At 35.9% G+C, this 72,089-nt stretch overlaps 2 long non-coding RNA genes across 2 annotated transcripts in view; one reads left to right on the plus strand and one right to left on the minus strand.

Annotated features, from left to right (window-relative positions):
• Nucleotides 1–24,707: 24,707 nt before the first annotated feature.
• On the minus strand, nucleotides 24,708–33,952 carry LOC135417635 (uncharacterized). Its single transcript, XR_010432164.1, has 4 exons — nucleotides 32,743–33,952; nucleotides 27,139–27,269; nucleotides 26,412–26,531; nucleotides 24,708–25,441 (listed from the first exon to the last, which is right to left on the minus strand). It is a non-coding gene; the product is annotated as an uncharacterized LOC135417635 (long non-coding RNA).
• Nucleotides 33,953–64,234: 30,282 nt separating this feature from the next.
• Nucleotides 64,235–72,089, plus strand: part of LOC135418504 (uncharacterized) — a 14,493-nt gene continuing 6,638 nt past the window's right edge. Inside the window, exon 1 of the long non-coding RNA XR_010432496.1 lies at nucleotides 64,235–64,332. This is a non-coding gene — a long non-coding RNA (uncharacterized LOC135418504). The remainder of the gene's footprint in view (nucleotides 64,333–72,089) is intronic.

The raw sequence follows: 72,089 nt of genomic DNA on the forward strand, positions 1-72,089 counted from the left end.
GCCTTCCCCTCATCCACCAGGCGGGTCACCTGATCATAAAAGGAGATCAGGTTGGTCAAACAGGACCTGCCCCTCCTAAACCTGTGCTGGCTGGGTCTGAGCCCTTGTCCATCCTGTAGGTGTTGTGTGATTGCACTTAGGATGATCTGCTCCATAACCTTGCCAGGCACTGAGGTCAGGTTGACAGGTCTGTAGTTTCCCAGGTCCTCCTTGCAGACCTTTTTGTAAATCGGTGTGACATTCGCCAACTTCCAATCATCTGGGAGCTCCCCAGTGAGCCAAGACTGTTGGTAAATGATGGAGAGAGGCTTGGTGAGCTCTTCCACCAGCTCCCTCATCACCCTAGGATGGATCCCATCTGGTCCTATAGACTTGTGAGTATCCAAGTGGCTCAGCAGGTCGCTAACTGTTCCCTCCTGGATTACAGGGGGGCTATTTGGCTTCTGTCTCTGTCTACCAGTTCCAGAAGGCAACTGTCCTCAGGACAACCTGTCTAACTGTTGAAAACTGAGGAAAAGAAAGTGTTAAGTACCTCAACCTTTTCCTCATCTTTGGTGACTATGTTCCCCTCCCATGTCCAACAAAAAATGGAGGTTTTCCTTGTCCCTCCTTTTCTATTGATGTATTTGTAGAAGCACTTTTTGTTATCCTTCACAGAAGTGGCAAGATTGAGTTAAAATTCTGCCTTTGTTGCTCTAATTTTCTTTCTACATTGGCAACCTTGTGTTCCAAAATTTCTCTAGTAAAGAAAGTTTCTACTAAAAGAACAAATGGTCAGACAGAAAACCTTCATGATAGTATGTTAAGTAAATTTGAATTAATGGATTTTTAAAAGACTGTGGATCAAATCTTCATCCAGAAGTGAAATGTGGTGCCTGATAGGGAAAAGCAATAAGCAGGATCAGTGCTTTGATTTGTCAAGGTATTTCCAACAGCAATCAAACTCAGTTATTCTAACAATCCTGTTTCAGTGGTACCCAGGCACTGAATGAAAATTGCATATAATTTCCTTGGGATATTCACAGGGTTAGTATGGAGCAGGGATAATTAACTCAATTTGTCAGATGCACTTTCATTAGTCAGACAGAAGAGGAATGAAACTGAACAATGGAGTCTGAAGAATGTTATATTTATTCAGGTTACAAATATACGCAAGTAATGAGCACACTACATAGAGAGATTCTTCTGAAGCATCCTTTAGTCTACCTCTGTTCACCTGCAAAGACTTTTTAATTAGTTTGTAGATTTAGCTTCCTTTTGATGTGTTTATTACCAGTCTGTGTATCCTCTCCCTTTTTTGAGATCAGTAGGTTATTGCTTCTCACTTAACAACCAACCTTTTGTGAATCCTAATGAAAATCTGAAGGATCATCCTATAGAATGAATAAATAATAAATAATAAACTATAAAGCTGTGCTTTAAATATGCTGTGTATTAAGAAAACCTTACCAGTTCTCAGTAAGAGCTCACAACTAAAGTAATTAGGCAGTTTTTTAATGACTTTCCTCCAGCTTTAGTATGCTTTTATACACTCAACTTAAGTTTTTTTCCTAGAATAACTTGCAAAGACATCATGTGTTGTACCACGATTCCCTCTTTTACTACTTATTGATAATTTCTGTAAGACACACAGGCATCTTTAGATTTGGCCAGTCATGCTCCCTGCATTCCTTCTAGGTAACACACAATCGTAATTTTACTGTTCTAAAGGTGACTACCACTTCCTACTAAATCAATTGTCCTTGCAATACTAAAAGCAGTGTCTTTTAGTCTGTCAGAAAGAATCAGTAAACATGGAAGAATAATACCTATTTAGTTGTTGAAGAACAAAGCATAGAGTAGGCATGAGCAAAGGGTGGAGGCCAGAGATCAGTATACGCCCATATGCAGAGCAAGTTCATCTTCATCATCTGCTTTCCCAGTCCACAGATAGTAAAATAAGATGCATGGAAGAAAGAGACATATGACAAGGTCCTGTTCCATGTTGTCACTGAGAAATAACAGATGCATGAAATTTGGCACATTCCCTTACAGAGCAAGCTATAATTATTTTGTTGGTTCTCAGGCTACCTTATATTTTAGCAAACTGATCTAGTTATATGCATCTTGGTTAATACTGCGGCTTCTAACACTAATACCTGTGGCTGGAGCAGAGAGTTTTTTCTGAGCAATTTCTTCTGTATTTTGTAGGCCTTGCTTGACATGACTTGAGAAGCTGCAAGCTGTGTGAAACTATGCAATGTTTATACTCCTTAGCTGTGTGTTTATAGTTATAAGGTATGAGCAAATAGTATGTTTATAGTAGAAAGCCTTAAGAAACTGGAGATAATGAGATACCTGCAGAATCTGTGAAAACCCCTAAAGGTGGATCAATAGAAGGGACTTTGTATGTCAAAAATTATCTCAGGTCGCATGGACAGAGCACCAAATCCAATGAACTGAAGGCATGAGATGCGTGCACAGACTGAGCTATCCAATCACCTTGTTGTAAGCACGTACCCGGAACAAACTAAACTGTATAAAAGTTAACTCATTTAAATAATAAATTGGACATCGCTTTGGTCACATTGATCGACCACGCATTGTTCCTGAACTCCTGCCGTCCACAAATACTAAACCTCAGAAGGACTTTAAAGTTAGGCTGCTGGCAATAATTGCCTGCTGAGGCCACAAGAGGTGTTTTTGTCAGAGCTGCTATCCATGACAACCATAATTTAGAATTTAAGGGTTGTATTAAAAATGTTCATATTCATGTAAAAGATTCCATTAGGGCAACCTAGACCATTTCCATGAAATAGACTGGTCTTTGGGAATGACAGAGAATTTTATCAATATTACTAGCTTGACATTGGATCAAATACAGGCATACAAAAATGGTAAATTACATTCCATGGATCATTTTGCTATATGAGAAGAATTGGTACCTTTCAGTTAAGAATCTTTGAGAGAAGCTATATAGTATGGGCTTTTATTACCAGGTGATATTAGATCTAGAAGTAGAAATACATTCTGTGATCTGCACCTCTGCACTGAAATTACCTTCTGGCTAGTGTGAAACCCAAGAGTATCAGAATTTGAAGGAAACTTCACAGTAATACAACATTTAGATAACAGTATATTCCTCAGTAGCTGTAGGCATTTTAGAGTGAATTGTAGTTACAATAGAGGCAGTAGTTGTTTAAAGCAAAAGTCTAGAATTTTTTTTAGTAACAGAATGTCTTGCTTTCATTGAAGCTGGTAATACATTTGAAGACTGTCTGTGCCCATATCTAAAACCTTTGTATTTTTTTATATACCTATTTGCATATATGCATCATTCACTACAGCAGAATCTATATATCACTCAGAGGAAAAACAAAAAAACCCAAACCACCAAAACCAAGATTTCTTTTACCAATGGGTAGTACATTTGGAAAATAAGTTTTTCCTTGTTTGCTTGTTTAATCTGTGATTGTCCATTTTCATAGGTCTTTCTGAGGTATGTAATTTTGATTTTCATATAGTTTCGTGAAGAATGTAAATACTTGATAAGATTATTCAAGTCTTGGGAGGTGAACTGTGCATACGTAACAGATGTAAACTTTTTTGTGGAATTTTTTTACTAGTTTTGCTTTGTGTCTCGGTTTTGTGTTTTCTGACTTTTTTTTCTTTAGTGTATTTTTTGTTTGTTTGTTTGTTTTTAATAGATGATGGGGTCAAAAGGAATAAAGAAATACAGGTTGGGAAGGCACTTAAATACTATGGCAAAAACTGGGGAAAAGGAAATACTATTTATCTTCCTCTTTTCTTGGTTGTGCTCAATCTTTGTTTGCATTTATTTCATTTGTCTGAAACACTGAAGGAAAGGAAGTAAATTCTCCTAAAAGGTGTGTCAGACAAGGTCAAAACACAGATGTATTTCAAGATGTTGTATGCTGGTTTTGGCTGGGATAGAGTTCATTTTCTTCACAGTGGCTAGTATGGGGCTATATTTTGGGTTTGTGCTGAAAACTGTGTTGATAATACAGGGATGTTTTAGATACTGCTGAGTAGTACTTGCACAACATCAAGTCCTTTTTCCTTTCTCGTACTGCCACACTGGTGAGGAGGTTGGGTGTGCATGGGAACTTGGGATGAGACATCTATAGTGCTGTATTTAGTTCTGGGCTCCAACATTTCAGATGGATGTGAAGATCTTCAAATGTGTCCAGAGGAGGGTGACAAAGGTGGTGAAAGGCCTGGGAGGAATGTCCTGTGAGGAGCAGCTGAGGACTTTGGGCTTGCCTAATTTTGAGCAAAGGAGGCTGAGGGGTGACCTCATTGTTCTCTACATCTTGCTGAGGAGAGGACGTGGAGATGGAGAAGCTGAATTCTTCTCCTTTATATCCAGTGACAGGATGTGTGGAAATGGTTCAAAGCTGTATCAGGCAAGGTTTTGACTGGATTTTGGATAGCTTTTTTGTACTGAGGGAGTGGTTAGACATTGGAACAGGCTTCTAGAGAGGTGGTCAATGCCCCAAACCTCAGGCAATGTTGAAGTGGCATTTGGACAATGACCTTAATAACATTTTTTAGCTTTTCATCAGCCCTAGAATGACCAGGCAATTGGACTAAATGATCAATTTAGGACACTTCCAACTTAAACATTCTATTCTATTCTATTCTATTTGTTCTATTACATTTCATTCCGTTCTCTTCTGCAGAACTGGAAACAAGATATTGCTTCTGTCTTCTATGTACTTTTCTCTAAATTTTAAGGGAGAAAAAAATATAGAATTTGAGCCATAAATATCACCTTAATAAAGTTTTCTGCATTAATGTGATTTGTTAAAAAAGTGTGAACGCAAAGCAGGTCCCAGGAGACAACATTAAAATCTTTCTTGAATTGGAACTGGTGGGAGCTTGTACTAGATGGTATCAAGGGTAAAATCCAGTATAGCTAGGAATGAAAACAGTTTGACCTCAAAAACAAATGGAAAAGAGAATGGTCAGCTCTCAGAATAAAATCCTTTCAAAGAAATATATAGCAGTTGAAATAAAAATGATTCTGCAAAGCAATATACCAGCTGTGAAAATACAAATATAATTTTTTCTTTCTTCATAGAAGATAAAAAATAATGATGCAAGCTTCACAAAATAGCAAAAGAATCCATTTTACTGGTCATTGAAACCATTTACAGCTAAACCCCTTCTTCATTTTCCAGGGGTATGAACCAAAAATTAAACAGTAGATAAAACTTATCTCTATCCAAGATAGCTCCTGTGAAGCCAAAGTAGCTCCTTTGATTTCTCAAACAAGATAGGAGCATATATTTTCCATTCTTACTTTGTTCCAGACATGTTCTGATCACATTTCCATTGTTATAACCTGAGTGGTTTTAGTCAGTGCATTAAGTGGTAAGACTAAAGATTTCCCATATATGATTTGATCTTTCTTTATTTTACTACATGTGTTTGTTTCATATGCTCCATTGATATCAAGCGATGAGATCCTTATCAATTTTTTCAATATTCTATTTCCCAAGACTACACACAAATAAAACAGTTTTTAAGTTAATTTCTTAACAGTATTTTGGATGAGAATCTGATTTCCTTTCTATCTCTCTAAAAAATAATTTTAAAAAAATGCCTCTATTTCAATACTATTGTGTAAAATGTTTCAGAATCTGGCCACTAAAAGAATGTTGGAGTGTTGTGGCTTTGATTTTATTTTGGGTTTTTTTTTCTTTTTTTTGACGATATGTTACAGTCAAAAAGTCACAAAGTATCCTGATATTTCTTTTTTCTTACAGAAACATATAGGTTTTGAGCACTGAAGAGTAATGATAAATTATCATTAGAATGAGAAAAAATAGCTTTCTAAAGCTATTGTTGAAAAGAAATATTAAAACAAACTTCATGGAATTAGATATATCTGAGAAATCTGCATTCTCTCAAGCCCATTAACCTTTTCCGAATGCGTCACCCCAGGTCCATATGAATTCACCACCTTTATCTTGCATGCATAGTACACCATCATCTCTCCAAACCAACTTGCTAAATCATCCTTCCCCTTCACTGCCAATGTTTGTCTCTATGTGAGTGCTCGTGAATGTTTGAGGCATTTTTTTTAATCTTCCTTTCTAATCATCCCTTTGTTCCACAGTACACTAACGACGATGAGAATCAAACCGGATGGTCTAGGGTGCTCTTTATGCTACACTGAGTTATTGTCTGAGGAAATAGATTTTAAAGCTGAGAGAAATCATTAGATCATTAACCTGTTTTCACAGTATATCACAACCATTATATTTCACCCAGCTATCGCTCTAATAGATTTCTGAGATTAAACATTGATAAAAGACAATGAAGCCCCACTGTTCCAATTGTAAAGATCTTTTTAATACAGATAGCCTCTGCATGGTCCTATTCAGCTTTTCGGTTAGGAGAACTGGTTTTGACACCATGGATCAAAGTTCTAGTTCACGCAGAGCATGCACCCATAGATGCTAATTAAAACTTAAAAGGACATTACTAGGTTGACATATTCTTTAAACTGTCACTGGTTTTCTTATAAACAACATATTCTAACTCAAGCGGAAGTGGCAAAAAGTATTACTAGTTGAATATTTTTTCTGTTATGTGGAATATCCTTTTAAATTATCATAATAGTTTCTTTGGCTGTCAAAGTACAAGCAGCTGGAACTTTTGTTATTGTTACTAAGAGAAATGAAGATGTAGCTTCTGGGGTGTTTTTGGTGTAACAATTTAAATATAGGCTAAATAAGCTGTAATCATTTTTATCTCCAGCCACTTTGATAGCAAGCAAGTAATATTAAACCATATGTTCATAGTTAGAATGTTCAGGAAGGGAGCTGCTTCTGTCAGCAGTTTGTATATCAGCTGCACTTCTGCCATATTTTGCCACCTTGCTGGATGAAAATGAATGCAAAGAAGAGTCACCTGAAGAAAGTGAACAGCTGACTAAGCATTAAATTTAATGAGAGCATAGAGATCTATGAGGAGCAGTTGGAAGGGGGAAATGGCACAGGTGAACTCATCCACTTACTTCCAAAATAACTGTGACATTAATCAGAAAGAAAGTTGGGAAATGGATAGACTATATACTTTGAAACAGATGCAAAATAGGAAAAGACTGAATGCTTTCATCTAAGGACCTGACAGCCAAGGTGAATGGCTTTTCTTTCTGGTATGTCTTTCATAGAGAAGAAAATCAAGACATGACATGCTGGTTTTGGGGTAGAGTTAATTTTCTTCACAGAAAATTAACTAGGCTATGTTTTGGATTTGTGCTGGAAACAGTATTGATAATATAATGATGCTTTTGTTACTGCTGATTGAGCAGTCCTCATACAAAACCCTTTCCACTTCTTGTATACTCTGCCAGTCTGAAGACTGGGGGTGCACAAGAAGATGGGAGGGGAGAGAGTTAGGACAGCTGACCCAAACTGACCAAAGGGTTATTCCATACCATGTGGTATCATATTTAGCATATACAACTGAGAGAAGAAAGAGGAATGGGGGAACATTTGGAGTGATGGCATTTATCTTCTTGAGTAACCGATACATGTGATGGAGCACTGTTTTTGGGAAATGGCTGAACACTTGCTTGCCCATGGAAAGTAGTTTATTAATTTCTTGTTTTGCTTTACTTGTGTATGTGGCTTTTTTTTTCTGTATTAAACTATCTTTATCTCAATTCACGTGTTTCTTCACTTTTACTCTTCCAATTATCTCCCTCCTAGAACCGGAGAGGAAGGGAGTGAAAGACTGCATGGTGCTTGATTGCTGGCTGGGGTTAAACCATGACACACGAGTCTGTACTTGTATTTATAAATATAGCTTACATTTTAAAAGTAAAGAACTAAGGCTAGAATCTTACTTTTTTCACTTTTAATGCAGTCTTTAAAAAGCATATAGTTTCCAGTTTGCTTTTTCACCCAATGTCCTTACCTCTGTCTTATCTGAAAACTCCATCACACGGAAACCTACTGCGGAGACAGGTGAGTAACTGTGCAAACTGCTGCCATTTGAGTTAATGAAGTTACAGAGGGTTTTGAGGGAATTAATTTGTTAGTGATTTTTTGGATTTTTTTTTCACTTTAAGTATGAGAAGAAAAAGGTGTGCTGATGAAGGTAAACTTCCACCTATGTAACCTCGATGTGCTCTTTTTCCAAATGGTTTCCATACAGCCTCTTTTCATTTTCATCTGTAGTTCTTACCCCAGGCTCATTCTCCTTGTCAGACACTAGCTTACAATGGGGTAGTGGGGAAGAAATGTTACATTCTTGTCTGAATCAAAATGAGGCAGAATACAGTATTGCAGTTTCTGTATAGAACATTTCATTTCAGTCATACTATGTGGAAGTGAAAATTTAAGTTCTGTTTCAAACGTATTTTAATAATGAAATAATAGCATGTTAAAAAAGTTTATTGTGATAATGTTCAATAGCATTTCCTTGAGGTTTGCTTTTTCCTGTGTTCCCTGTTAACCTTAGTATTGTATCTATACTTTTATACTACCATGAATATGTTTTGTGTGTGTGTGTGTGTGTGTGTGTGTGTGTGTAGTATCATGTATTGGTGCCAGCTTGTAAGATATAAGACAAATTCTCACTAAACTTTTCAGCTAAGCTTATAGTATATATTATAACTTAATACTTTCTTATATGTTCTTTATTACGTTTTAGTTTGTGAAAGAAATTGAATGATCCTTCTTAGGGATTAAGAATGAAGAACAATATAAATGATTACCAAGACTTTCTGCTGTAGAAATAGCTAGTGGAAATCAGAGGGCAAAGTAGCAAAAGGCAGAAATAATCCTTTAGAGTGAACTCTGCAAGGAAAGTCAGAGGAATCCCACTCAACTTGGGCACTGTATAAAAGAGAGAGTTGAAACTCGTTGTAATACAAGAGTGTCCGAGAAGATATGAAGTTTTTCCTCTTTTCCTTGGTTCATCTTTCTTCATATCACAAATCCTCTTCAAATTTTCTCTTCTACTAAATTAGTTTTGAGAGCATGACCCAGACATGGGGAAAAAGCAGGTGGGTTTTTTTGGAGGGGGAATACCATTATGAGTAATAGTTTATATTTCTTTCATAGAAAGAGGACCTCTGAGACAGAAGGGAACAACACTTTATATAAAACAAATCATTCTATTAATGTCTAATGAAACAGCTTTGCAAGATAATTTTTTGATAAACTGCATCTATTGTGCCTTAATACTGCTCCTTAAAGTTTAACTACTCTTTGTTTTGCTAATTTCAGTTGTCACAAAGTCAAATCTAAGTAATTTAATATCAGAATGTGCTAAGGAGCTTACTTTTAATGGAAAAAAATAAAAATGTTTTTCTTTTTGCAGCCACTGATTCTGGAAGCTCAATTCAACCATTCTAATGCCAAGATAAGGCTTTCTATAATCTGCAAGGGTTGTTTTTCGTTGGATAATCTTTTGCAGGTCTCTTTAATGACTTGCACCTGCTCTAATGTAGAAAGACATCCTTGAATTTGAAGGTAAATAGTTAAGGCAGTTTTAAGCTACCTTTTGTATTTTCCAATCCATATCTACTCTGGTGCCTGTGAAAAGTAGCAGAAAATCCTGGGAACTCATTCTATAATGCATGTCTTATATACCAATATGCTGTGCTAGAGCACTGGTGTCCTGCAGTACCTTTTTCACCCCCAACTATATTAGAGGTTCAGCAGCTCTACCTGTAGCCAGATTTGCATATGCTCATTACTGCATTACCTTGTGGCTGTTTTCCTCAGTGCCTGAACCAAGGGAATCCTCCTACAACTAGAAATAAGACTTTATAGCTACTCTGCCTCATGGGCCTTAGATACAATGCTTAGAATAAGTTCAGCTCCTGAAATAGAATTCAATAAATCCAGCTATTTTTCAAAAATGTCATGTTTGGTCTGAGGTTATGAAGAGCTTGTAGTTGAATTAGTATTCTGCTGTCACAAATGTAAGTCAATACCAAATAATCAAGTGGATATAGCCTCCAAAGTAGGAATTACTGTTGATTAAGAGCTGTGTAGAAGTCATGATAAGGGCACGGTCTCAGTTTCAAATTACTTCAATCTTTTTGTGCAATACATCTTGATGCAGCAAAACCTTCTTAAATAGTAAAGCTGAAAAATGAGTTTGAGGTTGATGTGGGTAAACATCACAACTCAAACAGGACACTGAGAGATATAAAAATATGCAAAATTTCCTGATGTGAACCTGTATTTGTAATGGCTATTATATACATCAAGGAGACAGTAGCTGCTTACGGACCATATTTTTTGTATGTAATTCACTCATTGTTTAGTGATGGCTGACAATCAGTCCTACATGTTGATTGCTACTGTTAATGCACAATTATTGTAACTACAAAATCTAGTTAAAAAAATCTTCGCTATTATATATGGGCTGCGAAATTAATCCTTTAGATAGAGCAAGTTCTACTTTAGTAGAAGTGACTTTCGCTAGTGAAAAACAAGCTTATTCAGTTTCAATACAACATGTCTTAGAAGAATGAACATGCCTGCTTAGACTGCCTAATGCTTAGAGATACTATTGCTCCATGTATTCTTTAGAGTGAATTCTGAATAATATAAATCAATATTAAAAATTACTTATTTGAGGGGAAAACTGCAAAGACAGTTTTATTAGCTGTAGACTTACTCTGTTTTTTGTATTATAAGTAACTTCAAACGATGACATTATTTTTAGCTCAAAAAAGCACAACCCAAATGTTTCTTTCAATCTGTTGCTTAGAGAACAGAGCAGAAACAATATGCCTTATAGCTTACAATACTAGTCTACTGAAAGTCCATGGCTGAGATTTTTCCCTGTTTTCCTTTTCCATAATGTTATACTCCACTAAGTATGGCCTAGTATTTAAGTTTTGCTTTCAGGTGTGAAAAAAGAACTCTCTAATGTTGGGGAAGTTGATGAGGACAGACTGCTTTAACTATGCATATGCTACATCAGAGCTGGTTGGAAGGTCTGATCAATAGCCCACAACATAACTATTTGCAGGGAAGAGATTGCTTTAAAGAGTAGGGTCTTTCCATAGTCAGGCTATGGAAAGAAAGGAGAATATTCTGGAAATCCAGCAGTCGGTGAGGATAAAAGACAGGATGTAGCATATAAGGTCACAGCAGGGTGATTTTCAATTTATTTTTTCTGTCTGATAGACTGGAGAAGTACATTTTTGAAAGGTTGTTTCTCCAATTGTAAGAGGTGAGCCTGGTTCCACAAGCTCTCTCATGATTTTGTAGCGTGTTGGTTCAACTACAAAGCTCTACCTTGCTGTTCTAAGTTCATTACTAAACTGTAATGTTTGTAGGTGCTTTGTGTTTTACTTTAATCTTTTGTCTTGTATTGCTTGATCCCTAATATGACAATGTATTGTGTGTTGTTATTCCTCTCTGTGAGCTGAAAATTTATTCTCTTTAGTGAAGCAGCAGGTATGGTTTTTCAAGCTCAGTTTGACTTGTGGCTGCTAACAGAGGAACATTTCCCCCTTCATCCACCTCCCTTTAATAACAAACAAACAAACAAAAAGAGGTTTGGTTAAAAAGAGCTGTGAAAATGAAAGGTTCACCATCTAAAAATAAAAAGGAACTGATGACACCTTTTGTATTTACTAACACTAGCAGTGCAATTTGTTCCCTATGCCAACAGAAGATTTGAACTCCGCGTGGATTGCAGGGCTGAGCCTTATCTATTTTAGTGGGACTTTGTGCAATATTAAGGAACTGTCTTCATAAAAATGTGTTATAGAACTGAAATCTCAAGTCAAGGAGAGGCTCCAACACCCATTGCAGAGATGCTCTTACTGCTATTAGCTGATTTCCAGCCCTCTAATATACAAATTCCATATTCTGTCACTAATTATATCTAAAATCTGTGTGTTGCAGTTTAATTTTTGGTGGACTCAGATTGTGAGAAATGCCAAGGATAATAAGACCAGATATAATGTGCCTTACTGTGCCAAGAAATGTCCTGTTCAGAAGATGGACAGCTTTATGTTGATCAAAGTTTAGCTGTCTCTGTCTTCTGTGGTGGATTTAGCTTGTGCCATATATAGAGTTATAGAACGCATTAATAAACATCCACAAGTCTGTTAAAAGAGGAAGAATGAAAACAAAAACAATGTGAACAATTTATTACCAGAATGTATCAATACAAATGCAGATGTTCTTATCAATGTTCATACCACAAAACCAATCTCTCCATCCATTTGATTTCTGCTCATGGATGGATTACCTGTCTCTTTTTTTAAAAAACGTAATCAATTAAAAGGTTCCATCTCAGTTTAGGTCAGGGTGATTTGGCATTGCTCGAGTTATGCTATTGTTGTGCCAGGGTCTGGTTCTGTCTCAAGCTCTCCCTGAACAGGCATTGACCTTTCATTGATTAAGACCAGTCCTGACTTGTTAACCTTGCCTTTGGTTGAAGATCACAGGACTGTCATTGGAACCTCCTCAGGTGCTGCAAGGTGACGCCCTGGCAGTGAAGGTACTGCCTGTACTCTCAGAGTTGGTTCCTGCTTCATCCTTCCTTGAAGTGCAACCCTACTCTTGCTGCTCTCTAATAGAAGATTTCAAAAGCAGGTCACAAGAGCCACCTCTACAATGAAATCGTTAGCTAAAGGTCATGCAAATCGATAGCAGAAGCAGGAAAAGGCATGGGCAACCAGTCTGTGACCTACCCAAGCTTCATGATTTACACACTGCTCCTCCTGTGAATCACTTGTCATTAGAGTGGTACAGCATTGTACTCACAAGTTCAAGTGAAAGGCGTTGTTAAATATTCTCTGATCAGGTCCTTTTAGATACTCCATGCATAGAAGATGTAATGTTTAATGTTCAATTTTTTCAAAGTCAATGCTACACAGGATTTCTGATTTAGCACAGTGGTACAAAATATAATGAAAGCACAATAAAAATGTAAGGTGCATTTAGGAAAATAGAGCAATTACAATACAAAGTTCAGTGCCAATACCAATGTGATTCCCCTTGCCAGTCTCTACAATATGTTCTCTGTCATGACACTGGGCATCTTCAGTTGCAAGAAAGAAATACATGGGTGAAGCCTACTCAAGCCTGTTGCTGTATTCAGAATTCTTTTACTACTTGTCCAGTTTTTATAATCTATGCTGGCCTGGGTCACACATTCATTCCTCCCATATTGGTCTGGCTAACTCTGGAAGGCATTCATAGTCTTTTTGTGAACTCAAGGAGAAACATTTACACCACCCCTTGATCCACTCAACTGTTAATAACTGTTTATCTGAAACAAAAGCCACCTTCCCATCTCCTTTATGTTGCAATACAGTCAGCTCCTTTGCAACAGATGACATGTTACAACCTGCATTACTCCCTGAGGAATTTTTTTTAAGCCTTATGCTTCAAGAATTATGATGAAAGTAAAGAATTTAGCAGCAGCTACGTGGATAGTGAGAAACAGTCACTAACAGTGTCTCATAAAAAGTAATTAATTTAATGCAAAATAAATATTCTTTTGATCATGTACTTCTGATTATTTACTCAATTTCTGGTTTGTATTATATCAAACACAGCTTTCAGGAAATAATTTGTTTTGCTATTGCAAACATTTATGTATGCTATAGTAAAAAAGAAAGAAAGACTACATTTCAGTGAAGAAACTTAAATATGAGATCTTAAAAATTTTGTCTCGAGATGCTTTACAATATTCTTGTGACAATACGAAAAAATAAACTAACAGTCACTTTTTTGGGTGGGAGAGTGTAGACTAGATAAAACATTAAAAAAAAGAAAGCTTTTGCACAATTATTTCTGCTGCAATGTCTTGAATGTCTCATTATGTCAAGTGATTTACTGAACAAATATTTACACTTTTTCTATCTCTTTGCTAATGACAACATATTAAGTTCTGATTAACTATTCTTTACTGCGACAGCTGAGAGATGTTCTACTTGCACTATTTTCATATTTCAATGAAAAAGAATTGGTTAGACTCTGTAAGTTTAAAAAGAAAGGAGGAATGATTAAATTATGAATCTTTGCATATTTTCCTGAAGGAAGATTTCAGGCACCTTATGCGGAGCTTTTATAATTTAAGTTTGAAAGCAACATAAGAACAAACTGTTCAGGTAGGTGTTCAAAGCAAAGTTATCAATACAATTGATACTTGTACAGTTGCATTTCATATGGAATCATGACTTAAAGCTTCCAGTGCTTTACCTAAGTACCTCACGTAGCAAAACTATGAGGCACAACAGAGTTGTGAAATGTTGATACTTCTCAGTTACTGAACGCCATCATAGGCAGGAAGAGACTTAAAATACCTCATATCAGCATTTAGTCTAATTCTGAATCTCCTGTCTCCAAATTTTTTGAAGAATAGATGTGGTCAATTATTGTTATGTTTTAATCCAGGTATTTAACAACTTCTTTCTGGTATTTTCTCTCAGAAGCAGCTATTGTAGGTACCAAAGAAGGAAAATGACTCATGGAGTAAAATGCGACTTAAATGGGAACGATATTCAATGGAAATTAGAATAGCAAGCTACTAGTAGATTTCTACTCTGCCACAAGCAATATAGCTACATGTTGTACAGTTTAGGATTCTATATATTTCTCAGAAAAAAACCTGTATATAGTTATATTAACCTTGTGCCATACATTAGCATACTTCTCTTTTTCCATTCTGTGTAAAGATGAACATGCAAGCATATGCTGAATGCTCTACAACAATATGTAGTAGTAGAACAGTACCTCAATGTGTATGAAAGTAAACCAAATATTTTAAATTGAAAGTTATTTTGTTGTAACTGTTGTTGAAAATACTCACTTAAAAAAAAAAGAGGCATTAGCACCGCTCTGGAAAACCGTGAGTTATTTATTTACGAGTCAGTTGGCAGCTATCATAAATTTTCTGTAGCCACAAGTGTAGCTAGAAAATATGTTCATTCGAGGACTACTGAGTTATGGTCCTTACGAGATTCTTCCAAACGAACCAAAAGGTGAGACAGTAATTATCTCACCATTAAGCTAGTTGATACAAAGTGGGAGATGGAGAGCAACATGTTGAAAACTTGATGTTTAGATAATGAAGAAACAAAAAAAAATATAAATCCCACTTACCAATTGATAATAATATCTTTAAGAAATAGTGTCAGCAAAAAATGAATACTCCTGTTACAACTCTAGTATCCAATTTAAAGACTAGGTTGCTTGAACACTCATTCAGTTTATTGCACTAGAGTTTGTGCATTCTGTGTACCAAAGGAACATGTCTAACATTCAAGTCAAGAATTTAGTCTAAACCTAACATTTTAAAGGTTTAATCAAAGAATTACTATTAGTCTAGTTGCAAGTATGCTAACACTTAGCTTTCAAATTGTATGCCATTAAAATTATATAAACAAAATTTCTGGTATTTACCCCTCTCTGTGATGTTCTACTCCCACTTCCACTGCTCCTGGGGATATTAGGGTCAGTGGCGGCACTGTGGTTTTGGTGTTAGAGGGAGCCATCAGCATCCAGAGTCCTTCACCAGAAGCAAAGTGAGGTTGATGATTTCTTCCTCCTCATTCCTTTGTCTACTTTTGGTAATTTGTATCAATTTGCTAACACATATCTCTCTTTTATTTTGTTTACAATTCCCCTTTGGATCCCAGTTTGTTATATAGAGTGTCTTACATGGATAGTGGATACTTTTCGGGGTTTTGTTACCCTTAAAACTGTTTTTGCCAGCTCCTATGACTATGTCCCTTTAATGAACAGTGAAGGACCATTGATGACTTCTTCATAGCCTTCGAGCCTCCTCTGTTTATCTATCTTGCATTTGATTTTAGGGTCACAGATGGATATTTCATTCTACACAGATTAAGTAAGCTATTGTCATGCCCTGAGCATGACCTCTTCTCTCCTCCTTCCATGGCTTTTGCAGTCTGGGCCCAGGTTTTGGCGCAATTGTGCAGTTTTGAATCTGGCTGCTAGTGAAAGGTTTAATTGTACAAACATGCTGTGAGACGTGTGTGCTGGGGAGCCATGCTGGAGCTGCCCCAACAGTTGTTACTATAGTTGTATGTACAACAATAGCCACACAATAACTGATAAAGCTAAACAAAAGGTAGAAATATGGAAGGGTAATCTAATCAAGTGGTAGTTAGATATATTGCTGTTACAGCTGGAAAAGCAAAGATGTGGCTCTGGACAGGCAAGATGAGTCCAAGTAAGGCCTGAGACCATCTGAGGGCCATGAGCCTGACAAAACGCTTGTGGTCTGTTACTGGCAGTGGCAATGCCATCCCTTGTGGGCTACGGGGCTATACTACACCTCTCATTTTTCAACACCCTCACATTTATTCATCTTCACTATAGTCTATGTGTCTTCCGTTAACCAGATAAAACACACAGTAAACTGTTGGGAAAAAAGCTGTATTTGGGGACTGAAAAAAGAGTGGTTATCTTTCCTTTCTGCATGAAGATTAGAGTTACATTCTGACCTTTAGAAATATTATTCCCCTATTAGAAAAAGAAAAAGGAATGGGCTACACTTAGTCTATCCTTAAATGACTAGACAGACTTTCTATTTAGATTGGCCTTATATTCTTGGATTTTAAACCCTGTAGGGCTCATTTAATATACTTCATGTATTTTTCAATGTTCTGAGATACTTTTGTTATTTTTCCCTGAAGTTAATATAATTCTTTTACTGTTTTTCACAATATCAATATTGTCGATGAGAGATCTTTTCTCTACAGCTTCTGCTGCATTCTGTCACGTCCTTTCCTTTTTTTTCGGATTAATTCTAAAAGACAGAAATCTAGGGAAATACATGTTTTGACTTCAGGAGGATGATTCTCTTAATTCTGGTATGCAATGTATCATTTTTCTGAGGAGGACTATCAAAATAACAAGAATAGGAAAGAAACTCTTTAAATTTGGCATGCTAATTCTGTTGTTTCTTACAAGTGTTTTAAAACCTTTCAGAAGGTGAACTAATGCCCTGACCTACTGAAATTTTAGGTACGTGATTAAGCATCCTAGCTGGTGTACAGATAGAATTAATTTTGGAATACTAGATATTATGGGTAGAATTTTTGAAACATGATTATTGATACATGATTCAGGTGGACTATGCCATTCGGTCATCATTTTTTAAGACTATTCAGCACAGTTCTATAGTTACCGGTTGTAAAATCAGTTTAAACAATGGTTTGTCAATTTCTATAAGTACTTTGATAAAAAGTTTTTGGGTACCAGTACATGCAGGTCTGTAGGACCTGCCATAATATATTCTGTATCTGTTTTCTCCCTTTCCTTTCTTCAGCAGACTTTCACATATTTGAGTACTATCATCACGTTATCTGTTGCATGTCCAGGACAGTTTTCACTGCTAAAGGCTACTTCATTCAGTCTTTTTTTCAGCGGGAGTTCTGGGAAATATGATTCTATTGATACTTTTCAAATAGGTTTATCTTACTCCAAGTTTAGGGTTCAGAACTATTCACGGTATTATACCTTTGGATTTAATGAGATATGGTACTATTTATTTTCCCAGTGCAGCATCTGTCTTGGTTAGAACACTACAGCAATGCTGATTCGATTGATCTTATGTCTCACTGTCATTCATGGCTTCTCTTTCCTGAACAGCTGCATCTCAGGATATTGTTCCTTATCCTATAATTATGCAGCTGATGGTTTCTGCTTGAATATAGTATTTTGCAGTTGGTCCTGATGAATTTTATAAGATTTCTTTTTCTCTTCAGAAATCTGAAAAAATACTTCCATAATCACTTTTGTATTCATATATGGGGAACTAGACCTAGTTTTTTTTGTATTGCACTGTGTGCCCAGTTTGACATGCTTTATTTTTCAAGACTACTGTGTATATTGTAACAAGTTATGTTCTCTTGGCGATGCCTATTCCTGTCACAATTTGATGAGTTTCCTATGAGGTTATCTGCTTTACATTTCTAAAGAATATATGCATCTGATATTGTAGTGGTACCTTAAATCCCCTTTTTCCTTGGCTGCAAAATCTATGGGATTCTAGGTTTTACACATGTTCATCTTGCATGTAGGCAAAAAACAGGACAAACTTGCAATCAATTCAAAGGATCTGCTCATTTACCTTGTTTCCAGTTTGAAACGAGGAGGGACGAGTGTTACATACAAGTAATTTTTTGCGTCTTTTCTCTAAAGACAACTTCTCAGTCTTGTTGAGGTCCTGTTGTTTTTGTTATTCTAGGCTTTTAGGTAGATATGAGGAAAACCCTTTCAGTTTATGAATAGTACCAATTTCCAAAGGTTTAATGTGTTACTTTTCTTATCTTGTCCTAGATAACTGTAAAAAGTTCCCACACAAATTAGTAAGATGTTTTCTGGCCATACACCTGCTAAATTGCACTTACCAATCAAGTCTCTGGGAGTATATGTAAGATGATGAAAAGTAGCTAAATAAAGCGTGCATCTGAAGATTCAGTTAATCAGATAGAAAATTTTGGAGTTTACAGAAGAAAATACACAATGTTTTATTTGAAACCCAGGATCTGATAAAAGCTGAAAAATAGATTTATACATGAACCAAAATATGAATTAAAGCTATTCTGTATCTTTATATGTGCAAATAATAATCACATTCTATATTGTGAAAAGTTTTAGGCTCACTCCATTCAGTTGCTCTTTCAACACTAATTTTGGTATTTGCCTTCCCTAAAGAACTGAGGTCAGCAAAACTGTAACAGTATTCTTAGATACCCTTGTTTCCCCTTTGGGAACTTCAGAATCTACAATTTTGCTAATGGTAAATACATAGCATGTACTATCCTTGTGTGTATTCCTCTGGGGTTTTCTGAGAGGGAAGATGTGCTCACTGAACTTTATGGTATTTCTTATTTGCTATTAAAGTAATTTAGTAGAGATAACACTATCCTGGTTTCATTAAGCATACAAATACACATATCCATGTTTTTTACCTGCAAAAGCAATTCATCCAAGTCAGGGAAGTTTAGAAATGCAGAAATACTGTAATAGCTGTATTTATCTTTGGTCTCTAAGGATTAAACATCAAAATTTTTAATGAGTAATTTAATAAAATAGTGAGCAAAGGATATCCAGTACAGCAGGTTGAAGGAGGTGATTCCCCCCCTCTTTTCAGCTATTGTGAGACCCCAGCTGGAATACTGCTTCATATAGCTCTGGATCCTCCAACATAAGGAGACATGGACCTGTTGGAGCAAGTCCAGAGGAGAGATACTAAGTTGATCAGTGGGCTGGAGCACATCTCCTATGAAGACAGGCTGAACAAGCTGGGGTTGTTCTGCTTGGAGAAGAGAAGGGAGACCCTATAGTAGCCTTTAAGACCTAAAGGGATCTACAAGAGAGCTGGAGAGGGACTTTTGACAAGGGTATTTTGTGATAAGGCAAGGGGGAATGACTTCAAACTGAAAGAAGGTTTAGAATAGGTATTAGGAAGAAGTTCTTTGCTGTGAGGGTAGTGAGGCATTGGAAAATGTTGCCCAGAGAAGCTGTGGTTGCCCCACCCATGGAAGTGTTCAAGGCCAGGTTAGATGGCGCTTTGAGCAACTGGGTGGACCTGACACCTTGGAAGGTCTCAAGCAGACTAAGCCCTCAGAAAAGCAGAGTGCTTGGCTTTCCTGTCTTCCTTCTCTCTCATCTGGAACTCCTAGCTAAAGAAGATAGGAGCACTGGGCTATCAATTCTTATTATAGAACAGATATGTAAAAGGAACATCCTTCTTTTCATCTCTAGGAAGTCAGAAAATAGACATTGCCATCTCACTGGAGCTTCTGTAATGGTTCTGCTAGAACTGACTCTTTAACCGGGGGTCGATGAGATATTTCTGGTTTTGCTTTACCCAGTTGCAGCACCTTGTTGCTGACTGTTTTTCAAAGATCAGAGTTAGACGATTTCTGTGCATTGTCGCAGGTGGTCCTGTTAATATACATGTTTTCTGTTCTACATCCTCCACCTCTTGCTCAGTGAATTGAGGTTACTGGATGTCTATCTGTAATCTATCCTAGATATCTTCATCACACTAACTCTTTTATTTGTATTATTTTTGTGCTTTTACAGGATTTACATATAAAATCTGTGACATTTTTGTACTTCAGCAGAAATAAAACAATGTTACAACAATAGAAAAAATCTATACTTGCTGAATGCTAAATTAAACATACTTTAATAATTTTCATAAACCACTGGCTTGCTGATTTGGTGTATCAAGTTGCTGCCATATTCAAAGCACATAGGAGAGGAAATGAAGGTGAGGAGAAGGAAGTATTTTGTCCTGGAACTCAGCATGACAGGCATAATTTTACTGTTACTCTTTCAGTGAGCTCCTGACACAGTCGGTCACTGTAAACTTTGAGCCTGAATCCAAATAATTAAGCCATTGACTTTGAAAAGACCTAAGCATGCAAATTACTTTCATCTCATGAATACTACTATTGATTTTGATGAGACTGTAGAAGTTTATGAAGTCATGGGGGTGCATAAGCTTTAGGATCCAAGCCTGAGGCCAGAGATAATCTCATTATTTTTGTGTTTGAGGTTCTATAAGACAACAAAGAAGATACCTCACAATTCAGTTCACGTTTATCGAAACTATTTTCTTTTTATTATGTTTTCTTTCCAGGTATGGAATTCCAGTATTATCACAGTTAGAATGAAAATTGGCACAGGACATAATTTTGTCTTTGGCAAAGAAATATGTAATAAAGAAAACTAAACCAACTCTTAGCCATATCAACACAAATATGCATGTGATGAATGTGTCAGAATATATTAGCTGTGTTCTACCTAAAGAATCATTAATAGCATTACTAATACTATGATCACCCAGTGGAAGAAAAGATGTGAGAGTCTTTTCAAGTACAATGAATTTCTGAAGTTGAGTTAAACTGTCTTAAATTATTTCCTAATAGTTTAAGTATCACAGGCAACTGTGTTAAAATCTAGGTGAGTTAGACCACTTTTTGACCCTAATAATTCATGACCTGAAACATATCCATCTACTGTGTGACTCAGTAACAGTTGTCTAGAGGACCTCATCTTGTTCTTGAATCATAAAATATAAATGAGAGAGGGAAGGCACAGGACTCCTTGACCTTTATCAGGTTTTGTAAGAATCCAAGGGACTATGTATGGATAACAGCCATATGTCACAGTCTCTGTGTCAGATTTAATAGCTGGCAGGTCATATTTATTTATGATACCTAAAAATGTTGCACTAGACCAAAGTGGGCACATTACCAAAGCGTACCTCAAGTATTCATGCAACCAAGATTTATTTCTTTCTTTTGTCTTTGCTGCTTCAATATTGCAGTAGTCTGTACATTTAGACTGTCTAAAATACGGAAAGGGAAAATAGAAGCATTTTTTGTGCATTTCATATGGCTTCCTCTGATGCTTCATTGGGTCAGTTTTCAGTATAAAATCAGGTAATGTGGAATCTGATGTGCATTTGGAGAACACAGCTGGGCAAGTATGCCAGTTGACTATCTGCAAATGTCAGCATGAATTTAAGCTGGCCCTGGCGATGTCTAGGTGAAGGTGATTGGGGTTCTTTCTGCTCTATGGAGCTAAGAAATACTTGAGTTGCCTGCTACAAAAAATCTCACATCCAATAACATTCTATCATTAATGGCAATCAGAAGAGATTCTTTGGTCTGAGCTCAGCTGAAAAAAAAGCTGTTTTCCTACAAACCACACAAATTCTTGATTTGATTTCCATTTTGACTGAAATAACTTGATTCTGTTGATATTAAAGCTCTATTTCTGGGTCTGTCCTTTTTTTTTTCTCCTATGAATAGCCTTTAAGTAAAAAGGGAACACTGTAAAAGCTGGCAAAATTATGTACCTGAAAGGTAAGACTTTCAATTTTTCCAAACTCTGTAGTTCTGTTTAACTCTCCATTTGATAAAAATGAATCTGTTGCATTCTTAACAGCCATTATTTCCATGTTAGGGCACAAATTCTCTCTATTTCTTTTATAATCTGAAATAAAAATATTGAAGTAGTTACAAAAGTCATATGCTTAGTCCTCTTAAGTGAAACCTCAAATTGCACGGTGTCCCTGTTTTGCTTAGTTTCAATGATTATCAGAGCTTTCAAGCATCATGGTAGAAATCTTTTAATGAACTGGTTTACCTCCTCTTTCTTTATATTGTTTCTTTTTTAAAAAACAGTATTATCATTTCATTTTGTGCAAATTCCTATTTCAATTTGACCTTGAATAAAACCCAAAGCACATTTCAAATCAGTGACTGCAAATAAATACCTTAATCCTATAATTGATAAGTAAATTAAAATGATACAACAAAGTTGGAGGAGTACTGCGCGTTTGAATTTGAACACTTCTTTTGTTTTTGCCACCTATTATTGGGAACTTAGTATTAGATTTTTTTTCCTGCAGATTTTTACAGAACTGGAAGCTGATTTCAAATTTGATGGGTAGCATTTTAGTTGTATTTTTTATTACCACAAACCCTAACTGTCCATTTTAGTGGAGACCATACCCTTTTGCCATATGTTCTTTTGCTGTTATGTTTTTTCAAATATGTTGCTTCCAGACTGCATTTGAGTCCATGCAACAACTTGGCATTTAGTAGGAATAATTTTACTGGTCCAGATACACAGCATTCCTAAGAAAATAATTTGTCCACGTCACAGGTCACAAGGAGCAAGCGCTGCAGTCCTTGATTTGATGTCTGAGGCACTCAGAACTACCTGAAGAATGCATGTTGACTGTGTGTTAAGTACAGGGAGCTAGAGAGAAAAAAAAAAAAAAAAAGCAAATAGAAGGAGAAACTAACCTCTGTCACAGGAGTAAAATAAAAGAAAATCTCAAGTTTTACCAAAACAAAGATAGAGCAGTGTTACTACTGAAAAACATCAGTGTTTTGATGGAGGCATTCTATATGCTAAAAAGAAATCACCAAAGTTGTTTTCATGCAATGAGGAGGAAAACTACTGGCAGGCACAGACATAGACATAGACATGTGCTTCTGCATTAATTGACCACCTCTTTCTGCTGAAGTAGGAGCAGGCAATTAAAAGATTAATTACAACAGAGAGTGGTCATGTATTCAAAAGTCCTATAATAAGATCTCTGCACAAATGTTGACTTCTTTGGATGCAAATTCTTGTGTAGCACAAAGAAATAGTTATAATAAATAGAAGGCAGGCTGCTGACCTGTTTGAAGATTAAAAATATATAACATTTGACAACGATCTTATTATAATATAAAAAAGAGTGTTCATGAATTAGTTTGACTTTGTAAAACTATTCTTTAAAGTATTTTGGTGTGTTCCCTTTACCTGGTATCCTCCTCCTTAATGTGGACTTATGAACTTAGGTTTTAATTTAATTTTAGTTTAATGCACCTTACTAAGAAATACAGCAGCTGGGGAACAGCATGAATTTGTCAATGTAGGTAGGTTGGTTTGGAGTTGGCCTTCTCGTACATTTTACATGCTTTCTTTTCATTACTTTTATTTTTTTTTTTAAGTACAGCTTATAATTTTCTTCATAATACCATTTTCAGCATTTCTTCTTAGTTTTTTTATCAGTGCAGCACAGCTAGAAAAAACCAAACATTTTATACTGATGGATTGATTTTAGAACAATGCATAATCTATTTTTCACTTTCTAGGCTCACCTTTCACTTCAGGACCTTTAAAATCGAATGTGGCATAACTGCCACTATATTTTTATGATAATGTTTAGATTTGGATAACTATGTGTGAATTAAACTCCATTTGTAGTGAACTTCTGTGTTGGTTTTGGCTGGGATAAGAGCTAATTTTCTTCATAGCAGCTGCTATGGTTCTGTGTTTTGGATTTGTGACCAAAAGCAGTGTTGATAACATGGAGATGTTTTAGCCATTGCTGAGCATTGCTTACATAGCATAAAGGCCTTTCTTGCTCCTTACACCACCCACCAGTGAGTAGGCTGGAGATGCACAAGAATTTGAGAAGGGACACAACTGGAACAGATGACCCCAACTGACCAAAGAGTTATCCCATACCTTATGGAGTCATGCTCAGCACATAAAGCTGAGGGAAGAAGGAGGAAGAGAGGGGATGTTCAGAGTAATTGCATTTGTCTTCTCTGGTTGTTGTTTCATGCGATGGAGCCCTGCTTTCCTGGGACTGGCTGAACACCTGCCTGCCCATGGGAAGTGTTGAATTAATTCCTTGTTTTGTTTTGGTTGTGCACACGGCTTTTACTAACCCTGTCAAACTGTATTTGTCTCAATCCACAGGTTTTCTCACTTGTACCCTTCCACTTCTCTTCCCCCTCCCACCAGGAGGGAGGGAGGGAGGTAGGGAGTGAGTGAGTGAGTGAGTGAGTGAGTGAGTGAGTGAGTGAGTGAGTGAGTGAGTGAGTGAGTGAGTGAGTGAGTGAATGGTTGTGTGGGGCTGAGCTGCTAGCTGAGATTAAGACAAGACAAACTCTAAATGAAGGATGAACATTTCAGACATTGACTTTACTCATAAATGAAGTGGATAAGGTTAAGTACAAAATCTATATTCAATTTTCTGTTGTTTCTAGTTTTACATAACTTGAATAATAACTAAAAAAAAAGTATATAAAATCTTATCCTTGCCTCTACTACATTTATTCATACTGTCCATTTCTGTGAATTAACTGAATTTTACTTTAAGCAAATAATAAAAAAAACCAAATACATTTTATGTTAGTAATTTTATAATAGGGTGGTTGGATTTTTCTTATGAATATGAGGATTATGATATAAGAAAACCCAAAGGTTTTCGTATCAGTATTAAGTATGGTCCAGAAGCTTTAGATTGAATCCAGTCTCTACAACTTTATTTATAACAGTCATCAAAGGAAGGCATATAGATATACTGTCTTTGACTGTTGCTGGACGTCAGTAAGTTCATGAACCATGCCAAAATATGTTTTATATAGTAAAGAAAAATTACTAAATACTCATCTGAACTATTTAGTTAATTTTTGTCAGTGATTTGTGGAGGTTTCGTCGGCTTCATGACAGCTTCATAGTACATCAGCATGTGGTTGTTTGCAGCTGTGGAACAGCTAAACCAAAAAATTAATAGCTTTGCATCTTAATATCTTTTTTTTTCCTCATTTTTACATAACTGCATTATTTGAAGTAGTTCTTTTAAACTTCAAGAAGAAAAACACTAGGTAGTGTGCATCTCAGATCATAGTATCTTTCTAATTGCTTGAAAAAATTAAAATAGGGACCTGCACATTTAAGTTCTGAATAAAGAGTTTTCAAAATAAGCAGAATAAGCCTAAGTAAAATTAAAGTTTAACCAATATTCCCTTAGATGCAGTTCTTCTATTGTCTCTATAACATACACCTTAAGCATATGTAATGACCCGTTACCAGGTACCTTGAAAAGTAAGAGTTATGGCTGCAATACTCTTCAGTCCTGTTTGTCTTCAGTCCTTCATGTGTCCACATCACCAAAAAAAAGAAAAATTTAGCTGAACAATTTAATGAACCAACCTAGCTTATTAGCAAGCAATATCTAGATTACTGTTGCCAATTGCATAAAACAAATATATAGTATAATGTAACACTCCTTTCCTTCAGTGTGCTAATCAGCATTGCCACTTCCTTTTGCTGATTACTAGTGAGGAAAAGTAGACCGAGTAATATTTAGCTAGTGAGAACTGTGAACTAACATTTTCTTGTCTCATGTATACGTGACCACTGCATCTTTTGGCTGTGATGACATGTGCTCTTGTCAAGGCACTATGTTGTTGGGAGAAACATTTTCTATCTCTGTGAAGATACAGTTAGTGAGCTTATCCTTCTGATCTTTATTTCTTTCAAATAAGTGACTTTAGTTGTTATTGCTTATTTTCTGCCTGTGATTCCAGCAAACACCTGAAGTACAGCATATCTTGTATCTTTATTAGATATTTTTAGCGTAAATGTTCTGTTTACTATGTATTGGGGTTTTTTTTGGTCCTGCATTCTCCCCCCCTACCACATCCTCAGTCTGAATAAATGGAAAGGGACCTCAAGGTACAAAACGTATTTTAACTAGACTCTCAAAATTTCATATCTGTAGTTAGCAAATATACAAATCAAATCAATATCTCTTTTTAAAAACAAAGGGGAAAAAATTCTCTATTTCCTAAACACGTTGAAAAAGATACATTTAATGCAGAAAGCAAAATATATATTAAAAATATATATTCTCTGAAATTATGAATCATATGTCAGAATATGATAAATTTTATTTTTCAGCATCAGTGTACTTTCACAGGGCAAACAAAAAATGCAACTTGAGAAAGATGTCTGCAGCTCACAGAACATATCACTGCAGGCAAAATGTTTTACCTAGATATAGCAGTTTTATATCAACCTTTATTTAAAGTTGTTTAGGAATCTGGGATATAAACTCACAGGCCTTTTACATAGAAATAATTTGGTTTTTTCTCTGCAATTGGAACTTTCTGTAGCGTTCAAGCTTGCATCCAACTTGGTTGTACCATGGTCTAGAATTTGGCAGTATGTCCTGGAATTCTGTACAGAACAAAAATAAAAATTATCAGTTAGTAGAAATGTAAATTCCCTACAGTAGCACACTGTGTTGAATCATATTTCTTTATTTCATTTTGTTCTCTCTCTTTGCATCAGTACAGATCAAAGAGAGACATGGAGTCAAAACCTTTCCCCCACAAAAAAAGCTATGACCCATCTAAGAGGTTACAATGTGCCATCTGGAAACCTGCACCAGGTACAGTTCTGTACCACATGCATAACTGAAAAACAAGAAGACACTCTATTTTTAATGTTTTTATAAAAAGTAAAGTGATTATTCTTTTTTATCTCATATTTAAAGGAAAAATGTTATTCTTCATGCACTACAGATAAGATTGCTACTTGCTACAGCCTGTTTGTGTGATTAGTCAGCTTAACAAATCACCTTTCTAGCTGATATATCTTACTGGGATTCAAGCCGGACTGCAAAACAATTAGGTGATTGTGGGTTTTGCTTAACCTTACCAAGTAACCTGGTTAGACAACATACCCGAATTAGAAGCATTTCACATCAGAAACAGCACAGCCACTCAGAATATACTTGAAGGAATTATAAACCAGAGATTCAGTTCCCTGCTCTTTTACTTACTGTCAGCCTGTTTTTGGAACTGTGCGAACAATTCAGCTTTCAGGAGGACGAATAAAGTATGCCTTCACACTTTGCATCAAGTAATTATTTCTTCAAAATAAAATATTCAGAATGTTTTTCTTCCTCTACGCCTAAATAAAATGCCAAAATAACTGCAAGTAAAATGGCTTGTCACAAACTCTCTTGTGTTGCTGAAATGGCAGACAGAAAGTGAAAACTCAAATATGGTTAGTTTGATAAAAGAAACATCATAAAATAGACTGTGGCTATTTCTGTACTTTTAAGTTCCTCATATAAAGGATAATAACAATAAGATCCAGTCTTTTAAAAATCTTGGATTATCTAAAATAATTAAAAATGGTAATGTAAATAATTTATTTTTAAAGACTAGGAATTAAAAGTCTGGGGATTTTGTTCTCTGCTGGACAGTCTGACACACATAATACAAAAAAATATTTTGGTACAGCTCTAAGAGGAGCTTTACCACAGAAGCTTGACATAACCTTGCATTTACCAGTCTATACTCCTAGATAGCCAGAATAGTTACTAATGTAGATCTAAGTATGAAAATTTTTATGTTATGAAAAGGTAATTAAATCAAGAAGTTAGCATGTATCTAGATTCTTGAAGTACCATGACCTTTTTTTTTCTGCCCAAATTAATACTTGAGACTTAAAGGTAACACTTCTTATGGCATATCAATTTCAACAATTATCATTAAAGGTTTCTCTATTTTAAAGTTTTACTATGAAGTGGTTTTCCTTTTGATGGAGAAGATGGTGCAGAAACAGCATTCTTTAAACTTTTAGAACTATGAGTTTCAAAATTGTGTGTGATCTCTGCAAAGCTTGGAGGAAGAGCATTTCACTTCAATGTGGGCAAAATTTCTTCTTCTCAAAGTCAATATTCCTCCTTATTGTTCCTGATTCATGGAAAACTATTGAGAGATGGGGTAAAAGCACGCAAGTTCCTGTGCTTTCTGTACAGATGGCATTCCTGTATGTCCCTTAGACCAGATATAGGTACATCTTGTAACAGTTTTCACAAAGTCATACTAGACTCTGCAGTTTCCCTAAAACAGAATGGAGGGGAGGGTGGAGATCATAGTATTTGAAGGGAAGAAGCAATTTAACACAAAATCGCTATGTCAGAACCGTCCTGTTTTTAAATGATAGTTACATGCTGCTAATCTGGACTGCACAGTGTTTTTTGGATATCTGTTCTTGACAGATTTTTTACTGTGTTTGTGTGGATAGCTGGTTTGGTGGCTGAAATAAAAAAACTAACTTTTTTTTTCCTTTTTTGCAAGTCACACAGAATATCTCATTTGACCCAAATGAAATGTATAAATTTGCAGATATTTCACAGATCTATTTCTTCTGCGAGTAAATCACTCTGTTCAGAAACAGTTCAGATGACTTTGACCTTGAACAAAGAAATTATTCATCTGAAAATTTGGTCCCAATCCTGACTAGCATTGCACAGTATTAGACTCCTGAAGTCCAAATATACTAAGTTTAATTACTTTGTTTCATACCTTTTGAATAATATACATTCCTAGGAAACTGCTGGGTACAAAGCACAGAAACTCCATTGTTTAATGAGTAAGGTTACTATGGTGGTTGAAGTCCTTTTTACTATGCTTTAGTGTCCTTCAGGGACCCTGGTGAGAATTTTGGCTTTAATATTCAAAGCTCTTTATGCGACTAGACCGTGCCATTTCAGACTGGATAACATTTTCTGTTCCTCAGGTTAACCCTGATTATTGGTGTGACCTGATGATAGAAGTGTAGAAAATTGCAGAAATATTGTGATGAATGTTAATTTTGGCCTTTCTTCTCTACTGAAATATCCTGTCAATTTTATTAAGGAGGACTTCTAAAGGTTGAAGAGTTTTTTGTTCTTATAGAGAATAAATGCACATTATTTATTTGATTTTGTTTATGATATGCAGGTAGCATTCACAACATCTCTGACAAGCATCAGATTTTGACAACAATTTGTCACAATACCAGAGGAGGTGGGGGAGAAGGTGGTAAAATATGTTCTTAATTTGACTTCATAGATATCCTGATATGTTGTCTGAAAATCCAGGCAAGAATTCAGCAATTTTGTCTTTCACTGGAATATCAGATCTATTAGAAAACAATAGGAGTCAGCACTGCATTCCCTGAGGCTTCTCACGCATCTGATTTCCCTCTCAGTAACCTTTCAAAATCAGTCACAGATGCTCTTATTCTAGATTATAGTGGCATCTAACCTTTGTAAACTTGGACACTGGAGAGAATTAAAAAAGCAGAGTGTAAAAAGAGATACAATCTTCCATTTCAAAATGTTATCATTTCTGAAAGCAGCAACTATTTCATGACCTATAAAGTTCAAAGTTGTGCTATCTTACTTTTCCCTTCACTTTTCTAATCTTTTAACCTTGATCATTGCTTATGCTTGTTCATATTAGTTCTTAATTTCTCACTTTTTATATGTTTTTTAAAATGCAGAAAAATGGGTGCTCTGTAGAAATACACTGAACTACTTTAATAAAATGAAGTGGGCTAATATCTTTACTACTGCAGAATTTAATTTGAATCTGGTAGAACTATTTGCAGTAACAGAGTTCATTCTCTCTGGTTCTTAAAAACACTGGCTTTTTTAACAAAGGGGCATAATAACATATATTTAGCAGATGACCAAAATAGTAAAATTGGGCAAACTTTCTATGTATCTTTACAGTTGCTTTACCTATTAAATGCTGTTTATCTCAACCCATGAATTTTCTCACTTTTATCCTTTCCATTCTCTTTCCCATCCCACTGAGAAGGAGTGAGTGAGCAGCTGGGTGGGGCTGAGCTGACTACCCACAATATTTAGACAGTAGTCCATAACCTAAGCCAGAACTGTCACCATAACTACCAAAAGGACAGCATGATCAAAACATTATCTAAAAATTAAAAAAAAAAAAAGTCAAAATACAAAACCACCGAAAACTTGCTATAATTCTTAGGTTCTAATATGAGCATCTCCAAGCCAAGTATGTACAAGGGTCTAATAAAAGAAAATATGCCTTCAGAATTGTAATTTTCCTGATAAATATCACTCGATATATATGAAAAGAAACAAAAAACCCAAATAACTACAAAAACAAACAAACAAAACCAAAACCACAACCTCACTTCTGTTTAAAATTTTGCTTAGAAAATAAGAGAGGAACACCAGATAGATGGAGAAACTGCCTTTTTCTTTTGACTTGTTTCCATTTTGAGCAGATTCATCATCTCTTTGCCTGGTGCCACGGTCAACACATCTAGAGAGTACAAAGGTAGAAACAGCTCGAGATTAATCTCTTGGGAAGAGACTTTCTAAACTTCATAGATTCTTGTTGCAGTGTGTTAGCCATCTTTAAAGGTCTCTCTGTCGTCTTTCAGCCATACTCCTGTTACCTTCTATTTCATACAATAATAAAATGGGAGAAGAAAATGTGTCAGCAGGTAGATAATGCTGTGGGTGAAGTCATACCCTTATTGCAGTGTTTATACCAAGTAGAGGAAGCTTGTCTTATTTTATCCTTTCTTTTTTCCCCCCATTTTTTAGCTGTTCAAATGTTTTATCCAATTACTGCCATAATTTCTTGAGTCAGAGTTTGTTCACACAAAGTTTGTGAATAAAGATCTACCATGTAACTATCTTTTCTTTCCGAATGTTTTCTTTCTCCTTTCTGTGGCTTTTCTGTAGTTTTCATTCCAAAGTTTAATCCTGTTGTCTATGGATCACAATGATGACAGGTGGGAAGAACTGGCAGAAGGTAATCTTATACACGCATCATGCATCTATTGCTACTGCAAAATTTTCACTTTAGAATTCATTTGTGGTATCTTCTGCAATTCCTGTAGGAATGGTAAATGATGTATGAAATGAAACATTTTTGTTGACTGATTTTACTGAGAATTCAGAGAATAATGTTGTAGTCACTACTGAGGCATATTTATCTTATTTGCCATAATACTCAATATTAAGAGAAGCTGTCAAAAGTTTACTCGGATAAAAACTGTTAGAGAATGAGGGTAAGGGATTTTTAGGGCAAATAGACTATTCTCAGAAAAATCAAAAGAAAAGTAAAGCAGTATTGTCACTGAACAACCCAATTGTTAGACTGCATCTTGGAAGTAGGTCACCTTTTCTGAAGAAGGATGAGATTGCCCTAGAGATGGAGCAATTTAAGGTTAAGGCAATATCAGGTGTTAAAAATCCTTAGTAGAAATAAAGTTTGCACCTATTATGAGAAGCAGAGGTCAGAGACTATAATATCGTGTAATTTTAGTTATGATTACAACAGAAACAGAAAATTCAACCAGATTAAGATCTTAATGCTTATTTTCTATATGTAAATCACTGTGTTCTGTAATTTGCTTTTCTCTTTCTCTTGAATTAGACCCTCAAAAGTTTTTTGTTTTGAACTACTGAGAGATGTAGACTCAAAGCAACCTACTGGCAATAAGCTAGCTTTTCTTCAGCTTGTGTGAACCCCTAAGACTTCAAGACTGTATGAAGAGTAGGTTTAAAACCATTGTTTTGTGGTAGTGTGTCTTACTGTTATAAAAAGTAACAAAAATGGTGAAGTATTTTCTTTTAAAGGTGAGTGAACACACATACATGCAGAAATACTGACATCTGCATTCAAGTTTTCTGATATAATCTGCTCACTTGATCTACTCAGATTTACTTTCATCTTCACAGCAGCTGTGACTAGTATCATTACTGTTGAGGTCCTTTACTTACTGGTCTTACTTGTGTTCTCCGTTGTTGCTCTTTTGACCTCTGCACTTGAAACTGTCAGCGCTGAGAACTGATAAGTTTTTGCAGAACCAAAGTCAAAGACTCATTTCTCTGCTTCCTCACTATAATTATTTCTTCTCACCCTCTTAAAATCAGAGATTAGAAAAAGAAGTGACACAAAGTATGCATCAGTTCAACAAATAAATCATGATGCAGCTACGATTTTGTTGGTGATGTCTTTCTGCCAAGGCATTAGATTTGTTTTACAGGGGAGAACGCTGCTCCATTTAGTATAGGAGTGGAAGCACTGATCTCTGGGTTCTTTTTCCCTTCCCTGAAGATTTTCAGTAGAACTTTGGTAACTTCATTATCATATCTGTAAAGCAGTCAATATATCTTACCATTTTTAATGATATTTGGAATATTTACTGTGGAAATTGCTTCCCTAGTTTCTTCATGAAAACGATCTAATTATAAGAGAACGAATATGGTGAAACAGAGAAATGTGGAAGTGTCCCCACTTTTCTTCAGAATGGTCATTTTTATTGGGTTAAGCTTTCTGGAAAATACACATTGCCCATGTTTTCTGGAGTCTCAGGGGTTAAACAGAAATCTACTATCAAAGACATGGAAGATTATCCAGAAGATAGTTTCCAATTTAGTTTGTTTTCTCACTTTTCACAAGAAAGTGAAAAAAATGTATAGGCTTCCATCCTTGACTGTTCTTAACCAGAATAGTTAGAACAGAAAGGAAAAATGCTTTATGAATTTTAACTTCTCTTATGTAAGTAGAAGAACAAAGCAAACCTGTTTAAATACAGAACAAGTGCTCACCTTTTCAAGTAACCAGACCATAACAAGCAAATTTTTATCTTTTTTTTATCTATGATGAGGACATAGTTACTTAACATCTGAAAAGAAAGTATAATGAAAACATTTTTTTAATTCTTCTTGTTGTCCCATAGTTTTATCTCTCTTTATTTTTTTCTCTTTTCATCTTAAGGCGTATTTTTCCTGTTCTTCACTTAGTAATAGCAGATGCTGTACTCTGATAAACTTTGTCTCATTAAGTGTTAGTGTCTGGTACAGCCCCAGTAGCCCTCAACAAGACTCATCAGAGGCACAGAGCAGATCGAAAAGCAATTAGCATTCTGGCTTGTGATAATTACCCACAGTATGGGAGGCTTATCCAAGATGTAGTTTCCACTGTGTCTAATAATAGGATTCTTTAAACACTGATATATTTTCGTGGACACACCAGTGCTCTCATTTCAATTCTGTCACTTATCTCAGATAGGGGAAATAAACATCCCTCACACATTTTTTTTCTGTCATAAAGAAAAGTACACTGCTGTTCTGACAACTTGTAATGTCACCTAAAAGTCACCTTGAATCATGTTTTAATCAGCTGGAACAAGGCAACATCTCATTTATTTCTGCAGTTTCCTTGCTCCGCAATGCACTGATTGCCGAGACATAGAAATCCAAATTGAGCTCTGATTAAAATGGAATGAGGATGCAGATGCTGTCGTTGCTTCAGAGGGGCACTCTGCTCTGTGCTAGGAAAGGTCAAGGTGATACAAGTTCCAATTAAACCAGAAAGATTTGCTGCAGTCCGTGAATATGTTGCATTGAAACAAGTTTATGCTGTGACAGATTGAATAATTTTTTATTCATTTGTATTTGATCTATTAGCTCTTATTAGCACACGAGCTTGCTTAAAAACCAAGTCAGTATTTTTCACATCCTGCAGTAAGGTACAATCCCGATCTCCTGAAAGTATTGTTTCAGAAGCCACCACCTCCCATATGTAGACAATACTCCAAAGCTGTTTGACATTTTTGTCAATTTTGATTTACTGTTGAATTTTAACACCTAGATAAATAAATAATTAGTTCAAACACACTTTTATTTCTAACTTAATCTAAAGACACAATATACAAATGAATGGATGATTGTGTAGGTGGGCTAGAAATGAGACACCCATGTTGTCTTTAACTCTTAGCTAAATATAGCTAAAAACGAAATGATTACAATAATAACCCACATCACATAGAGATTTTAAAAATAGACACTGATGGTTGAGTTGTAGTATACAGAAATCATAACTCATTTATACACTTGGGCTATGTCTATTACAAGACTATACATTTATTGGTAACATTTTACAATAGATGAAGTTGCCTATTAATTCAAGTGCACTCCTGTAAACCCTGTGGCTACCAATATGAAAGAAGCAACATGATGTTATTCTTAGCTGCAGAAAACATGTTTTGAGTTTTGGCAAAGCAGTTATGTCATATTATTGAGCTAGAAAGTGTAGTAACACAAAGTGACTTGATTCCGAAAAATCCGGTATAAAGAACTGCTCAGAGAATTTTGGATCTTTTGAGCAGCAAAGGTATGTACTGCCGATGTCAGGAGCAAGCGTGGTTTGCACCACAGAGAACTTGCTCAAAGATTTCACACAAAATCAGGGGGCTTTATACAATTTTCATATATGATTAAAAGCATATTCATATTATTACAACATCTATCTATACATATTAATAACAGACAGAGTATAGGTGGAGCTCAGACAGAGCTTGGGGCAGTGCTTCTGTTGGCCCTCAATTTTGGCAGGGGTTTCATTCTTCATCCCGTTGGTCTGGGGTCTTTGCTCCACTTCGTCACCCTGATCTTTCTACCTTTCCATTGTTCTCGACCAGCTACGTGAAGCTTGGAGAAAGCCCTGGCTCCAGGCCTATTTCTCCTATTCAAATGTCTACCTTATCTTACTGTATCCTAATTTATTACCTCTAGGCCTATTGTATATTGCCTCTAGCATTCTTCCAAGTTTTGGTCCAGTAAGCAGAACAGAACAAGCCTTAGCAACACAGACCAACCAGAAGTTAAGAGGTCTCTTAGTAGGCCCAAATCTTTCAGTTAACTCTTTTGGGCCTAGCTTCTTGTATCAGACTTTAAAATTTACCATTTGGAACCTTCCAGGAAAAAGTAACAGGAAAAGACTGAGGAGTGGGCTAATTTAAACACTGATTCTACTTGGAGGCTAGTGTGAACACATTGGAAGAATATGGTAGGTTTTTTTGTTTTGGTTTGGTTTTTTTTTTTCTGAGAATATTGACAATGCTGGCAATATTGTGATGGGACATTTTTCTGAATTAATAACTGATGTGAAATACAGTACAGTGCCAGTGTAACTCCTTACCCTTACACCAGAGGAGGCAATAGGAAAGGGGAGTGAAAGTGAACTATATCTGACACTGCTTCATAAATTGAGCATGAGGTTGGAAGTGTGATGACATATTAATGAGTAAAACATGAGAGCTACTCTCCATTTGCAGACCAAAACTATGCAAAAGTACTAAGCAGGAAATTGTTAGGACCGAAGAAAAGGTCTTGTCGAACATACTCATGGGAATGGATTTCTGAATAGTATTACTGACAGTGCAACAGTGACCCATTTGATCTTTTCTTTCTGAGAACCTGGTAGTTAAAAGGTTCAGTCTTTCTCTGTGACTTTGTTTGGTTATGTAGCTTAGCTTTCATAGGCCTAGGTGTGGTGAGATCGCAGACTTTGGCTCATCTGTAGTTTCAGTCCTTGACCAAGACCATTATTCAAAGAAAACAGTACTTATAGTGTATTAGAAAATTAGGCTTATCCATGAAACATTTGTTGAGTGGTCTGTCATTGACACAAACTATAGTCCCCAAAAAACAAAATTCATCTCTGATCTGCATAGGCTTGGGAAGACAAGTTAGTAATGAGTGTGACAGTAAGCAGAGGGTAACTAGTGTTTTAATGCCCATTGTGCCTCTTAAAATCTTTTCCTTATCCTATAACCCATATGCAATGTCCTGTTGAAAGATTTGAGGATGCTAAATTATATCTCATTTTTCTAGATGATCGCATAGACAAAAACTAATTCCTTGAATCTACGGACGTTAGCAAGGGAAAGCCTACCCATTTTTTAAATAGATATTTTCTTACGGTTTACTCAAAGTTTATAGTATTTCTCAGCCCTGTTTTGCAATGTCAGTGGAAAGAATTTATCACACAGGCTTAAGGACTAAATATGTCTATCCATATTTGAATATCATTAACAATAAATGAAATGTGTTGAATATTAATGACAGTGACAAAATCATATAATTCAAAATTTCACTAGCATAATACCTGATAGTTTAATAGCATTTAGGGGCTTTAATTTTGAGACTCATTTCATACTTTTTATAATTCAATAGTTATGGTTGTTTAGCCAGCTTTTTCAGTGGTTTTCCACTTTACTGAGGCTACAGTCCTGTTAATAAATTACCTTGTCTAATTTTCTGCCCCTGACAACAAGTGGCATGCTACCATTTTTATGTGTACCCTTTCCACATTGCATTCCCTTGGATCGATACGTGAACCCTTGTATCTTATTGAATACAAAGACCTTTCCATGTCAACATGGGACACTGTCCTCACAGTTTAACTCACTTCCCTTAAAAAAAAACAGGTAATCTTCTCCAGATAGGCTACTGTCAATCATCCCTGGCCCATGCCTTTCCTCAGCCTTTGTACAAGTGTTTTCTCTGAAGGTGCTAATTAGGCATGTTCCGTGTCAAAGCGCAGGCCAACAGTTAGGCAGTATGTATGATCATATGCCACCACTTCAGGCTAGGACCTGACCAAAAATACTTTACTAGGAAAAGCAAAGCCTGAGGATCCAAAAAATTCATTATTGCTTTTATCACCCCAGAAAAATAGTAGTGTTAGACTTGAAAACCTAAGCATTTTGTGGTTGTTTGTTTTTTCTTCTTCTTAAATGCCTTCAAAATTTCTATTTTATTAAAAAGATTTATCATATTCTGGCTTTGATTTCCTATAGCCTGAAACAAAATCCGTTGCCCTTCAAATACTGTCATTATGGTTGACTATAATCAGGAGGGATTATATGGACCAATGACACACTGACTTCCTCCAAGATGTTTGTGACCAATGTGTTTAAAAAAAGATTATTTCATTCTGTATTAAACACTTTGTTCTTTATTAGGTAGTAGAGGCAGAGGGGCATGAAAAAGCTGTCTTCAATTTTACTTGTATTTATTATAATTTATAAGTCTGGATAATCAACTTTAATGTTTGTTGTGCTAGCAATTAGTATCACGCTTATACACAGATGGTGCATTGTTCCTCTGCTATAGAAAGGACCTCTCTGAAGAATTAACAACAACACTGCTTTGCAAAATGCTGAATATTCAAAATCCCAATTGCTTAAGAAAGCTGATATTAAACCAATTTTATGGAAAAAATTTACCTCATCTACCACTCTACACTTGCTGCTGCTATTTTACTTGCAAAAGCTGAATTGTGGCTTATAATTAAGATACATAATTTTACTTCCTAAACAAAAGATTGTTAACTCAAAGCTAGGTTCAAGTGCCTGCTCTATTACAGATTTCTTACAGTTTTTAGGTTAGAGTGAACTTCAGTACAGATCCTTGGGTGATTTTGTGCTGAATCTGATATAGATTAAATTTGTTATGCACTTTTTATTACAGGCCTTAGCCTCATCAGTTATTTTTAAGGTGTCTCTTGAAATGTGTCTGTTGAAACTGAATACTGGGATTGGAACCAAAACCCTTAGATCCTCAGGAGTTTTTTTTCTTTCCACCCTGCTAGCTATTAAACATATTATTTTTGAGTTCAGAGTGACTATGCTGCAGAGAAGCCCAGATGAGCTTCTGATGCTTGTTTCGGCTGTGGCATGTTTGGTCCGCCCTTGGCCAGTCTGCACAGGCTCGATAAAGGGCTCTTCTAATTCATTGAGGATAGTCATGCTTTTCTGCCGTGAAGAGTTCTGGCTTATGACTCTCCAGAGCATATCTTTGTATGTAAATGGATTCTTAAGAGTTGTCATCTCTTGCAATTTCTATTTTATTTTCCAGATTCTCAGGCCCAGGTTCTGCATCTCACAGCGTACTTGTATTTTTCTGAAGCAAATGAGCTTCTATCTCTTTACCTCACACATTAAGATCAATCCTTTTTGAAGAGAAAACCTGTTCTTTTCTGAAAATTTGCATTGTGTAAATGCTTTACTTATTTTTTTTTAGTATATATATATAAAAAAATTTTTTCATACTGTCTTGGAAACTATGCGCTGATGACAATACACATGATTGGTGCTGTAATTTTTTTCTTTTCTTTTCTAACACTACTCTAAGATAAGAAAGGGCTAGATGCCTTGTTCTTTTATATCTATTTTTGGCTGTCAGGAGCTTTCAGATAGAGCTTCAATAATTTAGAAAGACTTGATTGATATAAAGTAAATCTTTTTGATATAAAGTAAATCTTATTTCAGCCTGAACACTTACCACAATAACTGCATATTTCCATATTTCTTTTGAATTTTGGTAAAGCACAGAGGATATAGGACAAGTTCCTAGTTATAAGATTGTTGAGTAATTCAGAGTGTAAACGATATGATGACAAATATTTTAGTGGCATATTTTGGAATAACTGAACGAACTTCTGGAAATCATTTCAGAGATGTCCTCTTGTAAGACTCATAATTTTACTTTATTTTTCTAAAGATCCAGAAAGAAGAAAGAAGTACTGCTGATATGGGTAAACATGAAAAATAAGGCTATAGATCACCAGATGATATAAAATAATACAGACCCTTTTTCTTTGAAATTTTAGAATGCATTTAAACTTAGTTGAGACTCTGATCCTCTAAGTTTTACTGCTTTCCAGTATTGTAAATTATAACCTTGCTTAAATTAGTCCTTGAGAACCTTCCTTGATTGAATGAAAAAGAAATTACGTGTTGAATATTCAATTATGTGTTGAATAGACTGCGAGATGAACGTGTAGAAATGTGCTTCTCTACAGAAAATCTATGCCTCTTTAACAATCTTCTACTTCTGTTTTTTTCTCATTTTTTATTTTTTGCAGGGCACTCAGTTATGGCATAACCTTACTCCTATGGTCAATGACCTGAGTTGAAATAGATTTAGTTTAGTGTTAAATGCTTTGAAAAATGTGTGTAACATATCTGGTTATGCTTTTATTATTGCAAAAGCTTTTCTAAGCTCTTAACTTTTTAATTGCACTTTTAATTTTTTACCTGGGAATATATCTTAATTTCTAGCATTTCTACAGAGAAAATAGAATTATCTAGGGTCACTAGGAAAGAAGTAGAAACATAAATATAACTATTTCATGTTTTCTTCCAGGCACACTTAGTTGTACAGTTATGTACCTAATTAGTCCCTCACCTTTATCATTTTGAATTTGTATTCAAAGTATCATTTTGAAAATGTGACCTGACACAGAGCAAGGAAATGGAAGTAAAATTTTATTTAAAGTTAGATAAAATTTAGGGTCACTAGATAGCACAAAAAAAAAATTAAGAACAACTAACTTAGATGTGCAGAATCACTAGGTTTATAGTGACTGGCTTTGGTAAATCCTTTATATTCTCATACAACAGAAAAGAACAAAGAATGTTTAAACAAACTGTCATTTGGAGGGGGGAGGGAGGAAACTGTATAACTATATCTATATCTATATCTATATCATCTATATCTATCTATATCTATATCTATATCTATATCTAATCAATCAGCCTGTGATGGATCTAACATCACAGTTGTGCAAATTTAATAAAAGCTAATTAAAGTTTGTGCTTCATATCACAAGACAATCACTTTCTAGGGCAAGAAAGTTTTTCCCTTCTGCAGCCTTGCAAGCATTGGCTAACTGGATATGTGCGAAGAGTTAATTTACCAATTATCCTTCAAGTAGAAAAACACAGATTTTCCCCTCATTATGCTGTTTCAAAAGACTGAATAACCTGACTTGTTTAACAGCTCATGGAGATGTACAATGTCGTCTTCATGGGTCAAGGAAAATAAGAGCATAAGTGGGGGACACACTCTGTAGCTCTACCTCCAGTCTAAATATGACCTTCATAACACTTCTTCTGAGTCTCATGGGACAGCTCAGTCTATTCTTATTGTCTACTCTCTTGTATGGATCTGAATCATGGATCATCTACCGCCACCACCTGTGACTCCTAGAACGCTTCCATCAACACTGCTTCCGTACAATCCTAAACATCCACTGGTCAGTTTATGTGACCAATACATCTGTTCTAGAACAAGCAGCAGTCACAAGTACTGAGGCCATGTTGATGAGAACACAGCTGCGCAGGGCAGGGCACGTCTCCAGGATGGAGGACCAACACCTCCCTAAGATCTTGCTTTATGGTGAACTTACCACTGGCTGCCGCATGAGAGGAGCCCCGAAGAGGAAATACAAGGACTCCCTGAAACAACATCTCAACCTTGGCCATATTGATCAACATAACTGATCTACTCTGGCCTCCAATCAGGAGGTCTATAATGCTGCTGATGCTTTTGAGAAAGCACGCAGGATCACTCTTGAGGAGAAAAGACAACACAGAAAGAATCGTGTCTTGCAGAATATACCATCTAAGGAGTCCTTCTGCTGTGCCTTTTGCAACCAGACGTGCCTATCTCGTATTGGCCTTTTTAGCCACCAGCATACTTGTAACAAATGTGGGTAGAGCCCTCCTCAAATCTTCGTTCACAAAGCCTAGCCATGATGATGACGATGACAAAAAGAATATATTTTAAAACATGCAAACATGTATTGTTTAAATATATGATGTATTGTAAAACATGTATATGGCTCTGAAATACATGACTTCTCTATGAGCTTCAGAAGTCTTTGTGAGCATGCCCATAAATACGTTTTTTTTCTTAGTCATCTTTATTACCAAGACATAAAGACATTAATATGTCATACTAGTAGCTGTTTGTGAACTTCTGTGAACTTCATAATAATGGACCAGTGCCAAACGTACTAACTAGTAGAAGACTTCACTAGTAATAGTGGCTTTCTCTGAGCAACCAAAGAGAGTACACAACTTATGACCTTATTTGACCAGTTTAGTAACTTAAGTTTTTTGAGAATTTTGAATATTGTAGAATATTCTATGCCTTCATCTAAAAATACAAAAAGTTTTGCCTTCAAGTCTTTGAAATTAATTTGTAGCTTAATAATGTTCTGAATTACTACTGAAACTGACTTACGAATGTTAACACAACTTTTTTTGCATTTATTTGGATATACAATTCTGCTAGTCAAGTGTATCTTTTCTTTTTTCTGTACACTAAAATTAACAGTTTGCAAAAAGTACTATTCTCCAATTGGATGTAGCACAGAAATTTCATAGGTTTTTTAACTTTTTTTTGTCTCAAAGACAAATATATTTTTTGAATCTCCTCAGTTTTGACATTTAGAAGGGAGTGTTATCCTATTAACACGATTTTTTGTGAATATACCAGATGGTTACTTTTTTTTCTTTTTTTGAAATCAATAATATTTGGTAAGAAATACAATAAAGACAGTGCAAAAATGGAATTTGTATGCAAGATTTCTGTAATATTAGCATTAATTTAAAATAAAAAGGAAAAAAACCCCTGTATTTCTAAGAACAGCCTTGATCCAGTCATCCCCAAAAAAGCCCTCCAGTGTCTCTGTGATTCAAAGATTTGGGTAACATCTGGGAAGATTGATTTCACTGCTGATCACATAGAATAGATAGCTGCTTACTTTAGAATAGAATTGATAGCTGCTTACTTTAGAATGGGAGTACTGAACACTAAACCAAAAACCTTTAATGGAAGTCTTTTTTTTTGCTAAGAATGAGTTGTGAAAAAGAAGTATTTTGTTATAGGTAAATTTAAAAAAATACTTTTTTTTTTTTTTAACTAGGTTATCTAAGCCATTTAAAATGTAAATAAATGTATAAGTTATTCAGTGAAAGGTCTGTGTCATCCGTACGTCCCTGGAAAGAGAAGTTTTACAAAATGTGTGTTTTTCTTTCAAGTAACATCTAAAGTAGTGGTGCTTTTCTCTTCAAAGCTATTTTCACAGATTCTAATTGCATTTTTTTCCCTCATAATATATTTTAAGGCATTCATAACCATAAGCTAACTGAAAAGATCTGCAACCATAAATACATTTTTCTTAATAGTGGGCTTCACACAAAATGTGATCTCATAATTGCAATTCAGCATTACTTATTCAAGTAAATTCTTAGGTCAAAGCTGGGTTAGCTTCTCTCCTTTTTGGGGTTTTAACCATGTTATGGACAAAAATGTTCTGTCTAGAAATCTCTGTTTATAAATGGCAGATATCAAGCTCCATTTTTGGCTATATTGCCCCATTAGTTTCAGGTAACATAGAAATATGTTTTAAATATCTTCAAGCAGTGATCCAGGAATTCAGAGTGACACATCAAAAAATAACCTTTCTGGAAACAAAATAGGTTTTTAAACCAAAGAATTGCCTAGACACCCTTCTGGCCTCTAAACCATTTGATAAATTGTTGCTGCATATTTGGTGAGTCAGTCAATAAATACCATTGCTGAGAACAGTCACATTTTCTATGTCCTGTCACTTTGCAGCTTATTTTTTTATTTGATAAGTTTGTCTCTTGAAGCTCATTGTATGCCTCTGTAAAAAGAGTCATCTGGTTATCAGCTGGAAATTGGGAAACTGCCATGTATTTTTTCATAGCTCTTGGTATCAGTAGATTAAACTCCCAGTAGAAAAAATTCCATCTGTTTACTCGTATGTACGAAAACTAGAAAATGGACAGCACAAGAAGTCAGTATTAGTTTTCATATTCCCCATGGGTGTTCAGCTGAGCTGCATTTATGTATGTATATGTAAAGACATACATGTATGTAAATGTGTGCTTATTTGTTGTAGGGTTTTTTACCTTCGGAGAGAATTTCTTTCCAAAGCCCTTGGTATCTCTGGTTCGTTTTCTTAAAAAATTTGCAGCATTGGCTGATGCCATATTTAGCACACAGAACTACTATTTCTTTCTATATACAAAGCCTTAATTAGTCAGTGAATGCAAGATATTTTTGTCTGACAGTAAAAATAATTGCAATTTTTTTTTATCTTATCATTTGCAAATATCATGTTAATATAGACCTGAATTAGGGTATATCAATTTGAGTAGTTAATTAGTTTGACCTATTCACATGGTATTACTCAATGTCAAAACCAGAGCACTTAAAACACCTTTGTGATTTACAGATGCTAAAAGAAAGCCATACGTAATACTGGAGCAAAAGTATCCCTTTTCTGAGTAGTGATGGCATATTCAAATGATGTTCTTATAATTTTAAACTGAAAGTTGACTTTTTCTCAGTATCAGCATTTTCAACACTGAAATACAAATTTAGTGCATAGAAGAGCAAGATAATCCAATGCTCATTAAATTGAATCGATATATTCTCACTGAACTTAATAGAAAGCAGTGAGCCTAAAACAGATAGAAAAGTCAGTTTATGGGAGCAAAGTATAAAAACCTTTGTTTCATGGAATATAACTGGTAAGCTAATGATCAGTGATACAACATAGAAAGTTTTTTTCACTGCAGCTTCCCTTATTACCACCAATTTAACAGTATATGAGTAAGAGAAAGGTGTTTAAGAAGAACACTCCAATGTAAGTGGTCAATAAATCTACGTGATCCGAGATCGGGGGTAGAAGCTGGAATATTTATTGAACATGCAACACGTAATATAAGGGTCTTGGAGGCAGGACATGTTAATAAAGAGGATGGGTTATGCTAATTAGGGGGTGGATTACACTAACTAGAGGATTACACAATTTTCTATTGCAATTACACAAGTGGTTAATATTTTCCTATAGCGAACACCACATGGGGGGGAGAGAACAAAAGGGTTTCTGCATCGTCTGACAACATCACCACAAGGTCTTTCCATATCTTGTTGAAGGAGACAGGACAATCAAACATAAGTAAACACTAACAAGTCTTGTAATGAAGTTCCTCATAGTTTCTCCCAGCTCCTGCTGTTCATGATCTGCTACATAATTCCATCATTTCCTTTTCTGCTGATAGCTGAGTTTCGGATTCCAACACTCCAACATCAAGTAGCCTATAAATCCCAAACCATTTATCTGAAAATTGCCTAGTCACAGAACACATTTTTTTTGACAAGGCAGGTTATAAATTTTTATATTTTTTCCTATTAGCCACCTCTGTATAGGTTCCTCTGTGTAAACTGCAGGTGAAAGAATTTTCACGGTTCCAGCTGGAAATAAGACTTTGTAAAAGGGCAACTGATGTAAAGAGCTGCTGATTACTGAGGCTGTTTGTCTTCTAGGCTGAATGCAACTGAGACCGAAAATCAATACAGATAACAAAGAAAAGACTTCAGTGGAGTCTATACAGTTCCAGAGGGAACTTCAAGTCCTTCCCTCAGTGATATATATTAAGATTCTTGATGTAAATAGTTTTAAAGAAGCATTTTTAAGTGCTTCTCACTGCCAAAGAAACATAGAAAATTTAAATGCCAACATGGTTAGTTTGCCTTCCTGGAGACATCCTTCTGGTTGTTTTATTTGTCTATTACTTCATGAGAATCATGACTAGAAAACAGAAGACAGTTGGGTCAGGGGCAGAAGCTGAACCGTGAATGGGGACCACTTGAAAGAGTATTTCTTCAACTGAAGAGAATACAAAGTTCTATAAAGAATCACATAGGATGAAAAATGGCATTGGGATAAATAGAAAAAGAACTGACCCACCAAATGACTCCTCCTTTTCAATTCATGGAAGGTGAGCTCTGAAACATAAATGTTGCTGTTACAGAGAAGAATGCTACAAGTATGTTGTAATAATTATCCTCTACTTTCTCTAAGATTTCTTTTAAAGTGATTGGAATCAGGGTCTTAACACTTATATGTGGCAGTAAATGGAAGTTCTTCCTTTGACTTTGATGATCCAGATGTTCACAAGAATTTTTTACTTTTTCCTCTATTGAATTTGAAAAGCAACAGCTTGATATTTGGCTATGGAGTAAAGCAGTATTAAAAACTGCTCTTGTCTTGATATGTATGTGTATCAACATATTTAGCACATTTCTTTTCCCTACCAGACTGTTTTTACTGTTACTTTCATCTTGCCTGAATGGAAGGAAAATATTTGGGTATAAACAGATGGTGCTAGCTAGTGAGAACTACTTTCAATGACAACATAATGTTAACAAACTGAATGTCTCAGTACATTTACATTCTAAGATAGAAATTGGAATAAATATTTTTCATATGAACTAATTTTAATGTGGTGAGCAATTTATATTGAAGTGGCTGAAGTTTGTGGTTATCCCACTCTTGGCAATGAAGTACTGATTCTTCATATTTGTAGGTGTGCATGCATAATTACTACAGTAAAGACAGAGATTAAAAGTCTTAACTAATGATGAAAACTCTGTTTCATTTTTGTTTAATCATACTCAGAGACATCCCCTTTCCTGAGAGTTTATGTCTTTAAAGACACAGAGAATCTCACAGACTACAGAGGAAGCAGGAGATAAAAGGAAGAGAATTTGTTTCAAGTTAATCATAGATACAAAGTTATTGTATGGTTTAAACCCAGCTGGCAAAAAGGCCTGACACAGCCACTTGCTCATTTCCCCTCAGTCAAATGCATAAGAGAATCAAAAAGGCAAAAGTGAGAAAACTGATTGAGATAAAGACACTTTAATAGATAAAGCAAAAGTCACACACACAAGTAAAGCAAAACAAGGAATTCCTTCGCAGCTTCCCAGGGCTCTGTCACACATAACACTGACTTGAGAAGATAAAAGCCATCACTCCAAATGTCACCCCTTCCTTCTTCTTCCCCCAGATTTATATGCTGAGCATGGTGCCATATGGTATGGAATATCTCTGGTCAGTTGTGATCAGCTGTCCCAGCTTTGTCTCCTCCCAACTTCTTACGCATCCCCAGCCTCCTCACTGGCGGGGCAGTGCAAGAAGCAGAAATTTTTTTAATTCTGTGCAAGTACTGCTCAGCAATAACAGAAGTCAACCCTATTCCCAGCACAAATCCAAAGCATAGCCCCATATTAGGTACTGTGAAGAAAATTAACTCTATCTCAGCCAAAACCAGCACGACTGGATTTATATTTCAGTTCTGAATGGCATATAAGATTCACACATTACAATTTGACATGTTTCATAAAGTCATTCCAGCAAAAAATGGATCAGGATTTCCTGTGAGTCTGCCTTGGAAAACTTTTGTTATAGATTTGAATGCACCAGATTTGGATTAACAATTAGAAAGGTCAGAGTTCAGCTGAGACCTTAGGCAATGTTCGATATCTCGACAGTAGAGGACATAAGATGTTCCTGTGAATGCAGAATGTCTACCTGAACTATTCTGAAGAAACTGGGTCAAACAGTAAACTGTTACCTAAAGACACTTGAATTCAGAAAACTCGATTGGATTGTAATTCACTCCAAGTGCTGAGGGAAATAAAGGCTGACAGTTGTTTTGGAAAGGGTAGGTTGCTTCCTGTGCAATACTTAGAAAAGTACAGATGATGACTTGGAAGGTTGAATTTTTATTTTGAAATAATAGCATGGGTAAGTGCTTCACCCTATGCTGCACATGTAGAAGAGTGGTGGTAGCTGCACTCAACCTCAGCAGCCGACAATGTCAGCAAGATTCATGATAGCAGGCATAAGAAAAAAAGTGGGTTTTTTTCTCTGCTATTCAGGCAACAACGAAGTACTACATGGCTCTAGAGACTTTGCTGACATGGGTGACCAAGAAGTAGCAATTAAGGCATGAGGTAGATTCTGTTGCAGTAGGTACTGACTCTGTAATAGCAGCAGTAAGACTGCATCTCCAACAGCAATTTACGTGAGCCCTTAATAGCAAATTTATGGTAAAAATAAAAAAGGCTTACAATATCAAATGGCAGCTTTCTGTATTTCTGTATTTTATAGTGTCTGACCAAACCATAATCTCAAAGCTGAATTTATCATTTCTCTTGGTACTAGGCCTATAACCTATAGTAGTCAAATTCTTGAAAGCTCACCCAGTGGCCGGTTCTCCAAAAGCAGGAGGAGGAAAGGAAGCCACTGTGGGACTTCTGAGCATTTACACATACATATACAAATATGGCTTGTAAGAAACTTTGTTTTTAAGCTTTCTAGCAATCAACACAGGTTGATTCACACAAAAAATACAAGAAAAGAAACTCCCACCATTTTTAGATTTTGTAGCATAATGCCTAAACTTGCAAAACAAATTACATTAGAAAATAGAAATTAAACTTTTATTTTAAATAAAATTGAATATCTGCACTGTGCAATTTTCGAGCTGGCTTCCTGCCAAGTCTCCGAAACTTGACAACAGGGTCTGCTTCCCAGAGAAGGAAGAAATAAACCAAGTAGCCAAAGCTATATCGAAAATATATATTTTACATATGAAACAGATATATACAGTGAGAATATTATATACCTATAAACCCAGAAACCCCAAATAGCTTCCTAAAGGGAAGAGGAGAAGGGAGAAGTGAAAAGGACAAAATAGGATGAAAAGAGACAAAAACAAAACAGATCTACACTATCTAAAAACCCAGTAACCAGCAAACTGAAGAACTGGCAAAATCTCACCACTTCCCTTGAGAGAAGCAGGATGGCTGGACATGGCCCAACACTCTTCCCTCACACGTGGCAGAGAACAGCAGTCACTGTAGGCCTCAGCTCCAGATAAGCAAGACCGAGACAGGGACCCACCGTTCTCGAACCTCGCTGGAAAAGAAGAGAGCGAGGTCCCTCCCTCTGGCTTTATTTACACCTCAAGTTACGTAAAGGAATAGCATGGAATACTTCCGTGGTCACCTTCCTAGTTCCTTCCTGGTTATAAGCTGGTCTCCAGGAAGGCCTAGGGTGAAAACCATCACATGCACCAAAGGAAACATTTTATATACTCTCTCTTTAAATGTCAAAATAACTTCAGAAAGTTTGGGTTGCTTTAGCTTTTTTTTCTGTGGGTCCAGATGAAGGTCAAGCAGACCAGAAGATAAAATTTCATCATATTATCTGTTTACTGTAACTACTGTGTTTTTTCACAGCTGTAGCTCAGCTAGATTATTCTAATTACATTACAATTAGCTTTTCAATTACGCAGAACTGTCTTAATATTATAGACAACTATAAAATGGCACCATTTTTCAGAAACTCTGTGATTGGCAATTACTCTTCAATGCAATCTAGACAGAAAGCAGTATTTCATTACAAATTATTTTAGAGTGAGCAAGACAGTTTGTCTTGAATATTTTTGTCCCACAGAAAACTGAAAGAGTATGTATGTCTTCACAGCCTACCACAAACTTTAATAAGGATAAATCTCATGGTAAATTGCAGAAAGAATTTTCAAACTTGACTAAATAGTATTGCTTATACTGAAAATATAAAACTGAAATCAGTGCAGGTTTAAGTGTGAATGTAAGAAATGGACTACTATTTAATCTGCTCAAGGGAAAGAATGTTGAATATATTCATAGCTTGTTCACAGAAGGAATTTAAATACCAGGATTTTTGCTCATCAATCATATTTAAAATATATTTGAAGATGAGTTAGTAACAGTGTTACTTCAAGTCAGCTCTAGGAAAATGAGAGAAAAATAATAAAAAAAATAGTTGCATAATAGTTTAACATATATACTCAGAAAACATGGTTAATTCCTACCAGATCTTCCTATCACCCTGGAAACTGTTAAAATCACAAGAAAAATACCAGGCTATGTGCTTAGTAAAAGACAAACACAGCCTAAAGTACATGATGTCTAAAAGTACTTTAACCCAACTGAACCCACACTGTTATTATTTGATGAGGTTACTCTATTCAGTGTCAACTAAAACTCATTAAATGAGCACCAAATAACCATGGGACTGAGGTCAAAATGAAGAAATAACTTCCTTGAGTTTGATGCTGATTATTTCTGAAATTACAGATTTGGAGCAATGCTGAACTTTGACCATGTAGTACTTTTCTGGGCATTTGTTGTTTGGCTTTTTAAAATTTATTTTGATTTTTCAGTAGCTTTTTATTCATCACCCTCTCCTAGTAGTTTGTTGGGTTTTTTAGGGTGGGTGGGTTAGTCAGGTAACTTATTTATTGGGTCTTCCTCTTTTTTTTATTAAAGGTGTTTTCAGGTCCTTAGGGTACTTTCCAGGAGCTTCTGCAGGTACTGCCTATATTAAAATAGAATAGAATAATTTCAATTCAAAGGGACCTAAAATGATCATCTGGTCCAGCTGCCTGACCACTTCAGGGCTTACCAGCATAGACTTTTAAGGATATTGTCCAAATACCTCTTCAACACTGACAGCCTTGAGGCATTGACCACATGTCCAGAAACCCTGTTCTAGTGGTTGACTATGCTCTAGGTAAAGAAATCCTTCCTAATGTCCCATCAAAACCTGCCCTGGCACAGCTTTGAACCATTATTACACATTCTATCAAGGCATACAGGAGAGGAGAGCTCAGCATCTCCCTCTCCCCTTCTCATCCTCAGGAAACTGTAGCAATAATGTCACACCTCAGCCTTCTTTTCTCCAAACTGGACGAACCCAAAGTCCTCAGCTGCTCCTCACAAGACATTCCCTCCAGCCCTTTTACAAGCTTTGCTGCCTCCTTCCGTGACCCTTCACATCATTCCTAAATTGTAGGGCCCAGAACTGCACACAATACTCAAGATGAGGCCTCAGCAAGACTGAATACAGTGGGATAATCATCTCTTTTGACCAGCTGATGATGCTGTGTCTGATGCACCCCAGGATGGGTTTGCCCTCTGGACAGACAGGGCACACTGCTGACTCACACTGAGGTGCTGCCAACCAGCACCTGCAGATCCCTTTCTGCAGAGCTGCACTCCAGCCACCTGCCTCCCAGTTTATAATTGTGTCCAGTGTTACTCTGTCCTGAGTGCAAATCGGGCATTTTTAAAGTCACTGTTTACACAATCACTCTCATAACTAAAAGCACTAGCAAAAATGTTTGTACTCTTCGAACCAGGGAGTAAAGTACATGAAATTATCTCTAATAAACTGTTCAAGCTACATGTCCAGTCTGGCAAAAGGCTTTTCCAGCTGTAAGAGGGGACTCACTATGGTTTTCCTAATTGCTTATCATAGGTATGTATTCAGTGGTTCTTAAGAATAAATTCCTGAACAGGATAGAATGCTGTGCTGTAAACTGTAATGATTAAGAGTCTCCAACAAATTTATTGCCTGGTTACAGATACCTGGCATCATATGATATGCCAAGTGTATCCAAACAGGGTACTGGAGACTGTTCAAAAGTAACCTAGGTCTACTGCAAGTCCTGTAAAATACCAGGCAGCCTGTGGCAATATGACTTGGATAAATGCTCTGCTGCTTTTTGGCTGCAATAAGAGTTAATATTTTTCATAGCAGCTCATTTGGTGCTGTGGTTTGGATTTGTGACCAAAGTTTTGATAACAAGGGATGTTTTAGGCATTGTTGAAGAGTCCTTTTCTGTCTCTCACCCCAACACACCGGCAAATAGGCTGGGAGTGCACAAGAAGTTGGAAAGGGGACACAGCTAGGATAGCTGACCCTAACTGACCCAAGGAATATTGCATACTATATGGCATCATGCTCAGCGCATACAGCTAGGGGGGCCATTCGGAGTGATGGTGCCTTCCCAAGCAACTGCTGAACTTGATGAAGTCCTGCATTCCTGGGGATAGCTGAGCACCTGCCTGCCAATGGGAAGTGGTGAATGAATGCCTCGTTTCGCTTTTCTTGTGTATGGCTTTTGCTTTCCCTACTAAAGTGTCTTTATCTCGATCCAGAAGTTTTCTCACTGTTTCTCTTCAAACATCTGAATAGGGCTATGCGCCAAGAAACCATGTTCAACCTCCTTTGAACACTATAAAATTTGAGGAAAAATTTTGGAAAATCAGAGAGAAAGGAAAGGGAGAGAGAACCAGTTACCCTAGCTGAGAATCTCTCCCCTCTTCCCCCTCACTTTTTCTCTGCCACTGCATGCTGCCTACCTGCCACCAGAGACTAAAACTCTGCCGACCTGGAGAGAACAGAGACCCATCTTGCCACATGTATATCTTATCCTTCTATCCTTACCATATTTCTGAGGGCCGAAAGGTGCAGCTTAACTGGAACGCTGCACAGTCTGGGACATGGCTCTGTGTGAGCTTCGAACCCACACATCCTGGCCACATTCCAGAGAACTAAAGCTGCTAAGACACCCCCCCCCCTGCAGCTAAAGAGAGAACATCGAAAAGCGGCAGAGGAAAAAAAAGAGCTGAAACTGCTTCTCCGCCCCCCTCAACACCAGCTCGGCAGAAAGTTTTTGTGCTATCTTTTCTGTTCTTCTAGAAGGAATCTTAGCATTTTCCAACCTTTTTCTTATTTGTTCCTCTTTCTCTTTGCATCTCATAGCAATTAATAAAATCAATTTTGGTATCAACAGATAACTTGTGCGAGTTTTAATTTTGCTCAAGGGAATATTTGAATCTGAAGTTCTTTCTGCAACATTTAAACAGATTGTAGCACTGTTACACTTCCCCTTCTCTCCAGTCCCACTGTGGGAAAGTGAGTGAGTGGCCATGTGGGGCTAAACTGCATGCTGGGCTTAATCCGCAAAGAATTGTTGTAGTTTGACACCCAAATTAAGCATGCATGTCCATTTACTGTGAAGCAGATAGAGGGGAAGGTGATCTGATACACAATCTCAAACAAAAGTTTGCTATCTCTGTGCAGATCCTGGAGAATATTCAAAATTCACGGGCCAAGTTATATGCTATTTGATAGATGGTTCTTAAAGTTAACAAGAGTACAAATTTAAAATCCAAACCACTTACCTTTAATTACAGATGTGAGACATCTAATCAAATTTGATAAATAAGTATTAATTTTCCTTGTTGACTGCATACAAATTGTAAATTGAATGATTTATATCAGTTTACTAGGATTATTTGCTTCATTCTACCATACTTTGTACTTTAGTACAATTGAGAATTAGGTATGACAATGAGATGAATGTCACTGTATGTAGAAACAGGACTGTTACAAACATTGGTATGATTTAAGGAAATAAAAGTAAGTGCTTCAAATACTCTTGTTCTGAAAACAAGTCTTCTGTACTTTATTCTTTAGTCCTTCTCTAATCCCAGAATATTAATAGAATTATTTCTCACTATGTATAGTGAGTTTGGAATTTAGGAGACAATGTTTGAGTTGAAAAGTCTTTGTACATAAATGTATAAACCCAAATTCAGCAGTGCCATAAGGTCTAAATGAAAGAATAGACTGAACAAGAAAAAAAAGATAACTTTTTTGCACTTCAGGAAAGATGTATTAGAGGCCAGCAAATCTGCACAAGCCAGAAGGTAAGTTATGTTCCAGTATGCTGGTGGTCCAAAGAGAGACTGGGCCACACCAAGGAATGTCAGGGTAAGAAAGCTAACTAGTATCCAGACAAAAGAGGAAAACAACTTCAAGATCATTCACCATTATTGGAGGATTAGTGTTGCCTGTTTCCCTTCCAAGTAAGATGCATGAACTTTACATAGGTGTAACATAGATTTTCACATCTGAAGTGTCTCGATTCTGTTTATAGGATTTGCATACACAAATGATTTTAGAGCAATTAGTCTGTAGGATGGATGGGTGGGGTGGGGATGTTTACTTGGTTATGTGACTGAACATACCCATCTGTCTCACAAAGTAGTCTGGGCAGCTGTCTACAATGCAGAATTTGAAACCAGTATATTAGCCACACTCCCACTGTCTTTGGATTTTTATCTGCTAGGTCACAAATTCTCCTGTATTTTATTTATTATTTCATATGAAAATTGTGGTAACTCAGTTTAAATCAGGTACTCATCCTTGCTCTTACTGACACCTCCTCATTTGTTTATTTAAAGAAACCCAAAGATTGGGATGAAAAGAACATGGTTGTTTAGTTGCTTTATAAGGACACTTAAAGAAAATGATACAGCAGAAAATTTTGCAGTCATACCTGATCTGTCTTCAAAATTATGACCTTCTTAATGTTCATTGGACATCTAAAAATACAGCAATCATCAGCTTGCACAGAATTCCCAGCCTAAGTCCAGAACTTTAGCCTCATTCAATAATGTGTAAGTTCTTGAAATTGCAGTAATGAAAATGTCATATAACTTTCTAGGTTTGCTTCAGTATAAATTTGCTCTGAGCCAGAGAAAAAAAACAATTTCCTGGTGGAGACCAGTTTGAAGATCTTTAGCTTTGGATGCCACTAAATATACAAATTTGAGTGTGAATGAATGGGAAGACTGAAGTAACTTGTGTGTGGAGAGCTCTGTAATAAAGGTATAAGATGTCAAATGATGAATATATCAGGTGCAATGGGACAGGAGGAAAAAGGGCTGCATGTTGGATAGTTTGTACCCGTGGTTCTTGTAGAGGGATATTAAATGTGTATTGGAATTTTCAGACACCTAATACATTTATTCCTTAATAAAATAAAAATATTATTACCCTAGGTTAATTTTTATATCACCAGGTATCAATTTTAACTTGTAATAATGAAAAGTGGTCTTTATGAACATATATGCATGATGGTGGAAATTTAAGTGAAATTTTAATACTCAAGCTCCATATGGCAGAATTTTCTGCACTGAAGTCATAAGCTATGATTTTCAGAAGGTACAATTTTCATTCTTGTACAGTACAGTTTTGAAACATGGAAAATCAGACTAAAAAATGTAAGAAACATTACACATTTAAGTTAAAACTCTTTATAATTCATATGTAAAGACTGTATATGCACAGAAGTCAGAAACATTTCTAAGTGTGTGGAGTCGAACCTGTGAAAAACCCTAATAAAACCAGATATCAAATATAACTTCTATAGATTAAGTCTAAGGTTAAGTGTCAACACGATTTTTAAAATTTATTCCAATTACTTTAATTTATTTTCTAGTTGTAATATTTTGCATACTTTCTATCAATGATTTTTTTTTCCTGTAGTGAGGTTTAAGGGTTAAGCTGTAATGTTTGGATTTTGCTTATTGAAAATAATAGAGTAGGCCTGCATAAGCCATTAGCACCATGAGTTTTCACCAAAGCAAGTGAAATCTTACTTAGAACCAAACTTATTTCATGAGTTAACAGCTCATAGTAAGTAGTTTGATGTCAAAAATGTGCTTGTGAGAAATGTTGTTTCTTACTATGATAGTTTAATAGATCTCAGATCTACCTACACTATTCATTTTCATGGTTACACATATCAAGTTGAAGTCTCAAACTTTAAGAAACTGAGAAACTGAATTTAATTTCTCAATTTGCTATGACTTTACACTGTTATTGTAAAATTTTTATGACTTTACTGTAGATAGGAAATGCACTAGTATAAAACCTTTCCAGTATCAAGAAGGTACAATTAATAGCTCTTCTTTAACTATAGCACTTAACTGGTATCAGTAGCTGTAAGTGGATGCAGCCACTTACATGTTACAGTCCCCAGTAATACAGCACAAATGATTGCAAATGTTGTGTCAGGTTACTGAGCACAACAGGTTCAGTGCAGGACCTTGAGTGTTTGCTCTGCTTAGGGAGAAATACTAGATGTGGTTTTCCTCAGGTTTCTGTACTCTCACTACATTTGCCTTAGTTAGCAAGCTTTTTAAATATCAAGTGGATTTCCCTTACCTGTTAAACTTTTCCCTCAGAAGGTGTTTTTATATAGTAGTACACATACTTTAAATCCAGGATTAAGTACAAAATAGGCCATTGCATTTATGAAATCTCATCATCTTTAGCTTGAGATACCATTTACTAATCTGGATTATATGATGTAATTCCACTGTGTTTTGTGTTGTTTCAAATATTCAGAGCCTCCCCTCTCACCCTCCATCTCCTTTGCATTACTTTTCCCATGCTGTATGATTGGTTTTATATGCTTCTGAAAAACTGACAATCCTTGCCGGGGTTCTCTCTAAGAGAACTCTTATTTATGTAGGATATGTCTGTTTTCTAGGTTTGTATGAATATGAGTAACTGGAACTGACCAGACTGGCTAAGATGGAAGTCCAGATGCTAAATCTACATTTGGCAATACATCTTAGAGATTGAAGCTATTATTGTGTTGCAGTAGTTCTCCTACAAAATACAGTTGGCAGAAGTGACCTGTGCATCTGTCTGTATTCAATACAAAGTTTGGAGCTTTGGCAAATATGACTTTTCCAGACTGCCTGTTGCTTTCAAGCTACTCTTGAAAGCAAGCATGTGTTCTATTAGGGTCTTCCTCCTGCTGATTCCAGCATGGGCAGTAGTCAATAACAGGTAGTCGTGTCATCATTTTGGGGTTTATGTCCTTTGTACTTAGCACCTTCTGGGGGGTTACTCGAGTAACTTTGCTGACAGTGGTTTGACTGCATCGTTGTTTCTGGGTCTGAGAGAGCCAGGACATCTAGAGAGAATTTGGAACAGAAATACCGTCAGAATAGACCTCATGGTATAATGGTTTTTCCAGAGTGAAATCTGTTCTCTGGGCTAGTATTTGAGAAATCAGACTTGGTCCCTATAGTACTGAGGCTCCCATTTGATAAACTGCAACTTTTGTCATATACGTATAAAACTTAGCACTAAAAATGTCACATTAAATTCTCAGTTGATGAAGGATGGTATATCTTCAATTCTTTTAATAACAGATTTGGTTCTTTGGTGTATTTATTCAGACATGTAAGACACAGGCAGTTGAAATTTGAATGGGCAGTCTTATAAAGTTAAATGAAATCAGTAAAATATCTTAAATTTCTGCCTTGCTTAGGGAAGAAACTGAGCTCATTGCAGCTCAATTTCATATGCATATTGGAAGCCAAAAACCCCCAATATTTCAATCATATTGACCTTGCAGTCAAAGATTAATTTTTAAAATGCCAACTGTTTTGTCAGTTAATAATTTTGATAATACATCTGAATCTCCCAATTAGAGAAATCATCTAACCACAATCTTCAAATACCCTTATGGTGTCAAGCCATATCGTCATGTAGCTTATTACCTTTATAAGAGTGACCTTGAGCAGCTGCCAAGAGAAGAGGAAAAGAGTGTAGATTATTTTCAAATTCTCTTGACTCAGGCAATGTAAGAGCATGTTAGCCTTTACCATTGTTAACACAGTAATATTTTGAGATAGTCATCAAGTCCAAGATTTAACATTCATGGAGGAGAGGCTAAAAGCAAAGTTGTTTAAAATTTGGATTTATATAGTGAAAGTGATATTTTGAAAGTGCTCACAGAAATGTGAATAAGGAAATAAGAATGCTTAATTTCTCTGAAAATGCTTAAGCTTTCAAATACAGTTTCACTATTTTAATTTTTCTTTTCTTTTTTTTTAGACTAAATGACTGGTTTTGTTTCAGGTGGGGAATTGCTTGTATGAGTTGTTATTAACCATGTGATGCTACTGCTTTTACTAGATTTGTGCCTAAAGGAACCTCCAGAGGATCTGTTTGCACTGCTCTGTGACATCAGCAAAGATAGTTCCTGCTCCAGAACTATTTCTAGTCTGACTATTCTACTCTGGACTATTTTCTAGTCTGACTAGAAGTGTTATAAACTGATGTTAAAATGACATTGTAGAGTATGTGCACTATGACACTTGAAATGCTAGAAAGAATATGATATAACATGCGTGAGCATCTGAGTCTTCAGGTGATTTTTACAGCTTTATTAAGTGGATTGGCTAGTTTGTGTTTGAAGGAAGGTATTTATTATACATAAGACTCAGAATTTTAACATGGACACCTCTCATAGTCACACTTCACTGTTACTTCGACTCATATAAACTGATCCATCAGTTTAGGATTACTGCCGCACTTTCATGTCTGTTGTTGTTCTTCTGATCAGTTGCATTTTGACAATGATCTCCACGTAACTGTAGCAGATTCCTGATTTTAAGAATGCAGTTCCATGTTGGCTATGATATTAAGAAAATTAGAAATACATCATTGCTTTTATTGAAGAAGATTCTTAGAAGAACCATAGTTTAATCTGTGTGCAAACCTTAAACCTTAGTCACATTTGTTGCAGACGGTTGACTTGGAAGCCTCAATCTTTTTCCAGAAGACTATTTCTATCAGATATCCTTAGTAACAGCCCTTGCAACTTGCCTTCTATTATCTTTTCTGATTTCTAGGATTGGTTCAGATTACTCTTGTTTAATGAAACATGTTAGTTCATACTACCAGTCCCCCTGTGAATTCTTTCAGGAGTTCAAGAGAACATTTCCTTCTGAAGTTTAATCTTTTCTGTCCTACTCAAGAGACAGTCTGGTTATTTTAAATTGTTCCTCTTGAGTATGCAGATGCATCTTTGTTACAGAAGGAACCAGTTGCTCAATTTACTTGGCTAACACTGAGCTTCTGTCCTGAAAAGCTTTTCTTCTTTCCCATTAGGATATTACACTTCATTGGGAAATGCATTTTAAACTTGCATGAAGCCTTTCATTCTATACCAGTCTGTAAAGTTTACTTAGTTTATAAATGGGATAAATATGTGTACCTACCACTGGCTCTTGCAGAACACAGGCATGGTTATAATTAATCACTCTGGGGTGGCAGTGGATTAAGGAATATTGATCCCTAATGTCCTTCTTAGAAGGATGTTATACATGCATAGCATTGCCTTGTTGACAGTAAGTTTTATAATTAAAGGATTATAAAATAAGATTACAGTTGGAGCTAATAAGAAAATGTTTGAATGACAATGTACTCATCTCCTAAGGAATAATACAGAATCCCAGTTGCTTGAGACATTTAAAAATAGACAAGACAGCTGACCCTTTCCATCTCTGGCTCCTATGTTTCTAGTTTAACTTCAAACAGCCTCATCAAGCACTTGTCTTTGATATTTTTATTTTGAGAAATGAGTTTTTGCTGTTTGGTAGAACTTACTTTGCAGAGAGTACCCAAAGAAAGCTTTTTAATAATCTAAATTTAATAATGATCACTTTTGGTAGAGGGTATAATACTCACATCCTGATTTAAGAGAGGCAGTTAACTGAAAAGAAAGATAACTTAATGTTAATATTTTTGGTTTTTTTTAATACTGCACTTATCTTTATTTATGGCACCTTAAAGTTCACAATTTCTGATAGGAAATGGATCCATAGTGCTTAATTGCTTTCGGCTTCTAGCTGCAAGCTTTATCATGAGAGAACTCTCCCATTGAGAAAACACAAAGGGAAAAAAAAGTATGTGTTCCAGAATGGATTCTAAAAGAGATGCACTTCTGAGAAACATCTTTCACAGAATATATATTTCTTTCTAATTCAGCTGGGTTCAAGTAAAGAGGGAGGACTGTTAAAATACCCACATTTGCAACATCATGGGATATTATCTTACAGATATCACATAATTCTTTTGCAAACTGATGCTAGTGGTTTAAGAAGAGTACTTTTGATGAGTATGTTACTAATAGAGGAAAAATTCACTGTACAGAAGGTAAGAATTTCTGTAAAATTAAGTGAATTACAGTGTTAATTTAGAACTGTAGAAACAACCTTAGAAAATACACATACAAAATGAGATTCTTTGATGTCTGTTGGACAAAGAGTAGAAAGAAAACGTATCACCAAAAGGTATATACTCAGTTTTGCAATTGTAATCCCTCCTGACAACTGTGCATCTGAGAAGATCTGCCCAATTAACTCCATGTTTCAATAATGAATAACCCCAGGCATATAAAACATCTCAAAGTTCACATTAAACACATGTGCAGATTAAGATGGCTCATGGACTTGATCAGCAAGGTTGACTGTCAACAGAATCTGCAGAGAATTAGATATGAATTGCTGAATAGAGACATCTTAGGGAGATTACAAGTTGGATCGATGACCATACAGTGTAAGAACAGATTGTTTAGGGAGTATTTCTTCCCTGAATAAATTAATCAAAAAGCTGCACTATTCTGCTTGCCAAGTGCAGTCAAACTATAGAGCTGGTTTAACCTATAAACTCAGCAATACAGCAGAATAAAGTGCTGGAAAGTGTTGCCATGTCTTTTGTGAAATAGAAGATCCCTAGACTGACTATGCAGCTCTAGGGTTGCAGACACATAAATATTTCACAAAGGCTGACTCTACAGCCCCACTTTTGCCAACATCCTGACATGTAAATCCAATGTAGAGGATCATTTAAGTCTACTAAGTCTTGAATGCTTTAGAGTGTGAGCTGTCTCATCACTGGTTATGCAATGGTAACTAGATGAATATTCCAATTACGTTATTACAAAATGGAAATCTAGTTGTCTCTTTCTTGTTTTCTGACACTCACTTCTGAGTAGAGTCCTACCCATAAGAAGCTCCTTATTCAGGCAGCCATCTACTAGGCCCAAAGGCAGAAAAGCTCTGAATGTGGCAACTCATAGAGCTATTGAAGGAAAAGTGTACTGCCATGTGCTCTTAAATGCAGCCAAATGAGGGTGTGGGTGGAGTTTATCCTCTTATGGAGCTATAACTCTGGACATGAAAGGGGAAAAGAAATTTTAAGCTCTGAACAGCCTGAGTAGAAGTCTGCAGGCTAGCATAATCTTGCACAGAGACAGAATGTCCAGTAGAAAGAAAGGGATAAAACTACTTGGAAGAAAGATGTTGAAAGAAAATCAATAGCAATGTGCTGAAAATAGGAATTGTATTGATCCATTCCCAGGGTCCTAGTCCTCATAAAAGCAAAGCTGAGATGTGTGACATTTGGCGTACATTTAGGGTACCTCTGTCACTTTTATTGAGTTACTCAGCATTGTTCATATGTGTCAGAAATGAGAAATTAAACAAATGACAACCAATCTGGGATTGGAGAACATATAGTAAATGATGAAATTACTAAAAGACTGAGAAAGGAGTGTCTTCGAGAATATTTGACCTTCAGTTTTGGGAGTATTGGTAGGCTTAAATTTTAACAAACTGCACGTGAAAATTGTATTTATTTTCTTTCTTTCTTCTTTCTTTCTTTCTTTCTTTCTTTCTTTCTTTCTTTCTTTCTTTCTTTCTTTCTTTCTTTCTTTCTTTCTTTCTTTCTTTCTTTCTTTCTTTCTTTCTTTCTTTCTTTCTTTCTTTCTTTCTTTCTTTCTTTCTTTCTTTCTTTCTTTCTTTCTTTCTTTCTTTCTTTCTTTCTTTCTTTCTTTCTTTCTTTCTTTCTTTCTTTCTTTCTTTCTTTCTTTCTTTCTTTCTTTCTTTCTTTCTTTCTTTCTTTCTTTCTTCTTTCTTTCTTTCTTTCTTTCTTCTCTTTCTTTCTTTCTTTCTCTTCTTTCTTTCTTTCTTTCTTTCTTTCTTTCTTTCTTTCTTTCTTTCTTTCTTTCTTTCTTTCTTCTTTCTTTCTTTCTTTCTTTCTTTCTTTCTTTCTTTCTTTCTTTCTTTCTTTCTTTCTTTTCTTTCTTTCTTTCTTTCTTTCTTTCTTTCTTTCTTTCTTTCTTTCTCTTCTTTCTTTCTTTCTTTCTTTCTTCTTTCTTTCTTTCTTTCTTTCTTTCTTTCTTTCTTTCTTTCTTTCTTTCTTTCTTTCTTTCTTTCTTCTTCTTTCTTTCTTCTTTCTTTCTTTCTTTCTTTCTTTCTTTCTTTCTTTCTTTCTTTCTTTCTTCTTCTTTCTTTCTTTCTTTCTTTCTTTCTTTCTTTCTTTCTTTCTTTCTTTCTTTCTTTCTTTCTTTCTTTCTTTTCTTTCTTTCTTTCTTTCTTTCTTTCTTTCTTTCTTTCTTCTTTCTTTCTTTCTTTCTTTTCTTTCTTCTTCTTTCTTTCTTCTTTCTTTCTTCATGGGTGTATACTTTGACTTGTTAAGTGCTGTGGGGCTTTTTTCTTTTGAGGACATGTGCAGCGAAGAATACATCTGCATTTAGCTTGCATACAAATGGAGAGGTTTTTGTGTCCCAGTTACATGATCAGGACAATGTGAATGAGAAGAATTGCCAAAAGGAGTTCTTTCATACCTTTTAGTAACTTTCAAACCTCAGTAGAAAATGCTGGATCTGGTTTTATTTTTGTGAATATGTATGTTCATAACTACTGTTATATTTAAAAATGTTACACATCAACTCTAACTCATTTCTTTTGTTAATCACTTGCAGCTGAAATTTCTTCTGTAAAATGAATTACTGGCAAAATAGTCCTTTTCAGCTTGCTTTCAATTAACGGTAGCAGAAAATAATGAGAAACAAGTGAAGAGAGAGGTGAAGTCTATGACTAATGTAAACCAGGAAAGTTCTGCTGAATTTGGTGGAATAGTTGCCAAGGGTGGGAGTTTGAGACTTGTGAGATGCAGTCAGACTTCTGTTATGTCTAAGCAAGCAGCCTGTAAAGTAGCTTTACACTGAAAATAAAAAAGGGTCCGATTTACAGTATTTCTTTCCATGCAGGTTAAGTATGAAATTATTGTACATTTTGCATACAAAAAAACCTGTCTGACTTTATTTCCTAGGTAAATCTTTGAGAAAAGTCAAAATGAATTTACATAAACGATGTTAGTGATTACCAAGTGGACAGAGGAGTTTATTCTGCTGTAACATGACTGAAGTCAAAAGAATCATGTAAGAGATTAAGTTCACTCACAATGTTGCTATTTTTTTTCCTATTGCATGCTGTGGCTTGCCATACAGCCAAAGAAGATACATTTTTTAATCTCAGTGTTTGGATATTCTTGCACATTTTTTTTTAAGTGCATCCTTCATGTTTATTCTTGTGGCATTGCTACTCTTAATCTCTGCACCATCTTGTTCTCTTAAACAGATAAAATAGGTTTTTTTACCTTTGCTCATGAAAGAACTTTCCTTCCACCCAAGGATATCAGTTACACTTGGTTATGCTTTTTGAAGTTAAAATAAAAATTTCTTCAAACACAAAAAGAGCTTGAATTTGTGGGGAGAGAGGGAAGAGGAAAAGAATGACATGATTTCTCATTTCTGATGACACATAAAAATATACAAAAAATAAACTTTTTAAGTACTTCATCCCTATAAGGTGGAGGATAGAAAAAAAAAAGCAAAGCAATCACCGTTGTTCCACAGGAACCATAAAATCCTGAGTGCCACTTTGGATTTGCTCCTCAAAAGAAATATGTCCCTGTGGAAGTTCTGAAGCTTGAAAAGCTTTGTTCTCAGCTGGAGTGACAGACTTGGCTTTACTACTGATGTTCAAATAATTCTTTGCAACTCAAGAGGATGATTCCTTAAGAATGTTCGTGGGGATTTGCTTCTTCTGAGAGATGGATCAAAAATGGCAGCCACACAAAAGTCTTCTGTCAAATCTCTATTTCAATTTAAAATTTGAGCACTGTATGACTAAAATCTATATAGAATCCTCTTGAGAAACCATATATTTTAAGTGTGTCACAGATTAGGGAAGCTGCAAATGCTTTCCAGGAACAAAGATGAGTTAAACAAATATTTTGAGTTCCCTTACTGCAACATTGGTATTGTATGTATTTAATTTGAATCAAGGTCACAAAATAATGGATGCTATATTATGGAAATGTAAACAAAGCCTGTGTCCTTATAATTGTGGTTGAAATTCTTGAGATGCAATTGCAGAATTTCAAACAAGAGCAAGTTACAGTATTTTTTTCTCAGAGATCTGAATACAGCAGAAAACAGTGTTAACAGCTTTTAATATTCCTTTATAGTAAGACGACTCCCTTTCTTGATTCCTCACTGGATAGAGAAGAACTGAAGGTCTGAGTAAATCCCATTAGTTTCCTCTGCATAATGAAGTATAAGAAAAGTTTTGTGGCTTATGCTTATAAACACTGAAGGTAGCAAGTATGTCAGAATGAAAAGGGGGCAAGAATTGTTCTAAACTGTTGTGAGAAATACAGCACTAAAGTTTGTCTTTCCTAATCATCTTTTTTACTGCAAAAACAGGGAACTGGGATATGCGTCTGAGGAATGTGGCAGGAGAATTCTCCTAAAGAAGCTCTACAGTAGCCAGAGTCTTGGGCTTTGCTATTCCTTCAAGACTGAAGTGACAGAGGATTTTTTTATATTAATTTTTTTGCTGTAGCTCTTCTCTGCTTCCTCCTTGCATTTGGAAGGGCTTAGCAGAATAGAACTAAATTTGGGCAACTCCTTGATCCTTTTTGCTTAAAGCGATTTTACTAGAGATTTCTTCACTCTGGTGAAGGCAAAAGCACAACCTGTTTTTAAGTACTCTAAAAAACTGTCTAGGAAGTGTTCAAATGAGATTAATAATTTTATGCTATCTTGTAGCGTCATGTTTATTCTCCAAGAACTCATGACACTACCAAAGAAGAAATGGCATGACTACAAGAAAATATTTGCAGTGTTTGGAGCTAAAGATTATTTTATATTTATATAAAGCTTAGTTTATCTTTTCATACAGAGGGCAAGTCTACTGGAAGAGATTCAACTTTGCCTAGGCCAACTTGTCTACACTCAGTCTTGTAATGTTTCTTTCTCCTTTGCTGTTCATTGATAACCATGCATAGGGAAAAATCTCATGATTAATGGCAATAGAATAGGCTTTTCAAATGAACATCAAATGTATTTTTTTTTTCAGAAACTATTTATTTATTTATATAATTAATTCTGAGGATTCTTCATAACAATTAATTCTATTGATAATTGTTTAGCAGTGTGTTTTTTGAAAGATGGCATTAATGTATACATTTTATATTAAGTTTGGAACACAGCAATGAACATATAATAAGTCCTCTAGATCTAGTATTATTCCTCACAGATATGGAAAGATATTTGTGTATTCATCACAGTCTGGCTGAAAGCCTTCACTCATTTCAAGATAGCTGTAGTTCCATTGCTCTATATGACTCTCTAAGTTTTACCACAATATTTTTCTGAATTTTGTTCAACCACTTCGTTTTTAAATTGATATCGCTGTGCTCTGACTAACTCCTTCCCCAGAGTCATGGCAAGAGAGTAGTCAGCAAAAATGGAGTTTACAAGTGCTCAGTAGATTTGCTCCAACATAGCTCCAATGCAGGTAGCCAGACTTGTGCAGTGACATTGCTATGTAGAAAGAAGTTCATAGCTGTCTGATCTCAACAGCCATGAGGAGTGTCTCTTGGGAGGCAGAGCTACACAGGTCTGCCTGGAGCAATAGCTAAGCATAAAAGCTCATCTTAATGCTATTATGAGTGAGCACAATAGGAATATGTTTGGCTGTTAAAGCAGTACGATTGAACAATATTTTGTTTTTCCAATGCATGGTCTGCTCATTGGACCTCACCAAGTTCCTTATACATTAAATCAGTTTCAATGTGTTACCATGCTTTAGATCAGTCCTTTAATTTGAAATTTAAACCTTTTCTTCTTATGTAGATTTACTAAGAATAAGAGTATAATCGAGTAGATTTTTCATATGAAATATACATGAGATATTTTACTATTCAGTGGTGTTGGAGGTACTTGTAATTATCCAGTTGACTTTTGCTATAATAAGGGGTTTTTTTGCCAGCTGATAGTTGAGCACTGTGAAGAAAAGCATTGACAGTCTTTGTCTTTCCAACTCTGCATTGTAAGTAGGGATACTGAAATAACTCTGCAGTTCCCTGATTTTGTATATTGTCTTGCAAATCTGTTTCATAGTCTGCTTGTCAAAACCAGCAAAGCAGAAAAACTAGCTTTGAATAGTGTTTTGTGGGGCAGAAAGAAAATTTGTTCTGTTTGCTACAGACATAAAGGCTCTCAGTGTAGAGCCATTTGTGCAGAAGTTTTGAAGCCATTGAAATTATTTTTGAAATTATATTCACTGTTGTCTAGAACAATGGGATTTTGACTTGTATTTACTCTTTGTTATAAACATTCTTATTCAATGAAAGATTTTTTTGGATCTTTCACTTCAGGAATGATTCATTATGAAAGTATGTTCAACGCAAAAACATGAACTACTGGGCTATGTTATAAAATTTTTATCCATTGAAACTGAAATGAATAAATTTAAAATGTTGTATTAGTTTTTACAGGACAATGCAGATGTATCTATGTTACGTATATGTATGTATATGCGTGCTGCTTTCACAGTAAGTAAAACACCTTTCGTTTCTGTTTGCGTGAGAGGTAAGCTGGAGTGCATGGAGCTCTGCGTGGGCACTGGTGATGAGCCAGACAAGACCTGATGGGTCAGGATGAAAAGGCAGACTGACATGTGTAAAGTTGTAAGAACACCTGATTAGGAAGTAACGTATGAGACCTTCAGAAAACTGGAAGAAACCTTGCGTTTGGAGGCCTTATGAGGAACTTCCTGACATGGGTGATAAAAGAGCTGATAGGAAAGATGCTCTGTTGTACCCGATACCTTCTAGACAGAGGATGACTTGAGAGCAGCCCTGTACAGAAGGACTTGGGCATTCTCATGGAGGAAAAGCTGTACATGAGCAGGCAATGTGTGCTTGCAGCCCAGAGAGCCAACTGTATGCTGGGCTGCATCAAAGAAAGTGTGACCAGCAGGTTGAGGGAGGTAATTCTGCCCCTGTACTTTGCTCTCATGAGACCTCACCAAGAGGTACTACATCCAACACTGAGGGCCCAAACATAAGTAGGATATGGACCTGATGGAGTGAGTCCAGAGGAGGGTAACAAATATCGCAAGGCTGAAGCACCTCTCCTATGAAGACAGGATGAGAGAGCTGAGATTGTTCAGCCCGGAGAATAGAAAGCTCCGAGGGGACCTTATAGCAGCCTTCCAGAACCTAAAGAGGACCTACAAGAAAGCTGGAGAGGGACATTTTACAAAAGCATGTAGTGATTGGACAAGGGAGAATGGCTTTAACCTGAAAGAGTGTAGGTTTATACAGGATATTAGGAAGAAATTCTTTCCTATGAGAGTGGTGACTCTACAACATGCTTCCCAGAGAAACTGTGGATGCCCCATTCCTGGAAGTGTTCATGGTCAGGTTGGATGGGTCTTTGAACACTTGGTCTAGTGGAAGTTGTCCTGCCCATGGCAGGTGGTTTGGAACTAGATGATCATTGAGGTCCCTTCCAACGCAAACCATTCTATGTTTTCTATGATTATGGAAAGTAGTCCCACACTTTGAGACTTTTGTACCTATCATTTCTCAGAAGTTCTGCACTGATCTGGAACCTCAATATGTACAGGGTTTATCCTCCTATTTTTTATTCTTCTCTGGAAACAGTGTGTCTTCCACAGTATATGGACTCTGTGGCCAAAAATTCCTTGTCTACAAACTTTTTCAATGTTTTCTAGCACTGTGTATAACATATTAGGTTCCAAGAGTCAAAATTTTACGCTTTAAAATATTCATATTATTCTTCTATAATGGACACCAGAAAAGTTTTGTTTGAGGCCTAAAAAATAACAGTGCAGGAGTGTTCTTAGTTGGCAGTGAAGACTGCGCTTCAGGTGAGACACTGCTAAAGGTTTGCAGGATGCCTGTGACATAGAAACCAGTTTGTTTCAAGGAGGAAAGTTTGAAGAGACATTGCACTTAAGTGGCATTACTAAATAGACTGTTCATTGCAGAAAATCAGGTAATGCAACAAAGTATGTTCCAAGTGTACTCAATGAAAAGTACTGCAACTTTAACTTGTAAAAAAGGGCTATTTTTAAGACTTTTACTTTTACTTTTTTTTTTAAGTTTGATTCCTCAGAAAAGATACAGAAGGACCAGCGGGGAGGAGTGAGCAGAGTCTGCCTTTTGTTGTTGTAACTGTTCTTATTGTGACAATATCCTAGTAGGACCTGAATAGTCAGTAAAATGTGGTGTTCACTGATTTGGAAGTTGCAGGAGATAATGAAATGTGAAGGAAGCTGTCCTTGAAAAACAGGTACCTGTGTGCCCTAGATGAAAACTAATCTGTAGTACAAAGCATGGCTTCTGGTCACCCTAGATGCACTATCTTGATTAGGCATATATAGCACCACACCACTTCATTGTACTGATCAAAAAACAAGACAGAGACATAAGTTACAGAGCACAGATTATATATTCCTACACAGGCAGGTAAAACTCTTGAAATTTTTCCAGTGGTTTATATTGTTGCCATGTCAATCTACTGGTTCAAAGGAGTTCTTCTGGGAAAAAATACAAGAGATCTGTCAGATGAGGAAACTGTCTAGAGAATGGCTTCATGGGCTCTCTTCTTAGAAGGGCTAAGTCTAGATTTCAAAGCAGGTGCCCTCTGTGATGTATCTTACATTTCTGATTCCCTAATTATCCAAAGGAGTGTTCTCTGTCATTCAGACAAGTTCCCTCTGCACCCCAATCCTGTGCAAGTAGGATGTGGGTGTGATCTTTTAAATTTTTTTGATTCACTGATTATTTGCATCTGCTGTTGTTACATTTCCAAGCCCTAAACTGTACTTTATATGAACATGCATAATATGTTTTTATTTAGTATTGGTCCATATGTCAATCAATACCCATGGAAGTTCTCCTTCATCAATGCCAATATGTAAAAACACGAGCACTTTTTTTAACAGGAGTAAATATTTGTTGTCACACTTACTGAAAGGAACATAGCAGTACCCTGTCCTGCCTGAAAAATGGCTCATTTCAAATGTCTAAAAAGTACTTTCCTTTTTTTGTCTTACTCTTTCTTTTCCAGTTTGGATCACTCTCTGTTTTGGTGCCCACACTGTGGGAATGTTCTATTACTCCCTGGGTTCTTTCTGCAGTCTTGCTGCCAGATTTCTCCTCAGACAAAATGTGAAGTGATCCAGTTGGTCTAGGAGAACTTTAAAGGGCAGTACTATATTAGACCTCACTCCTTCTGGCTACTGCAGTCCTCCAAAACAAGTTAACAGGCAAATGTACTTTCAGCATTATGCTATAAAACACACACAGCAAGTAGCCAGATAGCCTTACCATTTTGATGTGTTACATTTTTTGAATGCATCAGACCCTTGAAGAATTTACATAAGGCTCAGAAAAGATGTAGCTCTTGCTGCAGTCTACCTCAAGCTGTCTTGCAACAGAGGGATATCTGCCTTCATAAATCTGCTTTATTCTCTGTAAGCAGAGGAAAATGCTGCTAAAAGTTGTAATGTAACTGAGCAATCTAGAAAAATAAAACATACTGCTAAAAACAGCACATATTAATAACCATCATAAAGTGGCCTGATCACATGCAAATACTGGGAAAGGAAATGTCTTGTATAGGATGTGACTGATATATCAAATAAGTTTTTGAGTGTGTACTGAATTTGTAGTATGCCTTTCTATATCTGACAATATTGATATTGGAAGGGACCGTTGTGATACAAAACAATGAGTTAACCAGTCGTTTTTCTTTCTCGTGTGTTTTTCATGTAAACTAATTTAATTTCACCTTAAACTCTGACAGAATGAGACAACATATATGCCCTGGAACAAGAATGTGTGCAAATAGGTTTGAGATGGATGAATGGAACTTCAAATAGGGGAGTCCTGAGACTAGCTGAATACAGCGAGTAAGTGAAAGACCTGATGAAAACAGGGAAGATACTGTTTGAATATAAAATTGAATCTAATATTAGTGATATTTTGCAGTGTTAGAAAAAAACAAGAAATTAGAGGAATCAAAAAATAAATGGGAGGCATAACCAAAGTAAAAAGGAATAAGGTGTGTAGGTAGGGTCAAAAAGTTGAGTGAAGACAAGGTGTGGAAATGCACGAACTTGATTATTCCTAACTATACTATGAAAAGGTTAAGTCATAGTGAAATGTTCTCTCAGAAATAGTTTGTTCAGTATAGCCTATCTTAGGTTTCAAAAGAAGGGGAACTGAATCACTGTCTTACTGTCCTGCTGCTAGAACTCAGTCCCTTTTATAGGTAGTGTTTAATTATTGATTCATTTTCTTCTTAAAAACTGTTTTGAAGGGTAGAATTTGGAAGTTTTGTTAGATTACATCTGAAAAGAAGCTGACATTTTTTTCCCCAGTACATATAATAAGATATGCCAAAGAGACTGATCACAGATCTTTGAAGTTCTTTTCTGCAGTTACCCCATTTTCAGGATATTACTGAAATCACAAAAACTTTAGAAATTCTTTGGAAAAGAACCAAGATCAGGTGAATTGGAATGAGGTTTTCTTATTAAGTTTTTATATTTAATTTTTCATGCCATTAAAATGACACCTTGCAGTATATTAATTTTCAGTGTGAGTATGTTTCATTATACCCCAAAGGCCTAACTTGATATGTAGCAATGCGACATAACTAACATTATTGGTTCCTGTTACCATGAAAGTGAGACTACTTCAGATGAGAGCTGTGCTTTGTTTAAACAGTCTTTAAATAGTTTCTGTTTATGTTGCCTTCTTAGCTGCCTCTGGCAAATAGCAGATTTCAGGTATTAATCTTTGCAAATGAATGCAAAACAAAAATAATATATTTTAAATGCAACATAAGTCCTGAAGTTGCAACATTAAAATTTATAAGTGAGAACACTGAAAAATTAGATGCTCACTGCAAATGTTTCTGAGACCAGTAGATTTAGGTCAAACACAAGTACCATCATACAAATTATGTGTATTGCCATCTATGTCTACCTTCATATATACTAAGGCAGATATTTAAGCAACAAAGAGGAGTTAAAACTATGTACTTCAAATGAAATAACAGTTTTATGTAGTCCATCTTTTTGGAATTACTGGGTGAGACTGTAACAGTGTTTTACTGAAGGTGATATGGTGATTTGTTTTTTAAAATTGCTATTTGCCTATATCTGGTAAGGTTGGACGGTACTTGAAATTTAGCTCTTCTGAAACTAAACTGAATATCTGAATTTAGTGTTGTCATATATCCAAAGTTTACTTTGTCACACATTCGGTGATATCTGTATATTTGCTCAGAAAAAGATAAAAACATTTACAGAATAGTTTTCATCAACAGGCAAAAAACCAGTGACTTAGTGACCCATTGTGGAGTGACTTATTCAGCTACTAGAAAGCAGACTTCATGCAGTAACACTACAATCCTACATATTTTATGAGTATAATTTGGCGTGATTGAAAATTATGAGGAACTGAAACAGAAAAAGATCAAGGTCCATGAAAATTTTCAAGATTGCAGGTATCATATACTTCTGTATGCATATTCAAGTAACTTTGATTAAAACTCCTTATTTTTAGATAAGTATGGTGGGAATTTTCTTTCCTAATGTCAGTGTAATTTTCTCATAAGCTTCCCAGAAGTCAGCTTCACTTAATACAACACTTTGGCTTTCAACAGCATTAAAGGGGCAAATATCTCCTTGTAATCTCCTCCAGTTTTTATTTCTGTACTTATATATTCAAACTGTCTCCATTTAGATTTTTTATTTTCCTTAGACCTCTGGGCGTTCTGGAGAAGGATCCATCTTCACACTGCAAGGCAGTCTTCATCTCTTGGGTAATCTACAAACTGAATATTGTATTAAAAAGTACCTAGAGGTTTTATTTTTTGCATTGTGTTCATTTATAGAATATCGCATATGTTGTGACACATAGCTAAATTCAGTTACCTCAGCAGAGATGAATGACTTCTTCGGTGTTATAAGAAATGTGAAAAGCTGAAAAAAACATTTTCTCCCATTGTCATTTAAGTGGTTTTATGACAAAACCTCTCTCTGTTAGAATAAGAGAACATTTACTGCAATTTTTATGTGAAACGATGCTATAGAGGAATTTTTCATCTCTCTTAGTACCCGACTGTGACTAAATTATAGTCTTTTAACTTAGATGGGGGTAGGGGAGAAAGCAAATCCACTGAATGGAGGGCAACATTCCCCCTATGGAAATATACAACCTAAATAAATGTGGTATAGTCTTTGTCACAGTTTTCTGAATGAGACTGATGGAACACTGAAATAACTAAAGACCTATTCTGAATAATTTGAAGTAGGTTGATGTTTGTAATATGTAGGCTCTTTTAATTTTGGAGATAGTATAGGAATGTCTAATAGAAAATTAATACCATAGTTATAGTCATGTTTCTGTGATTCAAAAGCAGCTTTTTAGAAACTCAGTGTTTCATTTCTGGTTACTAGCAATTTATATAATAATAATAATTTTTCTTCTATTAAACATATTGACTTTCCGTTAACACAAAAAGAACCTATTTCAATTTGGAAATGTTTGAATTTTTAAAACATGTGAGATTTTAAATGAGATTTTGACATACGGTTTTGAAGGTATTTGATTTTTTTTTAAATAAATTTTAAATTATTCTATTGTTAAAGTCCATCATTGTTTAACCCTAGCTAGCAACTAAGTATTACATAGCACCTTACTCTTCTTACCCTCACCCCAGTGGGGAGGAGAATAGTAGACAAAAAGTAAACCTTATGGAGTGAGATAAAACCAGCTTAATAATTGAAACAAAAAAAATATAATAATAATAACAACAACAATGATAATAATGGCAATGATAATAATTGTAATGAAATAGAGAGAGAGATAGAAATAAAACCCAACAGAAATAAATGATGAATGATACAATTGCTCACTACCTATTGACTGATGCCCAGCCCATCCCAGAAGAGAAATCAGCAGGTTTCAGTCAACTCTTCCCAGTTTATATAATGGGCTTGATGTTCTATGGTATGGACAATCCCTTTGGTCAGTTCTGGTCAGCTGCCCTGGTCATGCTCCCCCCCAACCTTCTTGTGCACCTGCTCACTGGCAGAGTACAAGAAACTGAAAACTGTCAGATCCAGAGTAAGGGCTGCTCAGCAACACTAAAACTGTGTTATCAACATTATTTTCATACTAAGTCCAAAACAGCACTGTACCAGCTACTAAAAAGAAAATGAATTCTATCCCAGTTGAAACCAAGACAAAGTTCTTTCAAAACAGTTACATATGTTCATTGAAGCTTGCTGACTAGTACACGTCTTCTACATGATTAGAGTTCATTAATGCAAAAACTCTGTTGGTCACAGAATTTAAATAATCTCATCTGCACCTCGAGTGTGCAGGAACTAGGTTTTGTCCCCAAAGCCAGCTTGGTGTAGGTGACTGAGTCTTTCTAGGCACCTCCGTAACTTCTATCCTATAACTTTTCCTAACTCAAAAAAATGAAAGATAATTGTCTTGGGAAAGCGAAGAGCAAACCTAAGTTTAAGTTTAAACTAGGACTACAGTGCAGAAAGAGCTTGAGAGTATTTCCTTTTATAATTATACTGAAATCTGTTTTGTCCAAATGGAACCTGGGTGAACTGGTTGATGAAATATATAAGCTTCATATAATCTGCAATTTACTATATGCAGTACTAAGGAGAAACCAGTCACTTCTTGCTGAGTGACAAGCTATAGCCCTACAACTGTAGAGCCTGGAAGGGCTTCTTTG

This window comes from Pseudopipra pipra, chromosome 1, assembly GCF_036250125.1.
Source record: "Pseudopipra pipra isolate bDixPip1 chromosome 1, bDixPip1.hap1, whole genome shotgun sequence".
Lineage (NCBI taxonomy): Eukaryota > Metazoa > Chordata > Aves > Passeriformes > Pipridae > Pseudopipra > Pseudopipra pipra.